The sequence below is a fragment of the Chrysemys picta genome, chromosome 3, assembly GCF_011386835.1.
Source record: "Chrysemys picta bellii isolate R12L10 chromosome 3, ASM1138683v2, whole genome shotgun sequence".
NCBI lineage: Eukaryota > Metazoa > Chordata > Testudines > Emydidae > Chrysemys > Chrysemys picta.
This window is the reverse complement of record NC_088793.1, coordinates 58,224,051-58,296,139: the sequence shown is the minus strand read 5'-3', so window position 1 is coordinate 58,296,139 and position 72,089 is coordinate 58,224,051. Positions and strand designations below refer to the sequence as shown.

General features: G+C 43.5%; 1 protein-coding gene across 7 annotated transcripts; it reads left to right on the top strand.

Annotated features, from left to right (window-relative positions):
* The first annotated feature begins 12,513 nt into the window (after positions 1 to 12,513).
* LOC135982242 (uncharacterized) lies at positions 12,514 to 69,660 on the top strand. Of its 7 annotated transcripts, none has more exons than XM_065588005.1 (5): positions 12,514 to 12,653; positions 13,364 to 13,438; positions 22,536 to 22,704; positions 23,185 to 23,286; positions 34,835 to 69,660. In XM_065588005.1, exon 5 carries the CDS (start codon positions 42,715 to 42,717, stop codon positions 44,350 to 44,352), a length of 1,638 nt encoding a protein of 545 aa, XP_065444077.1. In that variant the 5' UTR covers positions 12,514 to 12,653; positions 13,364 to 13,438; positions 22,536 to 22,704; positions 23,185 to 23,286; positions 34,835 to 42,714; the 3' UTR covers positions 44,353 to 69,660. The 7 variants fall into 7 exon arrangements, with proteins under 7 accessions (XP_065444077.1, XP_065444076.1, XP_065444074.1 ...); XM_065588004.1 differs by having other exon boundaries at positions 13,364 to 13,541; XM_065588002.1 differs by having other exon boundaries at positions 13,364 to 13,558.
* The last annotated feature ends 2,429 nt before the right edge of the window (positions 69,661 to 72,089 follow it).

The following is a 72,089-nucleotide window of genomic DNA, read 5'->3' as shown; positions in this document are numbered from 1 at the left end:
GAAATCTCAGTTGCTGGAGCTACTAGCATAATTCTCACTATGATTCAGGTTAATTTAAACACCAATGCTATCTCTGAGTGCTTGGCTATAATGTTCCCTACTCAAATGTGCAAAGAATGTGATCACCTGGCCCATGGCATGTCCACTAGTGCATGCATCTGTCATTACCCCTTGCATTGACACTTAGGAAAGAACATCTTTTAGTAGTTAGGTGGCTAGTGTGTTGGGTCTGTTGCTTATTCCACTGTTCATAACAGCATCGATGTTTCCTTGTTCTCCCTACCCCCCTTCTTGTCACATCTGAAATTTAGACTGTAAACTCTTGGGCAAGGACCAGCTTTTTATTATATTTGTACATTGTCTAGCAGAAAAGGGTCCTGGCAATACCACAATACAAATAATAAGTTAGAAACAGGCTGATGGGGGCAAGGCCCTGATCGGGCACCATATTAATCAATGGGAGTTTTGAAGAATCAGGTACCGGCTGTGCTATGGTTATTGGCCTTCCAACTAGCCCTGCAGATGGTGCGGGGGCAGAATCTACTTACCCACCCTGTAAAGTTAATGTGGCCTGAGGCTATATCAGTCTTTTAAGTGAAATTCCCTTCAGATTGGGGGCTTTTAGGCAAGGGGGATGGGGTGGAGGAACCCTGAGAGAAATTAACTAGGGGAAAGAGGGCCCCGAAACCAGTGAGGAGTAGATGGCAGTTTTCTTCAGGCAACTCTTCTGAGATCCATGGATTCTGGAAGCCAAGCCCCGGCTGAAACAAACTTTGCCTCATGCTCCCTCTGAAAGAGGGGGCTGTAACAGTATCCAGTGGAATCAGTACTCCTGCCACGTGACGTGTATAACCTATTGCAGTGATTCTCAGACTGTGGGTTGGGACCCCAAAGTGGGTCATGACCCCATTTTAGTGGGGTTGCCAGGGCTGGCTTAGACTTGCTGGGGCCTGGGGCCAAAGCCTGAGCCCCACTTCCTGGGGCCAAAGTCCAACAGCTTCAGCCCTGGGCAGCGGGGCCTCAGGTTACAGGCCCCCGCCTGGGGTTGAAGCCCTTGGTTTTTTGCCTCCCCCCCCCCACATGCCTGTGGCAGTGGGGCTTGGACTTTGCCCCCCACACACACCTTAGTCAGCAGGCCTCAGGCGAGTTCAGTCCCTTCCCTCCTGGGGTCATGTAGTAATTTTTGTTGTCAGCAGGGGGTCGTGGCACAATGATGTTTGAGAAACCCTGACTTATTGCAATGCTGACACATGTCATGTGACTGGGGCTAGGAAATAAGATCAGCCTCTAAAATGCCAGAGCAATCCTGATCCAAAAATAAGGTATTTTCATACCATATGTGCTGACCAGACTCTAGAAGTATTTTGCCTTCCTGTGGAACACTGAGCAGCCATAAAAATGAGGTGAGGATGTGAACATAATGAATTTCCTGTGCAGCATCAAGGAGGGTCAGGTAGTGAGGGATTGCCATCCTACCTACCATCTATAGTTCTATGCTTCCACTGAGGCAGGATCATCCTTTAACAATTGGCAATGATTTTTTGAGCATCTCTGTCTTAAGATTTCCTACATCAACAGGTACGGTAGCTGTGAATGCATAAGTGCAGTGTGTCTGTATTAACATCAGTGTGTTGACAAGCTGATTTCCTTGTACCATATGGTTAAAATATACTCTAGGGAGAAATCACATATAATGTGTTGAATTTCCTAGAGTTTTTGGTTAAGGAACAGAATACTTGCGAAAAATTAAAAAGAACAAATAAATAGATAAATTGTTAGAGTGAGGTTATTTGATTGAATATGGAAGCTGGTATAGGTATTGGAGAGAGCTAGTTTTCTAATCAGTTTCATAAAGTTGTCACCCTGTTTCACCAAGACTAGCAGTGATAAAATGCACGCACCACCTTGTGTTCAATGCACTGTATCCATTCATGCCTTTAAGAAATCTTTGTTTTTTCATTTAGCATATACTCCTTTTAAAGCACCATGTGGAGTTAGAATTATAGTAATAACGAGCACAGAGGCAAAAATTGACAGTGGCTATGGAGATACTGAGATAAGCATGGAGTTACTGCAGTGATATGGTATTTCTAATATAATCTCATCAACTAAACAAGAATAGTGCCTCAGTTCCCCATCTGTAAAATGTGGATAATACTTCCCTACCTCACCGGTGCGTTGTAAGGGTAAATACATTCAATATTGTGAAGCACTTTGAGATCTATTGATGAAAATAGCTATATAAGAGTTAGATATTGCTATACCTGAACTCTGTGGCTTAATCACTAATGTAATATTTTACAACATTTTTAATTTTTATTTACTTCATACCCTATTGATTTATGGTCTCTAGGCAGAAAAATGCAGGATATTTTTCCAGCTGTCCTAATCTTCTGATTTTGAAGGGTTTACAAGGCAGAGAAACAGTTAATTGCTATAATTATATTAATGTAAACTACTCCTCAGTTTTAACTCTGAGTGTATGCTAGAAGTACCAATCTACATAGGGCAAAATGTACATTGTGTGGTGCCTCAATTATCAGTCATGCAGTGTTGAAGGACGGATATTCTATTGGAACGTCAACACTTCCAAAGGAATACACCTCTATATTCTACTGCAGAAGACTGTAGTGAAGAGTTTAAGTTCCTAGCCCTTTCCCCATGCTCTAATGTTGGTGGGTGTGGAATGGATATAAATAGTGATTCTTTTGCAGATGAGAAATTTCATTTTTAATTTGTTGGGAAAATACATATTAGGAGCTCTATGTTTTAATTAAAATTAGAGGGAAGAGAGTGCCGTCTGAATGAAGCTCTTCTAAAAGTCCTGGCCCTGCAGAAAACAAAATAAAAGAAAAATCACTTTGTACAACTGCAAGTATTGCTTGGAGCAGTGCCCCACATGAGGTCGCACCACCCTTTAACTTTATTCCAAATAAATATATTGGAAGAATGGAAAAACGTATACATTAAGGCTTAGATTGTGGATATGGTTCAATATGGGTCTTCATTGCAATTTTCTGCTTCATCATTATTTTCATTACACTAAACTATAATTTTTAAAACAAAAAAAGGAATCTTAAATCCAGCTATGTGTTACAAGTGTCTCTCTTAGAATATATAATTGTTATGATGGCAGTTGGGGGAAAAATCATTCAAGCTGGTGGGCATGACAGCAGCCCTTCAGGCTGGAAAAATATAAGAGGTAGTTAAGCTCCTTTTTGGAGTAAGAATGGTGCAACAATAGGACCCACCCCCATGGGACATTGTGGGTGCGCCCCATTTTAATTTCCCCCAATTGGAGCCACAATGGGTTCGCTTTAATAGCCTAGGGCAAGGAGAAGCCAACACATACTAAAAATGGCATGTCCCCCTCTTAATAGGGTTTCAGGGCAGAAGAAAGTATACTATACCGTTCACAAGGTCCTCAGGGCCCAAACTTAAATTCACAAAGTTAGGCCAGTCTCCTTGAGCTTGAAAGGGAACAATCACCACCTGCACACATCCTGTTCACTGGCTGCAGCTTTGGTTTCCCCTGAATGGTAATTACAGGGTACACAATGAGAACATACCTGCATTGTACACTGGGCTCCCCAGAGGCCTTTCCAAGCTGACCACTGCCGATTCTCTCTCTTTCACACAAACAAAATGTGCACTCCATCAGGGTAATCATCCTAACTGACTTCACAAGGCTGCTGGCCTAGCTATCACCCCTTGACCACCAGCCAGGGGGGCACTTCCTGCTTAGCAGCCCCAAGGAAATGTTCAAGACCCTTGGCCATATTTTTATTCTCATCAGTGATGTACTTTTAGATCTGGAGTTGCATTCCCCAACATTCTTTGTTGCTCACCTGACGCACAAACTCCCCCATAATCTTTGACATGTCATAATTCAAAACAAGCTCTACACCTTGTAAGGCAAGTCCTCCAGCTGTATCAGAGGTAATCACACGCACCAGGCTTACCCCATTGCTTAAGTGATGTAAGACTGCCTCTTCAAGAGCACCCTCAAAGGATACACATAAAGGAACACCTTTGCAGTTAAAGTAGTCTTTCATCCAGCCTAACTCCCTGTTAGGGTTTCTAATTATTACTGACCACATCTTTCTCTGTACAGTCTCCAGACTTATAATTGCCCATTTCCAATCCTCTTGCACCCAAGCTACTTTGTGTGTGATAGTATCAACTGGAGGATCACCTTTATTTTTCTCCTCTTGTGGGGATGGACAGTTTCAGCCCTACTCTGGTTAAGGCACTGTGGTGCTGTCTCCAGACCTCCAGCTAGGGACTGAGCCCTTGTTTCTCTCTCTTATCTACTTTGGTTTTCTCCTGGACAGGTGTTTCTGCATCACTAACATGGTGGCTTATCCTTTCAGAGGGCTTACACACTGACACACAGACCATCTTTTCCTTGACATCCCCCAAAGCTTATACCTTTCTAGAGATGGTGGTCACCCTGAAGAAGTGCTACCTTCATCCTTAGCCTTGATGATCTGCCAGAGGATTTCCTCATGAAGCCCTTCCAGATCTCTTTCCAACACCAAGTACTGTTGCTCACCATTTTCTTCTTTTGCCCTCAAGCAGGCCAACTCTTGCTCCCATTTTATGGCTTGAGCCAAGACATGGTCCTTGGAGGAGCATCTCTCTTCCAGCTCCTGCAATGCTTCCGCTTCTTGGGCCTGTAGGGTGTTCCTCTCTGCAAAGACTTCCACTCAGCTGCAGTAACCTCCTCTTCTAATTCTTTCCAGCTTATTAATTGATGAGTTTGCTGAGCAGCTGTAGAGGGTATCGCCATTTCTGTAGCTTCCATTGTAGACACCTGTTGATACCCGGTTCCCTTGAATGATTTTCTAGAATATCGGAGTCACCATTCCACTCTCCTGAATGGACAGCAGTCTCCTTTCCTCCATATCGCACATACTAGTGGTCCTATGGTAAACCTCTGTCCTCTCCAAAGTAGTCATCTTTAGGCCTTCCAAAGCCATAACTTGTTCCAGGAGCTCAGTCTTTTATTGCTCAAGTTTCATATTTTTTTGGTTACTTTCCTCTAATTGGAGATGCAGGTTTGGAAATTTTGGTACACACTCTTCTAGTCTTTTAGCTGCCCTGCTCATGTCCTGCAGTTCATTCTGGGGTTGTTCCTTCTTTATTTACAGGGCTTGTTCAAGCCCTTCCAGTTCCAACTTCTGGATAGGTTTTTCCCTTGTATAATTCCTTTTCCACCTTGGACTCCTGGTGGCAGACCGCCTGGAATTTCTTGGACTCAGTGTCCCTTAGCTTTTCCACTGGGGCTATCCTTGTTTCCAAGGCCTTGAAGGAAGACTGGTACTTGGACATCATTGTTCTTTCAAAGCTCATATTTACTTGGCTGACCTGCAGATTTATTTTCTTGTTGTTCACTGTCTCATTGTTGTTCTACTCCGCTGGCAGCTGAGTCCAGCACTGTTTCTTCTCTAGGGCCAGTGCTTCTTGACCCTGGGAATTGGCAGTCCCACCATCAAATCATCCTTCTTTTGCATTGCCTGGCACTTGTCATGTTTATCAGCTGTAAATGTCTCCCTCATTTAGACCATCTCACAGCTGCAGGGGCTCTTGGGGTATGTCTACACAGCCCATCTCAGCAAGCCTCCAAGCCCAGTTTGAGAAACTTGAGCTCATGGTACTCAAGATATGCCACTGAAAATAGCTGTGTAGACAGTGCTTTGAAGACGCAGCTTGGGCTGGAGCTCAGGCTCTGAAGCCCATCCCCTCCCTAGGCTTCAAAGCCCAAGCCACAGTGTCTACACAGATATTTTTGGTGCGATAGCATGAGCCCCAGAAGCCCAAGTCTGTTGACCTGGGCTGGGAGGTTCACTGCCATGGGCTGTGTAGATGTACCCTTGGAGGCTAACCTGGATCTTTCTCTGAAAAACACCATGCTCACTTTCCAGTGTCTTGATTCGTTTCCTCAGCATAGCCACAACCAAATGGCTTCTCTGCTTGTCTGCAACCAGCACTTCCTGTCTTTCTGATAATTGCTGGATTTATTCCTCTTGTTCAACCAATTTCCATAACAGAACTTACATCTGGGACTGCAAATGACCTAACTCTTCAATAACACCAGCAGCGCCACTGTGCCACCCGTTTCCCAGGACCTTTGGCCTCCTCTCAAAAGCTTGCCTCCTGGTGCCTGTTTCTGGAGCTATCCCAGGTTTGCCCAGACATACAATCTTTTACTTCCTCATAGTGACAGCCCCTCAGTCCCAAGTTCTTGATGGCAGCATCTTCCAACTTGCCCCACTATCCCACACCTTAAAACAAGTTATCAGTGTATCACTCTTCCTGGCCCAAAATTGCATTCCTCAGGTCTCTGTTGAGTTGTCTGGGTCCCTGCACTCTGAATCCCATTATCCTTAATAGTCCTGACCTCCCTAGTTATCTCAGTGCCCTCAGTCCATAAACCTGATTGGCAGGAATGCATGTGTTCTTCCCTTTTGGTGTTTGTGATGGTCTGGCCTGTCCATGCGCTGTTGGGTGCCCTCCAAGCCTGGGACCAGAACTTTTGGGGTAGTTGCTGTTGCTCTATTCACCAGTCTGGGAGTTCAGACATCTCACATCCAAGGATAGTGTAGGCACATATCTGCATTCTCATCCCTCCTTAATGGGAGGGTGTTCATAAGTCCCTATTCAGGCACCATATGTAAAGGCATTTACAGTTCTTTTGCACCCCCTTGTGGCCCTGTGTGTGTGTTCCCCACCTTAATTTCACCCAGTTGGGGCAACAATTAGTTCATTTTAACAGCCTGGGGGCTGGGGCAAGGAGAAGTCAACATTCACTAACAAATGGAACATTCCCTTTTAATACAGTTTAAGGACAGGAGAAAGCACAATACACAGTTCATAAAGTCCTCACATCAGGGCCCTAGTTCAACACCCAAACTTAATGTTCACTAACAAGGTTTCTAGAGCCTGAGAGGAAACAACCCATGTATTCTGCATAGCTTCCATTCCCTTCTCCCTTGGTCAGCTTCCTCTTCCTGTTTATACAGCCCAGCCCTAAGGCAGGGCACGGCAGGGCCTCCTTGATTACATTCTCGGCTCCAGTATGTCCCTTAAATGGATAGTACACTCCTTCACACTCCCACATAGCAACCCTTATATAGGGTAGCTCTTATTTCCCAAAAATCTTGTTTAAACTCCTTCTTCCATTTAGTTCTGATGTCTTTTACAGCACAGTAACCCAAGCTTGGCAGCATGAGTTTTATCCACCAATCTGTGAGCAAAGATTAGATCTACTACCTTGTTTGGATTTTTAATGAGCTCTGTGGAGAATTATCACTTTCATCTTACAAGAAAAGTGAGTAAAAACACAGTTGTATCTTTGGGCTGTGGATTTGATGATAAAGTTCTCTTGTTAATTAATAAAACCCCAAAGACTCTGAATGACTTCCCTGTGTGGATCACCATATGGATATTGTTGATTTCACTCATGACATATACCTATAATATAGAAAAATCCCTGTCTTCTAACACAAAGAGCAGTTCAGCAGACTGATTCTGTGAGCTCTCAGCTTCTGTTAACTATGCTGACATATTACCATAAGAGACAGCGATTACAAACTTTAGTAAATATAACCTTATACCTTTTAAATTTATACACATATAAAGTTGGCCTTTTTTTAAAACCAAAAGCATTTCATATATATATATTTATTTTGAAAACAAATATATTCCATTGTTAAACACTTTGGTTGTTCCGGCTGATAAAGGGTTAATTGGGTTCTGGTGACACACTGAAGCAGTGGCTTAATCTCACCCAGATATAAAGGAGGTGAGCGTGGCTGACTAGAGAGAGGCTTTAGAGTATAGTTTGAGCAACACTGATGCAGGAACCCTAGAAGCAACCAAGCCTTGGGAGAAAGTTTGAGCTGAACTTTCAGCTCAGGCCCAAGGCCTGGCTGGTTCTAGAGTTCCTACATCACTATTCAATGTCTGATAATTTGCTTTCTTTACTGTTCCCTCATCCTTCCTCCTCCCGCTGCCTCCCCCCATCAATCTATTGTATCTACATCTAATTAAGATTGTGACTTCTGGGATGGGGGAAGACTATCTTTTGTTGGGTGTCTGCAAACCAACTGGGACAGTGGGCTCTGCTGACAGATTGGTGCAGTCATGGCTGCAATACCAATAATAAATGAAATAATAATGTTTGTTACAGTTAAACTGTGCTAATAAACCAAACCACAGAAAGAGGTGAATTTGGAGTCTGCTTAAGGGGCCAGAGATGTTCAGACTAAAGTACACTTAACTCCACGCACAAGCTGAGGTTCTGGCCCAGCATGAGGACTGCTTTAGAGCTGGTTGGTAATGACATTTACTCACGTAATTCTCTATCAATCTGTTTATGGAAAAACATGTTAATGTAAGCCTCAGAACTAGAAGGCTTAGAGGGATAGGAAAACTCTGCTCTGGCCAGTCTCATTTACATAAATTATAATGTTGGTTGCCTACAGTTCCACATACTGTGTTTTGTTGCTTTAGTGGGAATTAATCTTTGTTCTGATTGTATAAATTATAACATATTGTTACAGTAACTGTACTCATAAAAGGTATTGTGTAAGACATGCTTGGAGTATGTGGGTCACCATGACCGTACAGGTCATGGACTCCAGTTTGGGAACAGGATTCAAGCTCACACCATTGACAGCATTAAAGGTTAATAAATCATGAGCCAGACCCTCAAAAATCATGAGATTAAAATAAAATCTTATGTTTTTTTGGCCAAAGATTATATTGTGTTTTAGGATCTGTCTTTTGAATTCCCTGTGTCCATCCCCTGTGAGTGTGCGAGTGTGCCCACTCTTCCAAACACATTAAATAAGATGATTTGGGCCCCTGTTGCAGGAGTTCTCACTCCCATATCTTCCTGCCCAGCAACTAATTCTGCCCCCAACCTCCAAATCAATCTTGGCCCCCGTTAGTTCTGCCTGCCTAGCCCTCCATCAGTTCTATCTGTCCCCCATCCCCCACATTTGCCCAGCTTCCCATCAGTTCTGCCCTCTAGCCTCACCTCTGTTCCTCCTGGGGTTTTTCACTCCCTGCTCCCAGGCCTGGGGGCCAGCTGCAGTGGGGTCCCCTCTATCCCTTTCAGGCTGGGGGAACACTTCCAGGAGCTCTTCAACCCCCTCTGCCCCTTCTCAGGGGGGATGTTGCAGCAAGGGAGGGGGGAGAAAGAGGAGCTGTCTTGTTGTTCACAAGAGGGGGGTGAAGGAGGAGGGAGGGGAGCCGCCTTGAGCTTACCAAGTTCTTTCTGCTCCCTCCTTCCCTCTCTCCTCACTGAGAGAAGAGGATAGAGAGAGCACTGCAGCAGCCCAGATTGGCTACTCTTCCTCAGGAGATGCCCAAAGGGGAAAAGCAGCCAATCAGAGGCAAGGTTTCTCCCAGGCCAGGCTGAAATTTGCTAGAGGTCTGGAGCGTGTCCTGTCATCAGCAGATGGGCTCCAGCCCATCCAAAATTCCATCACTTGCCAAAAAAGGAAGCTGGCAAGACTGAGCTCAGCAAGAAGAGGGCTCTGTTCCAGGGACCAAGCGCTCCTCTCCAAAGGCCCTGTTTTGTGCAGTCTCCCAGCTAGAGATTGGCAGGAGGAGTGGTTCAGAGCTGACTTCACAGTGGTGGCAGTGCAGAGCTGACGTCACAGCAGGGCCTGACTGGACTGGAAGCAGCACAGAGCTGACTTCACATTGAGGCCAGACCAACAGCAGCAGAGCCAATGTCTGGAACTCGACCAGGTAGCTGCAAATCAGAACAAACTATGCTGGGGTGGACTTCACTGAAGTGGAGTAGAGAAACAGAAAAGAGCCAATCCTGATGCCCCTGACTACCAGTGAGTCTAACTAGAACTGTGAGTGAGATTTTTGGATAATGAGTAAGGCTACAATTTAGTCATGGAGGTCACTGGAAGTTATGGATTCCATGACTTCCAGTGACCTCCGTGACTTCAATGGTGGGGAGCTGCAGGTCTCCCACCGCCCATGGGGGCCAGGAGTTGCAGGTACCTCACCACCTCTGGTGGCCCTTGGAGCTCCCCTGCCACTTGTGGCAGAGTTCCCTGAAGCTTCTGGCCGCTGCAGGGGGTGACGGGTGGATCCTGAGCTTCACAGCTGTGGAGGAATCCCCGAGCTCCCAGCCGTCGTGGTCCCTAAGCTGAGGGTGGTGGGGGTACCCTGCAGCTCCTGGCTGACATGGGAGCCAGGGGCACCCAACAGCTTCCTGCCCCCATGGGCAGCGGGGGACCCCTGGAGCTGCAGGGGTATCTGCAGACCCCAGCTGCTGCAGGTGGCTCCTAGCCCCTGTGCAGCTGCCCCGCTTCAGGTGATGTGAGGATCTGCAGATCCCCATTTTGTCCCAGGTATTTTTAGTAGAAGTCAGGGACAGGTCACAGGCAAAAACAGAAAAAATTATGGAAGCCGTGACCTGTCCCTGACTTCTACTAAAAATATCCGGGATAAAACCTTAGCCTTAACCATGAGGTCTAACTGGACCCACGAGGTAGGTGGAGATTGTTTTGTGACTGGACCTCAACAATTCAAATTTGAACTGTGGGATGACCATACTCCTGACCGGTTTTTGTTCATTTGTGTGGGGGACAGGGACACGACAGGGTGTTTCTTTTGTTTCATGTATCCCTTTTCCCCCAAATAAACAGTATTTGTGATTCCATATTCCCAAACACTCCTTAGGGCCTGTAGGTGGGGATGAACCACCTTCAAAAGTGACCAGGGAAATTAATTTTTAGTTTCCCTGGCCTGGAAGAATTACAACTCGGGGTAAGGGAGGTTCAAGACGTTATTTGATTTACTTTAGAAAAGGACCCCTAGACGGACTGAACCCAGCCCTTGTTGCTGCTCTTGGCATCTGGCAAAAGGGGTACATCAGGGATTCTCAAACTGGGGGTCATGATCCCTCAGGAGGTCACAAGCTTATTACATGGGGGTTCACGAGCTGTCAGCCTCCACCCCAAACACCGCTTCACCTCCAGCATTTATAATAGTGTTAAATATATTTTAAAAAGTGTTTTTAATGTATAAGTGGAGATCACACTCAGAGGCTTGCTGTGTGAAAGGGGTCACCAGTACAAAAGTTTGAGAACCACTGTTATATTAAGTTACCACTGACTTTAAATTAAGCACACAAATAAGTTCAGAGCTGGTAACACATGGAGCAGTAGAGATGAGAGGTGCAAAAGCTGGCATAACTTTGTATTCCTGTAGGATGCTGCCACTGCCCTTAGAGGATAAAGTTAGGAACTTAGTTTGATCCTTATTGTAATTGGAGTTCTACCTTGGCTACTTGCATCTTCTATTTTTGCCAATTCTAGGTTTTTTTGTGTTACTTATTTGAAACATGAGTATTTATGGGAACCCTCATCAAGGGCTACAGCCTATACAATCTAGTGCATGGAGGACTCACAGAGCTAGTCTCCAAATTTATGGTATAATGAGCATTTAGAAGGGACTACTGTCACAGCATATCCTGCAATAAGGTTGCCAATTATTTTCTGCAATTTGGCTGTATAACTTTCTTTGTGAAGGCTCGATCACAGTTTCCATTATTTATCAGTAACTGCGGCAAACTTGTTAGATGAAAAAAAATTGAGATGAACTATTTCAAAAAATAAAAATAGTAGATTTTTAAACAGAATTGGAAAACTTGATTTTGAATTTTAACAAAACACAATGCTAAAGACTTCAGGGCTTTTTAATTATAAAATGTTTCTTCATTTTCTGCAAATTTCTGTTACTTGTTTTTGTAAGTGAACAACATACAATCAAATCAGAATCTCTTAATAAAGAAAGTATACAAAATGCATTTTAGGACAACTCCTTACCTAAAAAGCAACGTCAGATGCACAAAAGCTTATGCTCCAATACGTCTGTTAGTCTTAAAGGTGCCACAGGACTTTCTGTTGCTTTTTACAGATCCAGACTAACAGGACTACCCCTCTGACACTCCTTACCTAAGTAGCTATTACATTCCAGAAAAGTTGCTTTACAACCCCACCACCATTACCCCTCTACGCAGAAAGGTTTGCAAACCGACAGCTTACTGCGAATATCTTAGCCGACTTCCTCCCAGCTGTTCTGCACATCTGGTCACAGCTGTTTTATTTCAGAATGGAGCTGTGTGGGGGCGGAGCTGCAGCCTCTTCTCTCCCTTCTATTGGTTCATCCTTATGGCATTCTCCGGGCTTGCTGGCATTTCATTGGCCTGGCTTGCCCCCTTCCCCCTGAGCTAATTGGAGGAGCCGGGATGGAGGGGACGGAATCCCCTTTAGTTTATTGGGAGGGGGAGCTGAGTCATACCCGGTCACCTGCAGCTCGGGCAGCTGTTGTGTCTCTGGCGCCTTACCCCCGCCTCTCGCTGCTACTGGGGGCTCTGCTGGGGGGAGCTGGAGCTGCCGGGCCCGCCGCTGTCAGGGGAAATGGCCAAAGAAAAGCGACATACACAAAGAACATGGCGAGGGAAGGAGGAGTCTGAGCCGACGGCAGCTGCACTCCCCCGCCCGAAGGACGCTCCGGGGAGGGAGGACAATGCCCAGCCCACTCTGGCCCAGCTGCCGCCCGGCTCCCGGGGGAGGGGGCTGTTTTCCCAGGGCTGGGCGCCCCTGGTGTCTCCGGTAAGTGGCTCCCACTCCTCTCCTTCCTTCCCCCCCCCCCCCGGGGGGGGGGGGGACTCGCCGCAGTGCGCCCCAAAGCCGAGCAGCCCCCCTGCCTGCGGGAACTTTGCCGGAGCCGGGAACTTTGCCGGGGGCTTGGGCTGCAGCCCGCTGGGAGCTGGCCCAGGTAGGGAGAGGGGGCGCTGCTCGCTCCTCTAGACCTGTCCCGGACGTGCCGCTGCTCTGGGAGGGCGGGTAGGCGCGCCCCGGACCTGCCCTGGCCGGGAGCAGGCACCAGTCCCGCCAGCCCGCGCTGGGACTCGCCCTGAGAGGCGTTTCCTGGGGGCGGCGGCGGCCTCTTCCCCCGCCCTTGGCTGGTGCTCTCCCACCTGAGGCGGGCGGCTCTGGCCGTGAGAGCTCCGCTTGGGTGACCAGCCTCTCTCGGGGAGGGGGCAGCGGAGTCGCCGCTCGCGAAGCTGCAGCCGGGAACGCGGCGGCGGCGGCGCTTGGGAACTTTTCTACAGGGTGTTCGCAACTTGTCTGAAATGCGGCTGAGCTCGGGGGCGGCTGGGCTCCTCGGATCCCCCTCTCGGGTCTGGACTGCCGGTGGCCCGGGCTGCTTCCCTGCCGGGCCGCTTCTCTGCAGCCCTGCCGGGCAGAGCAGTGGGGGTGAATCCCAGAGGTAGGAGCAACCTGTCTGCTGGGTCTCACCTGTTGTGTTTTGGTTCCAGCCTGCCCCACGCTGTAACAAACTACTCGCAAGTGCTACTGAACAGGACGAGCTGGAGTGAGATCTGCAGCGACTGGTACTTGAACCCACCCTCGCCTGCTTTTTGCCCCCAGCCCTGGTTTACTCTGCACTGCATACAGGAATTTTCAGTTTTCTGGCAGGAACAAAAACGGCAGCAGGTAGAAAGAAATTACAGGTAGCAACTATATTTTGAACTCCAATGTCCTTTGATGCCTGACACATCGACATTACTATATCGTTATAATTAGCTGAACCTGAGCTTAAGGAAGGTTTGAAAACAATTTGAAGAGGTGCTTAAAATGATTGCATAATTTCAGTCTTAAGGATATCTGACATCTGCATACTTGTGTTTTTTGTAACTTTAATTATGGCTAGTATTTATGTGCGTTAAACATAGCTTTACTCAAATTTGACCAAACTTTAAATTATCTGTGGCTTTGATCCTCTGGCATACCATAGTAACATAGTCTTAGATGTTAGTTTGTGTGGATAACTATCCAGAAGAAAAATATTCTAACCATGCCTCATTTAAAACAATTAAAAGTTAGATTTAAAAAAAAAAAATTGAGTGGGCATGCGCAGTCAACATCAGTGTGCAAAAAAAATCTCAAGATAAACAACATCCGATCTCTAACTCTGGAAAGTCTTTTCTTACATTTTCAAAGTAATTCTACTTGTATATATTTACTTCAAAATTTAATACTTCTATCATGTGATTGTTGACCATGTAAAGTAATCTTGACTGTTCTCAAGCCTTCTGGAATGTTTTCTTTTTTGTCAGATTAATGTGTGCAGCAACATCCTTTCTTCAAATCCATTATTCATATTTGGAGTTAAAACATGCCTGTGGAGGAATGTGTAATGCATCACTATCAAGTACCATTACAGAAAACTGTATCCCTTTTTAATTACAGAAAAAGTGAATCTGCATTGTCTCCCTCTGTCCTCCCCTCACTCACAAAAATCTTTAATATATTTTAACTTTATTTTGAAGGTCTTGCTGATGAAAACTGGTATTGATATGATTGTTTGTTTTTTGTGACAGTAGTTTCCTGAGATTAATCAGGGTTTGTGTCCCATTATGCTAATATAAATATATAAAGACCTACAATTTCAAAAATTACCAGTGATTTTGGGTATCCAATTTGAGCTGCCATTAGAGGCCTGATTTTCAGAAAGTGTTGAACCGGTATCCACTGAAAATCCCACTTTAAGATGTTCCCAGAATCTCTAGCCATTAAAAACTTACCTATGAAGATAAGTGACAGTGAAGAGGCAAAATAAAATACATATGTTATCTTTTAAAATCATTATTATTATTATTATTTATAATTGTGGTCACAGTCTCTTTTGACAAAGTTATATTCAAGAGTTACAGCCATGTAATGTACTCAGTTGTGTTATCAGAAAACCTCTTCATTCTAATGTTGTAATGTACTAGGCTTTCATCCTGTGAAACAAACTGTTTTTCCCTTGTTGGTTAGAATGAAATGAAAAAAGGGTGTCTCAGTGTACTTGATTAAACCCAACTAATAAAAGACAGCTTAGACGTATTAAAGCCAACAATATAAATACTAATTAATTTATAGAAAATAAGTTATCTATCTTGTATGTGCATACATAAATTTAGGTTGTGTACAATTTAAATGTAAAGATGACATTACTGATTTAGAGGGTGCCATTACACATTGACTAAACTTAAGAAGAATATCTCTTTAAAATGTGTTGACATTTAATTGACCTTTTAAAGTTCATTCTGTTAATCATACTCAAAGCGCTAAAGCTATGGTTGACTGCTCTGGTGTTCTTGCATTCAGTCGTGCTCAGCATATAAATTCTACAGCATAATTGCTACTTATTGAGTAAGAGTTTCTTTTCTTTGAAAATGAGAAAGTTTTACTTTGCCTCAGGCTGGGTACTTGTTGTAGAGTTTTGATTCAAAATTCTTTCATGTCATTAATTGTTGTGTGGGGTGTGGCCTCTAGTTAGAGAGTAATGGAATTTCTTGTCTCCTTAAACTGCATTTTTTCCTCTTTCCTGAAGCATTTTCAAATAGGGAAAGGTAACCTTGAAAGGTTTGAAGGTTATATTTGTCTAGCACAAATCAAAATGTGGCGCTTCAATATTTTCTCTCTGAACCTTTACCTTAGTATCTTTTTTAAAGTAAAATCTAGTTGTCTTAATACTAATATTCTGAATATAAAAGATTGTTTGTTTGTTTTTGGAAAAAAAATTAGATCTAAATGCTAATAGTTGTATATGGGAGAAAACACTTACTACTGCATTATGGCTCTTAGTCACAGGACTCTTTTGAGTATCTATACAATTTTTGGTTAAAAAAAATAGCAATATTATTGAGAGGCCGCTAGTAAGGGATCTAATTGAGGATTAATTTCTGTTACATCTATGTTCTAAAGGCCAGATTTGTAACAGAGGTAATATCTTCTGCTGTATATCTTAGCGTTTCTGGTATTTTTGTTTGTAGATTAGAATTAAATTTTGTTTTCTTGTGTATCAGTTTTACAAGTAACCTTTCTTTATGGAAAGTAAGGAAAGCATTTAAATGCAGACCATGAAATCTAATACCTGTAGGTCCTAATATCAATAGCCCTTCATCTCTTGGACACTACCATTGAAAATTAATTGATTCGTTAATTAAATGTATGACTACTTAAAAAGAAAACTATTTTCTTGACGCTGAAAAAAGCAAAACCTAGAACACTCAATCCTGAATAGAATGCGTGCAAAATCAGAAATTGTTTTTCAAGCTCGTTCTTAAGTCTTGGTCTTGCTACTGCATGGATGCAGTCAGACTCCTGCCTACTTCACTTTGTGCGGGGACTCTCCTTGGAAAAGAGGATCAAACACATGAGATGTATTTAAAAAAAAAAAAAAATACCTTACAGATCAGAAAGTTCTGATAGGTAATTAATTTACCACATCGCTAGTGATCTAGGTCAAACACTACAATAAAACTATACTGTGTCTATATATTGGTGAAGTTGATGAAATAAATTGACAAAATCCCCAAGTAACTTAGTTTAATTGTGTTGGTGTCTATGGAAAGATGAGCTAAAATTCTCTGTGTATTCCATAGCTGATATACTTTCATTTTGTAGTACTCCTGGATTATACAAATGCAGCTAAGGAGGATGATCCTGCAGTCCTCACTGTGAGGCTGATGTGAGCTTTGGCAGAATAAGGACTGTAGTATCAGGCCAAAACTAATATTAATTTCACTGAAGTATGTAAGGTTGTGTAATTGGAGTAAAGTCATATTTCTCAGGAGGGCCTCCTGTTGAATAAACGGTTTAAAAATAATTCCTAACACTTCATGCTCTGCCTGGGTTAAAAAGTTTCTAGTACAAGATGGAAAATGGCAATATGTACCTCATTTTCCTATGCCTGAGGATAGTATTCTTTCCATGCAGGCGGCAGGAGATTTGCAAGATATGCAAGTGATAAAATCTTGACTGACTGACAGGAATTTCCTCAAAATAGAAGTGAATATGTCTTAGTGCCCTGTTCTGTGTTTGGTGTTTTGGTTAAAAAAAACAAAAAACAATCAGACCTATGTTGATTATGTGTCTAACAAAAATCTTTTTAATCATTTACTATCAAAGCCTCTGATTACTATTGTTGGGAGATAATATTATGGGGTGATTTTATGAGCTACCTTTTGGAAATTAGGCGAAACTAACAAACTCCTCTCTCTAGAATTCACACCCTGATAATCCTGACTGCAGGGCTGTGCAGACAAGCGCTTAATGAGGAAAACCCTCTATAAATTACTTACCAGTATATATTAACAGTTACATTAGAAAAGGGTTTCATTGGCTTTTTAAATGGTACTAATTTTTTTGCATTTAGAACACCCTTTCAACCAAGGATCTGGAAGCACTCTTATCAAGTGAGCATTATTGGCTTGGACTTAAGAAACTTGGGTTCAGTTCTTGATTCAGGCACAGATTCTTTCTGTGTCCTAGGAGAAGTCTCACTTAACACAGTGGTTCTCAACCTTTCCAGACTACTGGACCCCTTTCAGGAGTCTGATTTGGCTTGTGTACCCCAAGTTTCACCTCATTTAAAAACTACTTGCTTACAAAATCAGACCTAAAACTATAAGTGTCACTGCACACTATTACTGGAAAATTACTTACTTTATCATTTTGCCTGTATGAAATGTTTGAGTTGATGTACGCCATGGAAGACCTCTGTGTACCCTGGTGGAGAACCACTGACTTAACCTACCCTGTACTTCAGTTTCATGTCTGTAAAATGGAGATGATACTTTACTACACCATTGCGGTGTTTGGAGGACAAATCCATTAATAACATCAGGTACTCAGATACTATTGTGATGAGGGCCATATATAGATTGTAAGCACTTTGGGGAAGGGAACAGGGTCAAGGTTTTCAAAGCCAACTGGTACACTCCACCACACAACACACAATTTCAAAGTGAGGCCAAATCCCTTAGTTGGCTTTGGAAATCTCCACACTTCTTATGCATTTGTATGGCATTTAGAGCTCAAAGGGCCCCTTTTGTATTGTTATAATATTAACTCATTGGCAAAGTCAGGAAAAGAACATGGGTCTCTTGACCCTGCCTTTCCCAGCTCTAATTGAGCCATTGTTCTGCTATTCAACAACAAAACACTGTTCTTATGTCATCCTTCATAATTCTTTATCACGTTACTATAATAGATCTAAAATAGCATGTTCTAACTAGGGGGGAAAGGTTGGAGTAATAAGAGAAGAAATAAACAAGATAATTCTGACCTCCAGTGACTGGCTAAGAACATGACATAAAAAAAATGGAGGCTCACTTGATCTTTTCACTCACCCCTTCCTGGTTTAAAACTCCAATGTGTCGGTATTGGGGGAAATGTGAGAGATGCATACTAGCTAGTGCCCAACTATGGCTTATTTAAGTGGCCTATTTAAATAGCTAACCCCCTTTACCTAAGTTACTTGGTCTAATAGGGATTTTTTAACTGGTGCTTTTTTTCTTAACTGATAACTTTGACTCAGTTACAGCTTTTCTAGAGGTAGAGGAAAATGTAAGAAGTAACTCTTTAATCAGTAATTGCACTGGAGGTAATAGGAACTTAAAAGTATAACATTAACAGGATTTCAGGTCCATGACCCTGGCAATAAATGTTAACACTTTATCCCCAGGGTCACGGTATTTAATTACCAACCATGGGAACATACAGTTGTTAACTGGCTTATAGGTGTTCTCCTCTTCACTCTGCTCGCCTCAATGCAATATTGATACCCAGGAACAGGGAATCTTTCATAAATCAACTGCAGGCTAGAATTCAAGCAGGTTTGGCCTGCAGTGAATACACCACTCTATATATTTGATAATTAGAGTTCATTTACTATGCTTTGTGCTTCTTTAAGGACAAGAATGTTTCCTTATTTTAGCTATACACTTCCCTATGAACAAGCCTCTTATAAAAACCATTTTAATATGTGGTGTTGATGATTATAGTTTGTGCAGAACACTCAGGAAATCTTAGGCACTGCACTGACAAAGCAATTCAGCTATTTTCTATTGTGTGGCACAGACTGGTACATAAATACCATGGATGTGAAATTAGCAACCAGCTAATACATTGCACTACTTTTTTAGTGAGAACTTTGACTAAAGGCATTAGTTCAAAATCCTGCTCTTACAAAAGTGCTATGGGATCTGTGAAATCTCCACAGATCTCTGCTTGTTAAGATCTTGACTAAAAAAACTCTGTACAGTAAAAGAGTGGAAGTCAGCTTATCAACACCTAGTTATTTGAGACTATGTAGACCCTGCCATGATTTGAGCTAATTGTTCCTAAGTGTCTACGCATTCCTGTTCTCTGTTTCTGCACAGGAAGAGTGGCAAGGGAGAGGAAAAGGTGCTTTACACCACTTTGTGTTCTCTCTCTCTTCATGGGGCAGCCAGGGACCTGCCTGATGCAAATTTAGAGCTGTCTCCAGGCAGTGGGAAGCCAAAACTAGTTTAAGCATGGGTCACTCTGTAGTTGCCCGCTCCCTACCCTGGAATGCTACTAAGCAGGGGCTAATGTCATTGTGGCAGCTTTACGCCATCTAGAGAGTTCATTGAGTACACCTAGGAGCTACCTTTTGCCTCATTAAAGGCTCTTATCTTATGGCCCCCATTACTGGAGTATCTGAACACTTCACAATCTTAAATATATTTAGCCTCCCAACAACCCTGTGAGGTCGGGCTGTACCATCCCCAGTTTGAAGATAGGCTTCTGTGCTTCGCTTAATTCCCCAAATGACTTGCCCGCCATCACACAGTCTGGTGGAATGATGACTTGCACCAGTATCTCTCCAATCATAAATTAGTGCTCTAGCCACTAGATCTTTTTCTCTGGCAGAGTGGCGTAAAGGAGTCTTAGGCCTCGGTTTTCTTCTACACTAGGTATGTCAATATTTAACCATACCTAGGGCTTGAAATAGTCACTTGACACTTACCTGCCAGAGTGAAAAATATCTGCACCCCACCCCCATCCCTGAAATTTAAAAGAATAAAACAATTTTGTACTGTTCATGTGTTCTGTAATGAACTGTAGACATTGCCAATCAAATTTACTATTTAATTTGAACTTACTGATAGGGCTGATCAAATAGCAGAAAAAATATTTTATTGAATATGTTCAGTGAATTTCATCTATATTCATCTAATGCAGGGGTTTGCGGCTTGTTCAGGGCAAGCCCTTGGCGGGCCGCGAGACACTTTGTTTACCTGAGCGTCCACAGGTACGGCCGCTTGCAATTCCCAGTGGCCGCGATTCGCTGTTCACGGCCAATGGGAGCTGTGGGAAGCGGTGCAGACCAGTAAACAAAGTGTCTCGCGGCCCGTCAGGGGCTTACCCTGAATAAGCCGTGAACCAAGTTTGGGAACCCCTGATCTAATGTATTTTCTGTATAGCATTTGCTCACCTAGAGCTGCCTGTGTGTTACAAAAAGTGTTTGTTATATAAAGTATTCACTGAATATTGATGAAATTTGTAAAATATATTTCAGTGCTATTTAACGGTCATACTTCCTGCATTTCTCTTGCTTTTGTTGTATGGTTCACAGTGGATAATCCTGAGCGGTGTTGTTTCTCCCTTTTCTTCTTTCTTTCTATCACCTTTTTTATTCTTTGTCCCTATACTGTGTTTTCTCTGCTGTCACCTTTTCCTAAAAACTCTCTCCTCCTCCTTCCCTTGCTCTCATACTTTTCTGTTCTAATTTCCTCCCTCATATGTCTATCCAGGCTCCTGTAGGACCTGGAAATTTTTACCTGACCCTAATAACCAGAGAAAAAACTTACTGGCCACTCCCTAGGGACAAATATCTATATAGGAGGGAGTTGAGATTCTTCTGACCAGAGATCTTGAACTCCCCTTGGGTGGCTCCATCTTTTGTATGAAACTCTTGCTAGTAGGTGTCTGAAACTCCAGGTAGCTCTCTCTGCCTCTTCTCTGGCTTTTAGAAGAAATAAGCAATATTCCAGCTGACCCCACCCCCAGTTTCCGTGCTCCCATCTCCGAGCCTCTCAGCGGTTTCAACAGTTGTTGGGGCTTCTCTGCTACTCTACCCCTTCCCCAGGTTCCTGGTTAGAGCTGGTCAGGAATTTTTGGATGAAACTTTTTCACTATAGAAAAATGCCAGTTCATTGAAGCAAAACCTTTTCATGGGAAGATTTGGTTTTGACAAAAAAAAAAAAAACTTACTTTTTTTTGATACTTGAAATGTAAATTTTTTTTTGTTAGGAATTACTTTTTTTTTTTTTAATGTTTTTACACTGTCGAGTAACTTAAATTTTGAAACAAAAAAGTTTAAAATCAAAACATGTTTTGAAATTCATAATGTTTCAGTTGACCCGAACCAGTTCTTTTCCATGTGTGAAAATTTGAAATTTTAGCTCTTCATCTGATGAAGACGTTTTGAAATTGTGAAAACTGTTTCCTGCCCCACTGTACTCATATTTGCCGCAATAGAGGCATGTATCTTTGCTACTCTTGCCTTCCTCAAGTGTCTGGTTTTTGGATCTGCCTCCTCTTGTTGCTGCTCCAGGCTGTCTCAAACAGCAATAGAATGAAATTGACTTGGTTCTTGTCACTTTAAATGCTGCTCTTAGGAATCTGGAAAAAACAACTCTGAAACTATAGTGGTCAGTTTTCACTCACTGCAGCCAGGGACAGCTCTGAGCAGCAGGAGAAGCCCTGGAACTACGTGTCTGCAAGCTTAGTAACAAAGCATTTCATTAATTTATCCCAGGTTTGCATTTGGAAGGCTTTATTTTCAATCATAAGGGCTAGAAACTTAATTCTTCAAAAATCAAAGCTTAATTTCTGCAGAAAATGACATTGGGAAAGCTTTCTATTTGCTGTGGGCCAGTGGGGTTTTTTCCAACCCTGGCTATGCTTCTCAACTGTCTGAAGCCCAAATGTGGGATGCTATGGGCTGAAGACACAGAAGGAGGGATGTAAGAAAAGTAGAAAGAAAAGCTTAAAATAAAATGAGCTCAATTCTCAAAGATATTTTCCATAACTTCAGTATCATGGTTAGTGCTTCTGATGTAAATAATTTACATTAATGAAATTAGTTTAATGTGGAAAAAGAAATAAACTTAACGTATATAATCCTGCAGTGCCTGTACTTTTTTTTTTCCTCACTGCTTCTCTGTTCAGTTTTAGGCTCTGTCTATGCTGCAAACAAAGGGGGTGTGATTCCCCTGCTTGTGTACGCATATTCACAGTAGCGCTCATTGAACTAGTGCAAGTGTAAAGAGCAATGTAGCAGTTGTACTGCTGTTGGCTGATGTCAAGGTACGGCTGAGCCTAAAACTGGTAGGTATGTACTTGGCACGGCTTAGCCACCACTGCTGCCAACAGTGCTACCACGGCTACACTGCTGTTTATACTCCCGCTGGCTCGATGAGAGCTAATGTGAGTATGTGTACACAGATGGGGAGTCGCACCTCTAGCTTACAGTGTAGACAGATTTCAAAGCAAAAGACTACAAGTTACTGGGGCAGATGGCAAATCTGGGAAACCCGTATCTATCTTTAGTTGATTTACAAAAAAAGCTATGCAAGGTACTCAGTACTGGCATTTCAGTAATTATGTTCTTTCTCTTTGTAACAGTTCCACCAGAAGTACTGAAGATAGGATCCAGCTGCTGAGTGTGCAACTTCAGGAATAACCTTTTCCCCACTCCAAACTACTAGCCACAGCAACTTGCTATTTCACATTACCACATGAAAATTGCATCCACTTCATTGTTGATACTTCTGTCACAGATCATAGATGCAGAGTGAGTTACCTGGAAACCTCTTGAGTGTCTAGGAAACTTTATGTATAAATTTCCTAAAAATATGAATTGATAGGTTTTCTTAGCAGGTATTGGCACTAGGTCTGTGTGGTATTATCACTTACTTTAGTCCTGTGCCCCATAGGGTCTTGTAAGCTTTCTGAAATGGTCCCAAAAACTGTTTCTACACAAGCAGTTAAACTTTTTTCAACACCTGCTGAAGGAGGCCAGGGGAGGCAGTTTCGGACAGCCATTATCAGCCAATAAGTCATATTCCTAGTGTAGTTTTCTAAAATGTAGAACAGTAAAGTGACACTTGCTCTCAATCCAACTATTTGAATAGAAACTGTTTTTAATTTACTTCTAGAAAACAGTGTTAATGATGGGAGCCAAATGATATGTTAACTGAGCTTCTTTAATTACAATAATCCATTCAACTAATTTTTGTAAATGTATAATACAGTTCATGTCTTGAATTTCCAGGAATCTTCTCTTAATGGCCAGGCAGTGTGGTGGTCCCTGGTTGAGTGTGCAGCTTACATAAATTATAATGGAAGTTGAAATAGGAAGAATTGGGCCCAACAAGTAAGTTCCTGGGTTCCCCCCCCCCAAATATTTCCACATGAAGACTGTTTTTAATACTTGTATATAACGCAATATATTATTCATCCTCCTAAATAAACCACATTAAAAAATGAAACTTACATCAGACAGTATGGGGAGGCATCTGACATAAAGCACTAAGTGTTGTTCAAACTGATAAATCTTTCCTATTAAGATGTCCGAACTGTCACTTTACCAAAGTGAGATGGAAAATACTGTGCTAAATTTCACCTGTCTGTCTGCAACTGCACTCATGTTTGCTCAATGCATTGGAATCTGCATATCAACTCACAGCTCTAAAATATTGAGTCAAAGGCTTTGCAGAACAGGCACAAACAGCTTTTATTCCCAACTCCTGAGATATCAACAAATAGTGCAGCTCTTAGTCCACTATATTATAGAAAAAGTGAACGCCAAATTAAGTTGTAATTTCTCACTTATCCCTGCCTGCACTCTGTGATAGAAATGGAAAGATGAATAATTTTGGATTAATGTTAAATATGAGAACCCAGTCTCTGCCCAGATAAGTTGTAATAAGTAAACAATGTACAGTTGGGGAATGGGTTGCAACATGCAAAGGAGTGACTTTTTTTTATCATGGGTCTTGTAAATTCCCCATGTTTTGGTTTGTATTATTTATTTTGTTAGCATTTTGACATTAGATTAATTTAACTGAAGGACTAGAATTTACCTTTACGCATTTGCCTGTGTCATTCTATCGATGTTTCAGGTGGTGGAAAAGTGGAGCCATTTTAGTTGCCCAGCTAACTTTCAATTGTAGCATGAGTTTAATTTGAGTGACAGTTTTGTCGCCCTTTTTAAATACCGATTCTCTCTTGCCCTTCTATAGTGCCTTCACCAGATAATTCGTATAACTTTTATTTGACATTCTGTGAAAAACTCAATGGGCTTATGACCAAAATTTGCTTAGTTACACTACCACTGATAACATGGAAAGTTATCATGCTAAGATGTGAACATAAAGGCAAAAACAACAAGGAGTCTGGTGGCACCTTAAAGACTAACAGATTTATTTGGGCATAAGCTTTCGTGAGTAAAAACCTCACTTCTTCGGATGCAGCATCCGAAGAAGTGAGGTTTTTACTCACGAAAGCTTATGCCCAAATAAATCTGTTAGTCTTTAAGGTGCCACCAGACTCCTTGTTGTTGTTGTAGATACAGACTAACACGGCTACCCCCTGATACTTAACATAAAGGCACAAGTTTATGAAAACCATCCCAAAAGTGTATTAGCCTGTTGGAACACTCTTTAATTTCTCAAGTCCTAGTCGTTCAAAATCTCTGCATCTACACCACTAATACATACAAAGCTTTAATTACCTGATATTTCTGTCTTTAACACATTTTATTTAACGTTTTAAATGTTACATTATCCTGCTAAATGAATTACTTTACAGTATACAAATTGTGCACAATACAAATTGGAAAATCATCATATAGTGGAAACACCTAATCTTAAATTGTCTTGTGTAAATGGCCCTTACCTTACTGGTAAAACTGTCTAGCATTTTAGATGTGACCTTGCTTTGACTTTCATATAGAACTAATCTGTTTATCTTGCAATAGCTGAAAGGGAACCATACATGAGGAAAATGATATAGTGTATTGTTGTGACAGTGTCCTTCATCTAATAAATTCAAACAAAAGATCTTGTTAGTCTCTCTCTTCCCTTCCCCCACACTTTTTCTATTAATGAATTGTAGATATTAGATTAGCCTTTCATCTGTCAATTTATTAATCTTCAGTTTGTGACAAGGTATAATTAAACTGAAATCTTTGCCCTCTGCTATCACTGAATTATATCTAGTTCTGCACTCAGTGTGCATTGTGTTGTACGGTGTGTTCACTTGTTTTCTGCTTGGATTACGTTTTACAAGAGTTTTAAGAGTCAATAATCAAGGAAATATTTTCTTAACCTTTGTTTTGCTGTATAGACTCTACAAAGGGATTTATTAAATAATTCTATCTGTAACTCGCTGAAGTGGGCATCTTAGTGAGAATTTCACAAAGTTAGTCTCAGTCATTCTGCTATGTTGAGGGAAGATCAATCTCTCTGGTCTGGAGTGTACGGCTGCCAAGTGCTAAGAATTCCTGGAATGTAGAATTGCCACAGCGCTAATAAAGTTTGCTTTGTTCCCTTAGTGACTTGACCCATTGAGGAAAATGTGGTTCCCTAGCAAGTTTTAATAGCTCAAAGTTGGTAGTGAATAAAGGGAAAGACCTCAACATAATTGTGCTTGTTTTCACCTGCTGCCTGGAAGATTAACTTTCTTAACCTTAGTGTAGAAAATATAACCCCTGTGTCTTTGAAATAATGATTTATGAGGATTCTTCACATTTTTTTATAAATACCATAGATTTCTGCATTCCAAGCAGCTATATTCTTCCCATAAACTAGTTAGTTTGCTATATGGTAACTTCATTTTAAGGCAAGTTCCAAGGAAAATCATTTTCTACTTATGCCACTTTAATCACTTAACTGATTCTCTATGGTTTTGAATTAATTTGGAAAAATAGTTGAATTCTTAATCTTCAATTTTCCCCTTCATTATCTTCATAAGAAAACAGGAGTTAGGATGAAGAAACAACTGCACCACTGAGACGCATTATGTCAGATATTGTTGTGTTTTTTGTTCTGTGGTAAATACTGTAATTCTAAGAACTCTGTGTGATGTAGTGGCAACTGGTTATCCAAAACAGAAAATTAGTAAAGTTTTATTACTCATTTAAACTTTACATAAGCTTTCACAGAGCATGCTAACGCCCTCCCCCACGCCCACTTATCTTCTGCAGTCATTCTGGAGCAAAGGTTGGATAAGTTAATTTTAAGATCACATAACTTCCCCCATTCCTCTTTGCAGAAAGGAAGAAAGCCAATCCAATCACTATATTAAAACAGTCTTAAAATTAAATCTTCTGTTTCAGTGGATAATAAAAGATCTGTCACGATATTTACTGATAAGTTTGTTACTGATAAGTGAATTTAGTAGATTGCATAGTAATGCAATAATAAACACCACCATGACTGTTCTATTAGTGTCTTGGAGGCACAAATAAGTTGCAACAGAGCATGCAAGTCACTTCCATAAATCTTTACTGTAATTCTACACCATAAGTAACACAGACATATTTCAATTATATAACATTTGAGTATTAACTATACCTATGTTTCAAACTATTCCACTAGAAGTCATAAGTTCTTATTAATAAAAATGTGTGAAAACAGGCTACGTTATACATTTGCATTAGCAAGATGGCAACATGGAGAGAGTTTGTACCAGTCTTCTTAAGCAACTTGCTTGGATCCTCCTGTTGGTTAATAATGTGACGTAAACAGCTAAAGAATGTGTATTGCTGTTGACAGTGAGCGACTGTAAACATCCTCGACTGGAAGCTGTGAAGCAGCAGATGGGGCTTTCAGTCGGATGTTTGCAGCTGCCAACTGCCACAGACTTCAAGAAATGTTTGACACCTAAGCATAGTAGTCTTTTAAAACTTCTAGTGTGCTAGGTTTCTGTCTGTTTCAGAGACATGGAATTAAAACAGTAAGAGTGGAAATGTTTGACTTCTAATGTATCTTGAAATGTCTCTATATTAAATATCTAGTAATAGTTCATAGGGTTTTTTTGAGGGAATGATGTGAAATGTAAACAAGTAAAATCTTAGAGGGATGAAACAGGAATTCCTGGAACATTGAACTATTATAGTGAAGGTGAGATCTTTGACTTAGAAAGGTGCTTGCTCAACTTTGTGTTAAGCTAAAAGTAGGCTTCATACAGCTAAGTGTTTATACTGTATGGCTCATATATCAGGTCCCACTAAGTTTTATAAGAGGAGTCTGTGTATTTAGCTTATCTTTGATAGTTCATATAGTATTTCAAATGACGCCTTTTAGGAAACTAAGTGAAGCCTGCAAGATTTCAAAAGGGAGAAATATACCAGCTGTAACAGTAAAGTAAGAATTCAAAACTCAGCATTCTTGAAGAACAACATTTTTAACAAAATAGGGGGGAAATGGCAGCATTTCACTGGACTGGTTTTTGTGGCTCATATACCATGTTGTGTCTCATATATCGATATTTAAAAAAAAATAATCTAATGATATTTCTTCCCCTTCCCCCAAAACAAACAAGTCAACTAATTGGACTCTCCAAAACAAACTGGCTTTTAAGACAATTGTAGCCCTTGATTTTGCAGACTTCTCTGTGCTTGTGGATCCCTGTGTTTGCATAAAGCTCCAGAGGTTCATCTGCACAAAACGGTTTGCAGAATTGGGGTTATAGTCAGCGAAGTCATAACTTCATCATAGACAAGAAAGGAAAAATTAAACTGGGTCAGAAGCTCATTCTTAATTGAAATTGATAGGAAAAGCACTTAAATTTTAAGATGAGAGATTCAGAATATATCTGTGCATAAAATTAGCTTAGATAAACATAGTTCGGTTTTAACGCATCTTCCTTTTGTCAGTTTCCTTTCTCAGAAGAAAATATGTATGTTTTAGTATACTTCACTATATATTTATATAAAAATAAATGACCAAGAAGACATTTGAACCCTACTATAGCTCTGTGTTATAAAGGAGTTAATATTTCTGGACGCGATACTCATATTGACATACTTATTCAAACCAGAAGCAGTGCTAGCCTTTTGGGGGCCCTAAGCAGGAATACACATGACACACATTAAAAAAACAAATAGGGGGCCCCCACGCAATTGCTTTTCCGCTTATGCCTAGCACCAGCACTGATTCAAAGCCATATCTCTGAGGTCAAGGAAGTGTGATCTATATTTGACACAACGTCACTAATCCATGCTTTAGCACACAGCTTTAATGTAGATTTGCAGGCTTGCTGTTCATTCAGTTTGTTTTATTTTGTATTTCAGTAGTGCTTGGAGGCTCCAATCAGGATCAGTGCTGTACAGGGAGCTCTTCAGGACTGAGATTCCAATCTAATTTTAAGACAAACTGCAACAAAGATAATTGGAGGGGGAGAGAGAAAGAGGTTAACCATAAGAACACATTGCATGAATTAGCTGTCTGCATTACATTAGATGGCTTTGAGTTGTCCGTCTTTTTGTTCTCTTATTATTAATTATCCCTGCTAGCCATCTACCTAGCCATTGAGTTAAGTTTCCCATTAAATATTATGCTAGAAGTAGGCCTTGAGGATAGAGTTGAATGAGGGCAGGGTAGAGGCTTTGGTTCCATGGATATGGGATGGCATGGAAGCATATGCTTGTGAAAACTGGAAGAGAAACTGACCGATGGCTGATTTGTAGCTGACTTCATTAGTAGAGCAGAGGAGGCATGTGGCAATGTGTGTGGATAAGCAGAGAGGCACTGTTGTAAAGGGCCTTAAATATGAGTATAAGAACCTTGACATTTTTGCAATGGGTTCAAAGAGGTAGGTGGGGCCACCACAACAGAGCAATCAACCAAGGAGATAATCTTAGCAGCACAACTTTGAATAGATTGAAGGGGGCAAGATGGATATCAGAAATGGCAGAGAAGAGGAAATTGTGGGACTCGAGGGAAAACGAGGGCCTGGATTACAAGTTTAAGTGATATGTCCAGATAAAAGGTTAGATCTTGAATATGTTAGGGAGGAAGAAGCAGCAAGACTTGGGTTGCAGCCTGGATGCCCAGGGAAAAGGCAGAGTTAAAGATAACTGCTATGCTATGATTCTGAGTGACTTGGAGGATGATGGTATTGTCAATAGAATTGGCAAGTGGTGAGACTTGTAGAGGAATGATGAGTTCAGTTTTAGTTAATATAATTGTTGAATTGACAATGAGCCACATCAGAGATCCAAACTGTAATGCAAGATTGGATGTAGGAGACTCTCTGGAAGAGGAGGGAGAGATCTGTGAGTAATCCATGTGGAAAAATTAAGATCTACTGAAGTGGGGGTGGAGGTGGGGGGGGGGGAGGGAGGCGAGAGAGAAAGTGGGGCCCAAAGGGCTAGGTCACAAGAGACTCCACAGATAGTGGAAGTTGGGGGTGGAGGGGAAGAAGAGTCCACTGAAAGAAATGCTGAGGAAATAACTAGAGACATAAGAGAACCAGATGTAGACGGTCATAGAAGCTGGAAGTACGGTGCAGGAGAAGGAGAGGGGTACAACAGGATTTCAAGAAGTCTCTGATCATTGGTATTTAAAGCAGCCAAGAGATTAAGGACAATGACAATAGAGTAGAAGCCTTGAGACTTGCAAGAAGAGATTTAGAGACCTTGGTGGGAGCAGTGTTAAGTGGAGAAGTGAATCTGGGTTGGAGAGCAAGAGAAGAATGAAGGAAAGTGTAAGTCCTCTACTTAGTGGGGAAGGAGAGCTAATAATGGACAACACCCGAAGGCTAAGGTGTGTAATGCCTATTTTGCTTCAGTCCTCCTTCAAAGATTAACTCTGATCAGATGCTTCACGCAATTAATATTAACAATAATGGGAAAGGAACACAAGCCAGAACAGGGAAAAACAGGTTAGGCGGTAATATTGCTGACAAGAATCTGTGGGTTAATAGTGGATCACAAACTGAATATGAGCCAACAACGTGATGCAGTTGGGACATATTATTATTAACAGGGGTGGCATATTAAGACATGGGAGGTAATTGTCCCATTCTGCTGAGTGCTGGTAAGACCTCCACTTGAGTTCCATGTCCAGTTTTGGGCACAACACTTTAAGAAAGATGAGGACAAATCGGAGAGTCCAGAGAAGAGAAAAAAATTATTAAAGGTTTAGAAAACCTGACTTATGAGGAAAGGTTTTTAAAAGGAAAAAAGAGCATGTTTAGTGTTGGGAAAAGAAGAGTCAAGGGGAGCCAGATAAGTCTTCAAATATGTTAAGAGTTATTATAAAGAATACTGTGATCAATTGTTCTCCATGTCCACCAAAGGTAGGACAAGAAGTAATGGGCTTAATCTGTAACGGGAGACTTAGCTTAGATATTAGGAAAAACTTTCTAACCATCAGGATAGTTAAGAGCTGGAATTGGTTTCCAAGGCAGGTTGTAGAATCCTTATCATTAGAGGTTTTTAAGAGGAGGTTAGACAAACACCTGTCAGGGATGATCTAGGTTTACTTGATGCTGTCTCAGCATGGGATGCTGAACTGTATGACCTCCCAAAGTCCCTTCCAGCCCTACATTTCTGTGGGCATTTGTTGAATTTAGAGGTGAAGAAGGGGAAAAGAGAGATGAGGTAGTAATTGGAGAGGTAGGTGAGGCCACGTTGGGATCTTTTTATGGAAGGGGGAGACAAAAGCATGCTTGTACTGGGGAAAGCAGGGAAGGATTGAGGAGAGTAAGGAAAAGGGGAATAAGACGTAGTTATGACCTCTGGCTTTGAGGTAGGGGAAAGTTGGGGTTACTGGGGTAGGCAGAGGAATTAAAGGAGAAATGTCGACAAAATCAGCATTAGTGACAGCAGATATGAGAGGGTGATAAGGGAGGTTATGGGATGGGCTTTCAAAAGAGAAGTCTGGCTTTCATCAGTCAGGAAGACCATGTGTGTCCTAGGAGAGCAACAAATGTGGTGAACAGGTATTTGGGATTATGGGCATAGGAGTCGGTCAGAGTAGAGAAGTAGTGCGGCTTGACCTGGAACAGAGATGGCAGTACTGAAGGAGGAGAGGACAAACTTGTAGTGGAAGGAGTCTGTAGGTCATGAGACTTCCTAAAAAATCATTTGGCAACATGGGGCCAGAGGCAGCAGATGTGGGAGATGAACCTATGCTGAGGATTAGTGAAGTAGGTAGGATAGTGAAGTAGTAGAAAGTGGAGGGGAGAATGGAATGGGTGTGTCAGTGGATGAGAGGGTAAGGGGCCTGAGAGTGGTAGTGAACTAAAGAATTGTGGAATTAGAGATCCTGGAAGAAGCACTAGGAGACAGATTTCGGGGAGGGGACAGGTAAATGATGCTGAAGGAAATGTGGAGACTGGTGGCAGGATTCCAAGGGCAGGGCCAGTAAGGGTTACGGTTTGCTTTTCAAACCAATGAGGGAGTACTACCTCTACTTCTGGCCCTAACACCTTAAAGAGCTAGAACGATTGCTGTGTTCCACCCACTGTGGCTGATGGTGAGAGGCTTAAGTTCTGATGCCAAATTAGAGTAGGACAAGGGAGGCTTTTAGCAAAATCACACTATGGGTATGGCTACGCTTGCAACTGTACAGCGCTGAGAGTTAAACCTGTCTTCGTACAGCTGAGTAGGGAAAGCGCTGCAGTCTGTCCACACTGACAGCTGCCAGCGCACTGTCGTGGCCACATGTGCGGCACTTGCAGCAACATTGGGAGCTGTGCATAACGGACAGCTATCCCACAGAGCACCCCTTCCCATTCTGGCACTGTGGGTTGTGGGAAGGGGGCGGGGCATTCTGGGTCCTGTCCCAAAGCCCTGTGATGCATCGCTTTGTATCCCAGCAATCCCTGTGTTTCCATCCACATTTGGCACCAGCTTTCAATGCCATCTTTCAACAGTTTCTGTGCAGCGCGATCTGTGTTCTGTTTCAGTCTGTGGGAAATGGAGCCCGAACTGTTGAGGAGTATGCTGATGAGTCTCGCCAGCATGTCATGTTTGGCAGTCGAGCTATTCCTTAAGATCCAAAGTGACAGTGAGGAGTCTGACGATGATAGTGAGTCGCATAACGGGTACGACACGAAATTGCTTGTGGCATTCACGGACATGCTCAGCACCGTGGAATGCCGCTTTTAGGCTCGGGGAAACAAGCACTGAGTGGTGGAATCACATCGTCATGCAAGTCTGGGATGACGAGCAGTGGCTGCAGAACTTTTGGATGAGAAAAGCCACTTTCATGGGACTGTGAGAGGAGCTCACCCCCACCCTGCGGGGAAAGGAGACCTGAGGAACTCGGTTTGTTTACCTTAACCAAAAGAAGGCTGAGGGGGGGTATGATTGCTCTCTTTAAATATATCAGAGGGATAAATACCAGGGAGGGAGAGGAATTATTTCAGCTCAGTACTAATGTGGACACGAGAACAAATGGATATAAACTGGCCGTCGAGAAGTTTAAGCTTGAAATTAGACGAAGGTTTCTAACCATCAGAGGGGTGAAGTTTTGGAACAGCCTTCCAAGGGAAACAGTGGGGGTGAAAGACCTCTCTGGCTTTAAGATTAAGCTTGATAAGTTTATGGAGGGGATAGTTTGATGGGATAAAGTGATTTTAGTCAAAAGGTCAATAACATGCCATCGCTGGTAATTAGTAACAATGGTCAATGATGGGATATTAAAAGTTACTACACAGAACTTTTCCAGAGGGTCTGGCTAGAGAATCTTGCCCACGTGCTCGGGGTTCAGCTGATCGCCATATTTGGGGTCGGGAAGGAATTTTCCTCCAGGGTAGATTGGCAGAAGCCTTGGAGGTTTTTCGCCTTCCTCCGCAGCATGGGGCAGGGGTCGCTTGCTGGAGGATTCTCAGCAATTTGAAGTCTTTAAATCATGATTTGGGGACTTCTCTCCCTTGACTCAGCTGTTGAATTCTTCCAGGAGTGGGTGGGTCAGCTTTTGTGGCCCGCATCATGCGGGAGGTCAGACTAGATGATCATAATGGTCCCTTCTGACCTTAAAGTCTATGAGTCTGAGTCTATGACACGAGATTGAGAGCTGCCCTGCTGGTGGAGAAGCGGGTGGCTATTGCAATCTGGAAGCTGGCAATTCCAGACAGCTACCGATCGGTCGAGAACCAGTTTGGAGTGGGAAAGTCGACCGTTGGAATTGTGTTGATGCAAGTTTGTAGGGTCATTAATCGCATCCTGCTCAGAAGAACCGTGACTCCGGGTAACGTGCAGGACATTGTGGATGGCTTTGCACAAATGGGGTTCCCTAACTGTGGGGGCGATAGATGGGATGCACATTCCCATTCTGGCATCTGAGTACATTAATCGGAAGGGGTATTTCTCCATGGTTCTCCAGGTGCTTGTGGATCACCGTTTCATTGACATTAACACAAGCTGGCCCGGAAAGGTGCATGATGCATGCATCTTTCAGAACACTGGCCTGTTCAGGAAGCTGCAGGCCGGGACTTTTTTCCCAGAGCGGAAGATCACCGGAGGGGAAGTTGAAATGCCCATTGTGATCCTTGGAGACCCTGATTACCCGTTAATGCCGTGGCTCATGAAACCCTACACAGGGAGCCTTGACAGCAGCAAGGAATGGTTCAACTACAGGCTGAGCCGGTGCCGAATGACTGTGGAGTGTGCTTTTGGCTGTTTAAAGTGCCGCTGGCAATCTCTGTATGGGAAGCTGGACTTGGCCAAAAACAGCATCCCCGCAGTTATATCCACGTGCTGTACCCTCCATAATATTTTTGAAGGGAAGGGTGAAAGATTCAGTCAGGCATGGACCTCCGATGTTCAACACGTGGAGGCTGAATTTGCAGGGCTATTAGAGGGGCCCAGCACAGGGCTGCAAGGATTAGGGATGCCTTGAGGGAGCAAATTGAGGCTGAAAACCAGCAGTAATGTCTGATGCCCTGCACAGGACTGAAGTGCAGTGGTTCCAATGTTAGTAGGAATCTGTGTTTGCTAAGCTGATTTGCAGTGCCTTTTACTTTATGCAATAATAAAGAATATTTTCAAAGCCAAAAAATCCATTTATTGACAAGAAAAATTTTTTACTGAAAAGAAACACAACTGTTTGGGAATCAGAAAGGGCAAGGGGTTGGGGTGGGGAACGGTACAATCACAGATTTGCGTATGTTCTGTCTGGAGTGCTGTGCAATGAGTGCTGCACTTCAGGATGGCTATACTGCATGGTGATAGGGGTTGAGTGCAGAGGGTAAGGGTCGTAGGTCTCAGGGCTGCTTGGTGAAGATACAAGTGTTAGAGGCAGCTGGTCCTTTGGTAAGAACCCAGATGGGGAAAGTGGGTTGGAGGTGACATGAGGGCACAAGGGAAAGAGTTTTGGGACAAGGGCTGCAGGGGGTGGGGGGTCGGGCGCAGTAGTGCTCCGCCTGCATGGCTACGAGCGCCTGGATAGAGTTCGCTTGGCGCTCCATGATGCTTATCAGCCGATCCATGCTTTGCTTCCGGTGCGCTGCATTTTCCTTGCAGATCCTGCTTTCGCTCTCCCTCCACTCCTGCGCTTTTTGATTCTCTGTAAGAGATTGATGCATCACTTCGTGCAGCATGTCGTCTTTTCTTTTTCGTGGTCTCTTCTGGAGTTTTTGCAGTCTCTCAGCCGGTGATAACACAGATGGCTGAGATCTCAAGGTTGCATCTGTAACGTCAAAATGCAACACTTAACAGAGGCAGCATTGTTTATACCAGACAGAGTAAGATTCCCCCGCACTTAAGGAGGGCGCACACAGTCTACACAATAGCATACTTTTCCCGTCCCAAAGAGAGTGCACATAACCCATGGGAGCCCCAAAATGGTAAGTAAGGGGGACTGATTGTTTCAGGGCTGTAGTGTCCTCTGGGTTTCTGTGCCTTGGGGAGAGCCAACAGCTGCAGGGGGCACCTACACTGAACACTGTCCCAACATTTTCCACAGGAGTTCATCCTGGAAGATATCTCGCTGCTGAGGGTGACCTGGGAAGCAAGGGAGGGTCTTCTACTGCAATGCGGCTTCCGCCCTGGCCCATATGCAGCTTGCCTGTGTGCAGCAATGGTCTCCCCGCCCCTCGCAGCACAGTGGCACAGACATGTTAGCCTGACTGGGACAAGGACCACGGTGGCTCTCCCAATAAACTTGCACAAGCGCATTGCCCACGTTCTGGATGAGACTTTCGAAGAGATTACCGAGACCGATTACCGCGATGTGATAGACCACATCAATGCGCTATTCCACATCTAGGCATGCATGCAGCACTAACCCTCCTCTCCCAAAGAGCCCGCACCGAAAAAATTCCTTCCCGAAAAAAAAAAAAACGCTTACCGGGAACCTGCTCTTCTGTTTGTCCTCCACCAAGTTCTGGCCGCTGCAACTGGCTACCTTCCTCCTGGCTCGAGAAGAGCTCCTGGCTGCATGCCTCCAGGGATTCCGGGGTGTCTCCCCCCGCCCCAGCACCCTCACTCCTGCTTTCATCCTCCTCCTCCTCCCCCCGCCCTGAAGTGTCCATGGTGATGCTTGGAGTGGAGGTGGGGTCACCCCCAAGTATCGCGTCCAGCTCTTTGTAGAATCGTCAGGTCACGGGGGAAGCACCCGAGCGGCCGTTTGCCTCGCAGGCTTTGCGGTAGGCACTCCGCAGCTCCTTCACTTTAACCCTGCACTGCAGTGCGTCCTGGTCATGGCCCCTTTCCATCATGGCCCTTGATATGTGCCCAAAAGTATCGTAATTCCTATGGCTGTAGTGCAGCTGGAACTGGACAGCTTCCTCCCCCCAAACACTGAGGTCCAGCAACTCACCATTGCTCCATACTGGGGCTTGCTTGGCACGTGGAGGCATGGTCACCTGGTAAGATTCGCTGATAGCACTCCACGCCTGGCTGAGCAAACAGGAAGGGGATTTTTAAAATTCCCGGGGAATATAAAGGGCGGGTCTGACGGTCACCTTAGGCCAGGGCATTAGAGTTCGAACTGATGACCAAAGTGGCTAGAACAGGCATTGTGGGATACTGCCGAATACTTCTAGAGGCCAGTCAGAGTGCATTGGGCGGCCACACTGGCACCGCAGTGCAGCAGCGGCAGCACAATACTCTTTATTCCTCTTGGGGAGGTGGAGTACCAGCAGCGCTGTAGCTGTGGAGATACAACGCTGTACGTGTCTTGCCAGTGTGGACGGGGAGTGAGATACAGCGCTCTGGGAGGCTTTATTGCGCTGTAACTCACAAGTGTAGCCAAGACCTATGTATGTGTCCTTTGACCAGTTGAAAAAAGTGAGTCTGAAGATTTCTGCCATCACTCTTATATGAGAGAGGGAGGGTTGTCTCTAACTCTGCCATTACTCTTCAGCAAGCAAGCAGCAGTCACTCTTACAGTGACTGTATTCCTGCAGCTGGTCTGAGTGCCATGAACAGCACAGACAAGAGGAAACGTGCGAGCAAATTTAACTCCATGTTAATTGAAGCCCACCAGTGTGTTGGCTTGGAGGTAGAGCTCAAAATGCATGGCCCTGTCAGATTCTTAGGCTGGTGGTATCGCACTCTTGCTATGTTTCAGGACATGTAATAGAATGCATATGTGACTTTACAATTAGGTTATGAAGATTTAACATGCTTAATCAACACTTTTTTTAAAATAAGAATTAGCATAACGCAACCTGCTTATCTGGAAGTTTTACTATATTTGAAGACTGGGCAACTGGGGAAAAAACCTATAAAGTCAAAGTATTTGATATCATGATTATTAAGTACTGCCTGTGAAGGTTTACATATTGATAATTCTTGTGCTTTGGCATGAAATTCTTTCAATACTCATTCCATAACTCCTCTTCCGGAATTTCATAGTGTCTCAAAATTAAAAGCGCCCTTCCTCTGGGAAAATTACGTAATATGTGGGGATTGAATTTCTCAATCTCAAATCTTACCATGTTCAAATGTGTTTAGTAGAAAATCTTTTTTTAGCTCAGTAGAGGCTCCCTAATACCTGACATCCTTTCAGTCTCCTAAAAACCTATTGCTGCATCTACCAGCAGGCAAGTGTTATCAAGCTAGACACATAGGCAATGATTTTCAAGGCTGGTTGCCTAAAGTTAGGCTCTGAAAGCCTTATTTAGGCACCTGAAGAAATGGCCTGATTTTCAAAAAAGCTGAGTACCCAATAACTCCTCCTAAAATTATGGGTATTGTATCTAAGGGCTACTAGATTTGAGCCTGCAGAGTCTTGCATACTGTTACTAAATGAACCAGCACCACTTAACCATGACTATTCTTTGTGGAAATTATTTGTAAAATGACCGGGCAACTGCCAGAAATAGCATTATAGTCCTGCCTACATATGCGTTTGCTATGAAGATAATACAGTTGATGATGTGAAAGGCAAGCTTTCAGTACTGGACTTTTGTCCTAACTCAAGCCTCACTAAAATAAAATGCATTTAACTTTTTTTTTTTTTTTAAAGAAAGCCATGTTATTGTTATGCACAGCTAAACTCCATACTTTTTAAATCTATTAGTGATGTGAGGACTAGATCTTCTAGAATTAAAATATGTACTTTGCATATTAACACAAAACATGCAACATATCCTTTAGAAGTATAACAAAACCCACCAGAAGTATGTTCTATCTAGGAATTGTGCAGTTATGGAAATTTTCTCACGGTGTGCCTTTCTCATAAAGATTGTGGACTGGAGTAGACTTTTTTCCCTCCGTAAACAATATTTTTGTAGATTAAGATGAGTGAAATCTTAGGGCTAGGAGCCTTCCTTTTACCAATACATAATATCAAAACTATAGGCACATATTTCTGACTTCCTATTGCTTTAAACAGTTAAATTATTTAAACTGACAAAGGGTATGGGGAGAAAACCATATACCTTGCAATTAGTGGCTTTCCAGATAATGGCCGTAAGCATTTCTTTAGCTTCAGGTATTAAAGTAACTTCCTTAATTGAAATCTCTCAAATTAAATAGCAGGCATAACAGTCACTCTTGCATAAATTCAACCTTGTTGTATAGCTGCTAATTCCTATTATCCATAGTATATTACACTGAATTTTATTTTCTCTTTAAAAAAATTAAAAATAATGTTGTGATCCACCTCTTCCTTGCACTTGTTTTTGAAAACGTTTGATAGCATCTTACTCAACATGCACTTCAATGATATTGCCAGTAAAGAAGATACTGACTGAGCAGCCCAATGCTCACATTTGGTAGAGCATGAGTGTGTGTGGTAGGGAAGGAATTTGCAAGGAAACTATTCAATTTCAAGGAGTGGCTCTAAAGAGGAGTTTGTGTGTCTGGGCATTCTCCTTTATTCTGCTTTCTTGGAGTTTAAATTACAAAAGCAAAAGTTATCTTTATTATGTAAAACTCTTGAAGAAAATTACTCTGATCTCTAAGAATTTTGGCTGGCATTTAGAGATTTCTCCCCCAGCCTCCTTTGCATAGCCCGCTTAAGGGCCGGGCACATGTGCCGTCTTCGGCTGCCATTGCCCTCCATATAACTGGAATTAGTAACTTCTTACCAGAATTTCAATTATACTGTGACATGATGGTTAGATTTTTTTTCAATGTATGCTGCCATTGTTAGCAAAATTGTCTACCTCTCCTGTTTTTATGAGAGGTGGTGAAAACACTAATTACAAAAAATGGCAGCATAGCTATAACAGTATTTTATAAACTCCTAACACAATTCTTTGGTCCCTTAATTTTTTTTATAATGCTACTCCATTTCATCTTGTGTTAAAATTGTTTATTCCAAACTCAGGGTGTAGAGTTATGAATGAGATATTAGTTACAGTAACAATTAAAAAAAAGTCATTTGTTAATGATGCAATGCATGCCTAACAACAACAACTTCAGGTGTATTTGGAAAATTTGTATTTAACTGGTATATTTAGTTTGTCTACATGAAGAACAGTATAACACTTTCTGTTTCTCTGGAACAAGACAACTTACCAGTGTGCCAACAACATAATACAGAGGCTGGAGTGTATTACAGATCAAAAATTCTGGCATATAAGGGATTTTATAGAATGAGCTATCTTGATTAGTGGATATTATGTAATTGTAAAGCTTCCTTGCATATCTGATGTGATTAAGATTTATAGGCGTGAATAAGATTACAGAAATATTAGGTGCTGAACATTAAAATGTAAAAAGTGTCTCACTTTCTAAAGATTTTCAGATCTCACCCTAACCATAATGTAGACTTACAACCATGTCATATAATTCTCATATATAGCCATCAAACATACAAAAAAGAAATTATACTTTGACAAATTTACTGATTACTTAATTCTCCTTCCTAACTATAGTGAGTTGAGCAGTTAATGCTATAATGTAAGTAGTAGCCCTTAAAAGATTCCCTTGAATGGGTATGGCTCCACAGAATTACAAAGGAAATAGTGGAAGGCGGGTAAGTGATGAACAGATTACTCTACTTTGGAGCTTGACAAATGCATTTACCTTGTCTTTCCTTGACAAGTGGGTGGGCTTGCTCATCAGTTTCTGCACATTTAACAAACAAACAAACAAACCCCTTCCATTAATGTAAATGAATGCAATACTGTCTGCCTGAATCTGAGAAATACTAGAGATGTGAACTCTCCATTCCTCTCAGTGGAATGTGCGCTGTCCATTTTGACTCCTGAACACTTCTGAGGGGCTTCCACTGTTTCCCTTCCCGTAAAACCCAGCATGTATTTAAAGCACTGGCAACAAAGAGGATAAAACTTCATGGCCTAGTGGGCCACTTGTCAAGGATTATATAGGTGTCCCTTTTCTAGCAAGAAAGTAATGCACCGATTTTTCTAAGATTTTCTTCCTAAATTCATTTCCTTCCCCCACTTCTTACTTGTGGCAGGTCAGTTTTCCCAGTCCTCCACTCTTCTTCAGTGTGATATAAATGGGTTGAAAAATAGTTGAAGAGGTGAGATTGAGGGTCCAATTGGGAGGAGGGATGGAACGTTTACATGTATAACAAGAATTTCCAGGGTAAAAGTAGAAGTTTTAGTTCAGGGTTTAAGCAAATCTCTAACTATATTAGGAATTAGGCGGAAACTCCCACTTCTACCTACAGTGGCTATTTTTTTTCTCCCATCTTCCTCAAAAACATTTGGTACTGGCTACTGTCATGGACAGGATACAGGACTAGGTGGGCCAGAGCTTTGATCCAATATGGTAACGCCTATGATTAAAGATCAAGGGGGTGGGGGGGAAGGAAGAGAGGATTGTTGAAGACCATGGAGATAGAAGAAGTTGGATTGGAGGGAGAAGGATTGACTTATTGTACAACACTACAAGTTGTCCTCTCCACTTATTGCAGTATCAGTAAGGCTGTTTAAACATTTTGACTCTAACCTACTATTTCTGAGTTGCTCATTACTTTCATCTATCATGCTGAAAATTTTGTGGTTTGACCTCTGCCTGAAAATTAGGTTTGTTTCTAAAGTTTTTGAGCAAAAGCAGTTTGAGTTTTTGAGTATGATGGTGAAAATTGAGACTTGAATAGCCTAGGACTGAAAAACACAGGCCAAGATCTTAAAAAGTAACCAGTGATTTTGGGTGTCCAACTAGAGACCTCTTAAAGGCTTCTAATTTTTCAAAGGTTGGGTGCTCAATGCTTTCTGAAAATCAGGCCTATTTAAGGTATTTCCAGTTGAGCGCCCAAAATCATGTCAGTCTTGAAAATCTTAACCATATTCTGGGGTTTCCAGAAGCCATTCTTGAGGTTGTCTCATGAGCCTATCCTGGGAAAACCAGTCCTTTTACGATGTCATAACTGTTGTCTGCTTCTAACAATTAGATACAGTTCTGGTAAAATGACCCTTACTTGACTTGAGCTTGATCGTAATTCCGAAGAAAGCTGTATTTATTCATATAAAATCAATACTTTTTTTAAAAAAAGTCTCATTTAGAGATTACGGACTAGTCTAGTTTGAACTCTCAAGTTCTGACATAGGTTAACTTATTTGTATAACCTCCAATGCGTCCAGATATTGGCAATGGAACAGTGAGGTCAGAGTAGGTAGATCAAATTTCTAAATCAATCTGTTTCTGATTCATCTTTGAAGCACAGTTCCAGATCTTCAGAGTAAGCCAAGTTCTCTGCAGCAACAAATGTTTCTACTTCCATGGGTGTATTGAAAAAGTAGGTATGTCCAGTGAAATCCAAATGCAGTTTGGCAAGCTAGAATATGGAGATGATGCTGCCTGCCAAAATTTAACCTTCGTGAAAGCTCTTCTCTGTTTTCAGTAGACCTGGAATATATGCATACAGGGTCTCAGTCACCTACACATGGAAACATAGCAGATGTCTTAAAATATTCATATTAAGTGACTTATGTGTAATAAACAGCTGTAGAGACACTTTTTTAAACCCTGGGTAGTTTCCTTGCTTGCAATTTCTGTTCAGGCTCTAAGAATTGTATTATAGATGTGAGAGTAATTCAAACAATTGTTAAATGAGCAGCAAAGAACACCAAATCTCTGGTTAGATCTGTGTGTGTGTGTGTGTGTGAGAGTGTGTGCAGTCTTTTTGTAAAACTGTTATATAGCACCAAAAGTGTGCTAGCTGCTTTGTTGTTCTGGCCTTGGAGAATAACTGGTGGGCCTACAGACTGAATCCAGCAAGCAAACATACTGTGTCTGACAGACAGAAGACCTGTGGGCAGCCAGAACTTAAACACTTCTCTGGGAGTCCAGCCTCAGAACGTAGGCAGTGGGAGAATCCAGAGAGAGGTGCAAAGAACATATAGGATGTCTCTTCCTGTAAAATTTTCTGTGGTTGGAACTGTACTGGTGATAGCAATGGTGGTAGCACAAGTGTAGACTAGCCACTGTGATACAGGAGGGCCAGGGAGCAGTGGGAAGTGGTAGAAGGGAGGTATATAAACCCTAGGTTAATTAAGGTGTGGTTCCCTGTAGACAAGGGAGGGGTGCTACAGGTTAATTGGAGCACCTGTAATCAATTAAGGCCCTGATAGGAACCTAATAAACCCCCCTGCTTCAGGCGATCAGGAGGAAGGAGAGAGGACTGGAGCTTAGAGGTATGCTGTGAGACTTGGAGGAACAGAAAACCGGAGTAAGGGAGACCTTGCCCCAGCAGGGGAGGGACATTCCCTCCCCCAGCATTTAAGGACTGAAGGTACCCCACCCAAGGGGGAAGAGGGTAAGAACCTGCAGGGGTTGAGAGGGGCTGGGACTCAGAGTGAGGAGCAAACCCAGACCCCTCCCCCGCTTCCCTCCTTTACCACCTTCCTGGGCCACTAGTGGGGCCCTCGGTGCCCTAAGAGCAGGGGTAAGGGATGGTATTTTAGCCCCCACACCAAGAAAAGCGCAGGACCCACCATACTATATCAACCATCTTGTCACATGTGGTGTCAGGAGTGGGATTTCTGCACCGTGAACATAATCCAGAGTGGGTCACAACCACCCTACCTCAAGATGGAGGATCTGGTCAAAGCACTGGTGCAAGCCACTGCCGCCCAGCAGGAGGCTACCCGGGTCCAGGCAGCTGCCCAACAGGAGGCCATGTGGCTGCAGCAAGAGACCAATCACCTGCTGATGACCCAGGCCACCCAAGATCGGGCCGTGCTGCAGGAACTAGTGAACCAAGTGAAGGTCCTTACGGAGCTGAGCCACGGGTATGATGCGACACGGACCATATGGGCCAGCTACTGTCTACAGAAAATTACCCGGGAGGATGATGTGGAGGCATACCTCCTGGCTTTTGAGAGGACAGCTCTGAGGGAGCCCTGGCCCTGAGACCAGTGGTCAGGGATCCTTGCCCCATTTTTGTGCGGGGAGGCCCAGAAGGCCTACTATGATATGACCACAGAGGAGGCAGCAGATTACCACCGACTGAAGGCGGAGATCCTAGCCAGGGCAGGGGTAACAACGGCCTTGAGAGCCCAGAGGTTCCATGAATGGCAGTACTGTGAAGACAAGACACCGCGCTCACAACTATTTGACCTAATCCACCTAGCCTGGAAGTGGTTACGCCCGGAGGCTCTCAGCTCAGAGAAAATGATGGAGCTCCTGGTACTGGACCACTATACGAGGGGACTACCCTCAGGCCTCCGAGCCTGGGTAGGCCAGAATGACTCCTCCACCTATGACGAACTAATCACCCTTGTAGAGAGACAACTGGCAGCCCGTGAAGTGTTCGAAACCCTGGGAGGTGAAACACGGCATTTTAGGAAACCAGTCCCAACCCCGAGGCCCCAGATCATCGAGAACTCCAGGAAAGCCATAGTTGGAAGAACAGGCACCAAGGAGCAGCCTGAGGCCCCAAAGGGACCTGGAGGTCCGGGGGGAGAGGGTTGGGGAAGCGAGTCAGAGGGCCCAAGACCGAGGGCAACCTTCGGAATGAGATATCGCTGTTATGAGGGTGGGGAGTTGGGACATATAGGAGCCCAGTGCCCCAACAAGGACGAGCCCATGCAGTGTAATCTGGGGGATCCCGGGGATCAGTGTGGCCTAATCAGCCTGGTAGGGGTTGCGATGGCCCAACACGAGTACACCAGGCCAGTAAAGATGAAGGGCATCCAGACCATAGCTTTGGTGGACTCTGGGAGTGCTGTTACATTGGTCTCAGGGAAATTAGTGGGGCAAGACCAACTGAGCCGGGCCAAGTGGATTGGAGTGACATGTGTCCATGGCACAGTAAATTTCTACCCCACAATTCCAATACGGATTCAGATCCAGGGAAGTACTACCAAGATGACTGCAGGGTTGGTCCCCAAGCTCCCCTACCCAGACTTAATTGGCAGGGACTTTCCTGGGTTCGAGAGCCTACTCCCCTGCTTTGAGTTAGGGAAGGGAAGTAAACCCCGAGCAGAATGTGAGGTGCCCATGGATGATCCTACCACAATATTTGCTGGGTTTTCCCCAGAGTTATTTTCACCCCCTAGGAAGTCCCGGAAATCCAGATGGGAAAGGAGAGGAGACAAAAGATTAGGAACCAGGATCTTGGCAGCAAACCAGAAAGCTGCCCTGGTTGTGAGGAACACTCGTGGAGACCCAGAGACGGCCCCCAGCACGAGCAGAAGCACCCCAAAAGAAGGAGGGGAACCCAAGTCAATAGAATCAGGCCAGATTGGTCCCACACGTGAATGTTTTGGGCAGGACCAAGCCGATGATGCAAACGTGAGGGAGGAGGTAGTAGAGGTAAATGGCGTGCCAGTAGAAGGGAAAACCAAAGGCACAGGGCCATACTATATAATCAAGCAGGATCTGTTGTACCGGGTAGTGCCAATACAGGAGGAAGTAGTAGAACAGCTCTTGGTGCCACGGAAGCACACAAGGGCTGTATTAGAGTTAGCTCACAGTCATTTGTTTGGGGGACATTTAGGAGCAGACAAGACCCTGGATAGAGTCCTAAGAAGGTTCTACTGGCTGGGGTTACGGGCAGAAGTCCAACACTATTGCACCTCCTGCCCAAAGTGCCAGCTGCTTAGTCCCTGACCTCAGTTAAGGGCCCCGTTGGTACCCTTGCCCATAATTGAAGTTTCTTTTGAAAGAATAGCAATGGATCTAGTGGGCCCACTAGAAAGAACAGCCCGGGGCCACCGAAGCATACTTGTCATCTTGGACTATGCTACACGGTACCCCGAAGCCATTCCCCTAAGGAACCCCACATCCAAGGCAATCACAAAAGAACTGGTGCAGGTTTTTGCTAGGGTAGGCATCCCTAAGGAGATCCTGACAGATCAAGGGACTCCCTTCATGTCGAGAGTAATGAAAGACTTATGTACCCTGCTCCGCATCCAAGCCTTGCGGACCTCGGTCTATCATCCCCAAACAGATGGTCTAGTTGAGCGATTTAACCGCACTCTCAAGAGTATGAGCCGAAAGGTGGTGGCCCAAGACGGAAAAGATCCTACCATATCTGATGTTTGCAATATGAGAAGTTCCCCAAGCCTCTACTGGTTTCTCCCCCTTCGAGCTACTGTATGGACGCCACCCACGTGGCATATTAGACATCGCAAAGGAAGAATGGGAGGAACAACCCAACCCAGGGAAGAATGTCATTGCACACGTAGCCCAGATGAGAGAACGAATAGCCCAAGTGACCCCCATAGTACAAGAGCATTTGGAGAAAGCCCAACGAACTTACTACAATCGTCGGGCAAAAACACGGAAATTTCAACCAGGAGAACTGGTGCTAGTGCTGATACCAACAGCAGAAAGTAAGCTCCTAGCCAGTTGGCATGGACCCCATGAGATCGTGGAAGCTGTTGGGGAGGTGAATTCTAAGGTAAAGCAGCCAGACCGCCGAAGGCCAGAGCAGATCTATCATGTCAACTTACTGAAACCCTGGCACGATCAGGAGACGTGCCTGGCCAGCCTGCTGGCCACACCCCAGGCAGATGGCCTGTAAGGGCAAGTAAGGATATCCCCCGAATTAGCCCCAGAACAACGAACAGAGGTCATCGAAATGATCCAGTGGAACCAAGATGTGTTCTCCACACAACCAGGCCATACAACGCTGATCCAACACCACATTGTCACCTGTCCCAGAGCAAGGGTGACCATAAACCATATCGCATACCGGAGGCAAAAAGAGAAGAAATTAGGGCAGAAGTAAGGAAGATGCTGGAACTTGGGGTGATTGAGGAATCCCACATCCAGTGGTCCAGCCCTATTGTCTTGGTCCCCAAGCCTGGTGGCACCCTGAGATTTTGTAATGACTTTCGGAAGTTAAATGAGGTATCCCAATTCGATGCCTACCCGATACCACATGTTGATGAGCTGGTGGATCAGTTAGACAAGGCCCGATACTTGACCACCTTGGACTTGACAAAAGGCTACTGGCAGATCCCCCTGGCTGAGGACGCCAAGGAAAAAAACGCTTTCTCTACACCTGATGGCCTCATCCAATATACCATCCTCCCTTTTGGGCTCCATGGGCCCCCGCAACTTTCCAACGATGGATGGACAGATTACTTCGACCCCATGCCAAATATGCTTCTACCTATTTAGATGACATGGTAATCCATAGTCCTGACTGGGAGACACACCTGGGGAAAGTGGAAGCGGTACTAGATGCTCTTAGACAGGGGTATGTCTACACTATGAAATTAGGTCGAAATTTATAGAAGCCGGTTTTATAGATATCGGTTTTATACAATCGATTGTGTGTGTGTCCACATAAAATGCTCTAAGTGCATAAAGTCGGCGGACCGCGTCCACAGTACCGAGGCTAGCGTTCACTTCTGGAGCGTTGCACTGTGGGTAGCTATCCCACAGTTCCTGCAGTCTCCGCCGCCCATTGGAATTCTGGGTTGAGATCCCAATGCCTGATGATGCAAAACAGTGTCGCGGGGGGTTCTGGGTACATGTCGGCAGGCCCCTCCTCCTCCGTCAGAGCAACGGCAGACAATCGATTTGCGCCTTTTTACCTGGGCTACCTGTGCAGACAACATACCACGGCAAGCATGGAGCCTGCTCAGCTCTTGGTCACCATATGTCATCTGGGTGCCGGCAGACGTGGTACTGCATTGCTACACAGCAGCAGCCCCTTGCCTTTTGGCAGTAGATGGTGTATTACAACTGGTATCCGTCATCGTCGTATTCCCGTTCCATCAGAGGCACCTGGGCAGACATGCTTTATCTCCTGGAGACTCAGTCCTGCCGGCAGTCCTATTGAACTGTCTTGACGATGATGGCTAGCAGTCGTAGTACAATATCTTCTGCCAAGCACCCAGAAGATTCCGAGGGCTATCAGTCATGCTGCACCGTCTGCTGCCAGCTTAAGATGTAAAAAATAGATGGACCAGATTTGTTCTGTATTCATTTGCTTCCCCCTCCCTCCGTGAAATCAACGGCCTGCTAAACCCAGGGTTTTGAGTTCAGTCTTTGGGGGGCCCATTCTGTGTGACAGTTGTTTGTGTTTCTCCCTGATTCACAGCCACCTTTTGTTGATTTTAATTCCCTGTACCTGTATGCCATGTTGTCAGTCGCCCCTCCCTCCCTCCGTCAGTTTCACGCCTTTTTTCAGACCAGACGCCATAACACTGGGATCATGGAGCACGCTCAGATCACCACGGCAATTATGAGCACTATGAACACCACGCGCATTGTCCTGGAGTATATGCAGAGCCAGGACATGCCAAAGCAAAACCAGGACCAGCCGAGGAGGCGATTGCAGCGCGGCGACGAGAGTGATGAGGAAATTGATGTGGACATAGACCTCTCACAAAGTACGGGCCCCAGCAATGTGCAAATCATGGTGTTACTGGGGCAGGTTCATGGCGTGGAACGCCGATTCTGGGCCCAGGAAACAAGCACAGACTGGTGGGACCGCATCATGTTGCAGGTGTGGGGCGATTCCCAGTGACTGCAAAACTTTCGCATGCGTAAGGGCACTTTCATGGAACTTTGTGACTTGCTTTCCCCTGCCCTGAAGCGCCAGAATACCAGGATGAGAGCAGCCCTCACAGTTGAGAAGCGAGTGGCAATAGCCTTGTGGAAGCTTGCAACGCCAGACAGCTACCGGTCAGTCAGGAATCAATTTGGAGTGAGCAAATCTACTGTGGGGGCTGCTGTGATCCAAGTTGCCAGGGTAATCAAAGACCTGGTGATATCAAGGGTAGTGACTCTGGGAAATGTGCAGGTCATAGTGGATGGTTTTGCTGCAATGGGATTCCCAAACTGTGGTGGGGCGATAGACGGAACTCATATCCCTATCTTGGCACCAGAGTATCAAGCCACTGAGTACATAAACCGCAAGGGGTAATTTTCAATGCTGCTGCAAGCCCTGGTGGATCACCAGGGACGTTTCACCAACATCAACGTGGGATGGCCGGGAAAGGTACATGATGCTCGCGTCTTCAGGCACTCTGGTCTGTTTTGAAAGCTGGAGGAAGGGACTTTCTTCCCGGACCAGAAAATAACCGTTGGGGATGTTGAAATGCCTATCATTATCCTTGGGGACCCAGCCTACCCCTTAATGCCATGGCTCATGAAGCCGTACACAGGCAGCCTGGACAGTAGTCAGGACCTGTTCAACTATAGGCTGAGCAAGTGCCGAATGGTGGTGGAATGTGCATTTGGACGTTTAAAAGCGCGCTGGTGCAGCTTACTGACTCGGATAGACCTCAGCAAAACCAATATCCCCATTGTTATTGCTGCTTGCTGTGCGCTCCACAATATCTGTGAGAGTAAGGGGGAGACATTTATGGCAGGGTGGGAGGTTGAGGCAAATCGCCTGGCCGCTGATTACGCGCAGCCAGACACCAGGGCGGTTAGAAGAGTACAGCAAGGCGCGGTGTGCATCAGAAAAGCTTTGAAAACCAGTTTTGTGACTGGCCAGGCTACGGTGTGAAACTTCTGTTTGTTTCTCCTTGATGAACCTCCCCCTCCCCCGGTTCACTCTACTTCCCTGTAAACTAACCACCCTCCCCTCCCCCCTTCGAGCACCGCTTGCAGAGGCAATAAAGTCATTGTTACTTCACATTCATGCATTCTTTATTAATTCATCACACAACTAGGGGGATAATTGCCAAGGTAGCCCGGGATGGGTGGGGGAGGAGGGAAGGAAAACTTTAACACTTATTGAGGGCCAGCCTTCTGATGCTCGGGCAATCATCTGGGGTGGAGTGACTGGGTGGCCAGAGGCCCCCCCCCACCGTGTTCTTGGGTGTCTGGGTGAGGAGGCTATGGAACTTGGGGAGGAGGGCTGTTGGTTATACAGGGGCTGTTGCGGCGGTCTCGGCTCCTGCTGCCTTTCCTGCAGCTCAACCATACGCTGGAGCATATCAGTTTGATGCTCCAGCAGCCGGAGCATCGACTCTTGCCTTCTGTCTGCAAGCTGACGCCACCTATCATCTTCAGCCCGCCACTTGCTCTGTTCAGCCCACGATTCATCCCGCCACCTCTCCTCTCGTTCATATTGTGCTTTTTTGCACTCTGACATAGACTGCCTCCACGCATTCTGCTGTGCTCTTTCAGCGTGGGAGGACATCTGGAGCTCTGTGAACATATCATCCCTAGTCCGCCGTTTTCTCCTTCTAATCTTCACTAGCCTCTGCGAAGGAGAAACATTTGCAGCTGGTGGAGGAGAAGGGAGAGGTGGTTAAAAGAGACACATTTTAGAGAACAATGGGTACACTCTTTCACGTTAAATTTTGCTGTTCACATTACACAGTACATGTGCTTTCGTTTCAAGGTCGCATTTTTCCTCTTATATTGAGGGCCTGCCGGTTTGGTGTGAGAGATCACTCACCCAGTGCCAGGCAACAGAATTTGGCTTGCAGGCAGCCATGGTAAGCCACAGCCTTTTGGCTTTTTTAACCTTCATAACGTGGGAATGGTTTCAAACAGCAACGCCCTCATTTCCCATACCAAGGACCCGTTGGGTTGGCCATTTAAAATGGGTTTGCAATGTAAAAGGAGGGGCTGGGGTTTCCGGGTTAACATGCAGCACAAACCCAACTACCCCCCCCCACACACACACACAATTCTCTGAGATGATCACTTCACCCCTCCCCCCGCACTGCGTGGCTAATAACGGGGAACATTTCTGTTCAGCCGAGCAGGAACGGGCACCTCTGAATGTCCCCTTAATAAAATCACCCCATTTCAACCAGGTGACAGTGAATGATATCACTCTCCTGAGGATAACAAAGAGAGATAAGGAATGGATGTTGTCTGCATGCCAGCAAACAGCGGGACCATACGCTACCATGCTTTTTTATGCAATGATTCCAGACTACGTGCTACTGGCCTGGCGTGGTAAAGTGTCCTACCATGGCAGACGGGATAAGGCAGCTCTCCCCAGAAACCTTTTGCAAAGGCTTTGGGAGTACATGAAGGAGAGCTTTCTGGAGATGTCCCTGGAGGATTTCCGCTCCATCTCCATACACATTAACAGACTTTTCCAGTAGCTGTACTGGCCGCGATTGCCAGGGCAAATTATTCATTAATCATTAAACACGCTTGCTTTTAATATTACCATGTGTAATATTTACAAAGGTACACTCACCAGAGATCCCTTGTGTCCCCTCAGGTCTGGGAGCACGCCTTGGGTGAGTTTGGGAGTTACTGGTTCCAGGTCCAGGGTGATATACATATCCTGGCTGTTGGGGAAACCAGTTTCTCCGCTTCCTTGCTGTGAGCTATCTTCATTTGTCTTCATCATCATCATTTTCCGCGTACCCCGAATCCGCTTCCCTGTTGCGTGTTTCTCCATTGACGGAGTCAAAGCACACGGTTGGGGTAGTGGTGGCTGCACCCCCTAGAATGGCGTGCAGCTCCGTGTAGAAGCAGCATGTTTGCAGCTCTGCACCAGACCTTCCGTTTGCCTCTCTGGCTTTGTGGTAGGCTTGCCTTAGCTCCTTAATTTTCATGCGTCACTGCTGTGCGTCTCTGTTATGGCCTCTGTCCTTCATGGCCTTTGAGACTTTTTCTAATATTTTGCCATTTCGTTTACTGCTACGGAGTTCAGCTAGCACTGATTCGTCTCCCCATATGGTGAGCAGACCCCGTACCTCCCATTCTGTCCATGCTGAAGCTCTTTTGCGATCCTGGGACTCCATCATGGTTACCTGCGCTGATGAGCTCTGCGTGGTCACCTGTGCTCTCCACGCTGGGCAAACAGGAAATGAAATTCAAAAGTTCGTGGGGCTTTTCCTGTCTACCTGGTCAGTGTATCTGAGTTGAGTACTGTCCAGAGCGGTCACAATGAAGCACTGTGGGATAGCTCCCGGAGGCCAATAACGTCGAATTCCGTCCACACTACCCCAAATCCGACCCGCAAAGGCTGATTTTAGCGCTAATCCCCTCGTCGGAGGTGGAGTAAAGAAATCAGTTTAAAGGACCCTTTAAGTCAAAAGAAAGGGCTTCGTCGTATGGACGTGTCCAGGCTTAATTCGATTTAACGCTGCTAAAGTCGACCTAAACTCGTAGTGTAGACCAGGCCTTAGACAGGCTGGCCTCACCGCTAACCCATCCAAATGTGCAATAGGGCTGGCCGAGGCCAGATATCTCAGGTATGTAGTCGGAAGGGGCCTGGTGAAGCCCCAGTGGAACAAAGTGGAGACAATACAGAAATGGCCCCACCCAATCCGCAAAAAACAAGTCAGAGCATTCTTAGGGATAGTAGGGTACTATGGCTGGTTCATCCTTCACTTTGCCACAAGGGCAGCACCTCTGACAAACCTGATAAGAGCTAGGGGCCTGGAGATAGTTAAGTGGACTGAGGAAGCAGAGGAAGCTTTCACAGACCTAAGGACAGCCCTTTGCAGCCATCCAGTGCTCGTAGCCTCAGATTTCACAAAGGAATTCATCTTACAAACAGACACCTCGGAGGTAGGACTTGGGGCCATCCTTTCACAGATGGTGGGAGATGAGGAGCACTCAATCCTTTACCTCAACCGAAAGCTCCTGCCCAGGGAGCAACGGTATGCCGTAGTAGAAAAGGAATGCCTAGCAATTAAAAGGGCCATGGAGATTCTACGGTACTACCTATTGGGCGGCCGTTCACCCTTGTGACGGACCACGCCCCACTCCAATGGATGCACACAAATAAGGAGAGGAATGCACGAGTGACTAGATGGTTCCTGTCCCTACAACCTTTTCACTTCCAGATCCAGCATAGAGCCGGTAGCCAACACAGCAATGCGGATGGCCTATCACGACAACACTGTCTTTCGTCCCAAGTAGCCCAACCCCATGGTGTTGAGCAGGGGAGGGGGATATGTGATACAGGAGGGCCAGGGAGCAGTTGGAAGTGGTAGAAGGGAAGTATATAAATCCTAGGTTAATTAAGGTGTGGTTCCCTGTAGACTAGGGAGGGTTGCTACAGGTTAATTAGAGCACCTGTAATCAATTAAGGCCCTGATAGAAACCTAATAAAACCCCCTGCTTCAGGCAGTCAGGAGGAAGGAGAGAGGACTGGAGCTTGGAGGTGTGCTGTGAGACTTGGAGGAACAGAAAACCGGAGTAAGGGAGACCCTGCCCCAGCAGGGGAGGGACATTCCCTCCCCCAGCATTTAAGGACTGAAGGTACCCCACCCAAGGGGGAAGAGGGTAAGAACCTGCAGGGGTTGAGAGGGGCTGGGACTCAGAGTGAGGAGCAAACCCAGACCCCTCCCCCGCTTCCCTCCTTTACCACCTTCCTGGGCCACTAGTGGGGCCCTCGGTGCCCCAAGAGCAGGGGTAAGGGGTGATATTTTAGCCCCCCCACACACACAAGAAAAGCGCAAGACCCACCATACTATATTGACCATCTTGTCACACCACCAATATTCTAACTATTGTCATCTAGACCGATATTTGCACTGCTAGAGCTGTGCCAGAGTTAACAATGGGAAACTTGAGGGGAGAAAAGCTAATAAAGACAAGATCTGAGATTGGAGATCAAGACAAGAAGAAAGGAAGGGACGTTAAAGGCAAAAAAGAATGAAGAAGTGCTTTCAAAGTGAGGAGAGAGATAAATAGTTAGAATGAAAGTGGGGAAAGTAAGGAGACAGGACTAAAGAGAGCAAGAAAAGCAGTATGTAGCTTGAAACTTAGTACAGGTCCTGTTTCTTCATTCTATTGCATTTCCCTAACAGATACGATCGAGCCCTAAAACTATAGCAAACTGGTGTGGCCCTCGATGCTGCATCAGTTAGACACATTTTCTCTAAATGCATCCAGTGTAGAAGAAAGATCTATTCTTCTAGATTAACACTTCAAACCACAGAGCAAGGAAGGTGTTCAACACACTGAATTCTGCGAGACACTTTCGCCCTGTCTCTCTGCTATTGAAAGTCACCTTTGACCCCTAAATGCCATCCAAAGATCCACTTAATTTAGGCACCCTTAATTTAGACCCTCTTTGTCAATGGAAAGCTGAATGGTAAAGCCACCGACTTTAAGTTGCTGAGCTACATTGGGAAGGAAGTGTATTTTTCATAGATTATAGAGAAAGGAGTGACTGTTCTGATCTAGTCTGACTTCCTGTACATCCAAGGTCATAGGACTTCTCTGAATTAATTCCTGTTTTCTCAGAGCAGGTTTCCTTTCTAGTGGTCTGACTGAATACAGTTCCCTCAGGCTGGGTATTGATACGGGAAACCCAATCTGGATCACTATCCAGTAACAGCAGAAACAGGAGGAAAAACTAAGTACCAAATTACACACACACAGTTTCCAAGACTGCAGGCCACACATAATTTAGAATAAGAACTCTTCCCCACTGAGTATATTTGAGTTGTGCAGAGAACTTACTTCTCATGTAACACAAAATTAGAATGTGGTGATGGTTTACACTTAATCTACCTGTTGCAGTGGCACTACGTATATGTCATGACTAAAGTCATTTCAGTGCCAAATGACATTGTAGCTGTACAATGAACTACCTGAAGAATGTATGGTGACTGAAGGTCACAACTATGGATATCCTGAATTCCATAGAATCCCTGGTTCAAACACTAGTGTCCTCCTTGGAATGATGCTATTGTGTATAGACTTACACGAGGCCCTTCAAAATGTCCTCCTTTTGTTACCCACATACACGCTATCCAACTCAACTGTCCAGATTAAAATACCACAGAGAGTGATGGATGAAGGACAGTTGGTATCTGAGAAGGGCATCAGATTTTTAAGCCACAAAGACTGTGACAGATGCCAATCTAAGCAGCTGTGGAGAACCTGCAAAAGGGAGATACGTACAGAGAACCTCTTCAGGAGATGGGAGAAGATGGCATACATTGGCCGGAACTCAGAGGAGTGTGAAATGGCCTTGGAGTATAGCTGTTCCCACATTGCATAACAACGGTATCCCAATAATGATGGATGACACATCTACCATGCTTTAAATCAAAAAAGCCTGGAGGAACCACTTCTTCAACCCTACAGCAAAAAGCTGCTCTCTTGAGAAAACAGTCTCTCATTGCTTCATGGCTTCCATGTAGAGGGGAAGCTCAATGTCAAGACAGTTTGGCTCGAACAGGTGATTGATCAAGTCAAATGGAGTCTCCATCACAAAGTGGTCAGACTTCTAGTCAACTCTTGGCAATGCAACAATTGATTTAGCTATAATGTTCAGGTTCTTCTCCAAAAGACAGGACCAAAAGAAAATGATAACAGATGCTCTCTCCCAGAGTTGTCCAAAATCTCTTATAAATATCCATACATTCTGAAGATCAGGAAGGAGAGTGATGTTGATAGCTCCTTGCTGACTGGGGAGAACCTAATTCTGACCTGAAGAAGTTGGCAGCTTGACTTCCCATGCAGGAATTGTGCTCGCTTGCTCTCTGTCTCTCCCATAGGATCTGATCCTGCATCATGGCTGCATGCTGACCCCAGTTGCATGGTATTTGAAAGAGAACGTTCAAATGAAGAGGGACTTAGCAAACTCGTCACCTAAGAGCATCTGTAAAGAAGTTGTTCCACATCACATACTGTTGGACCTGACCGATGATCCTGATGTTTGGTAAGGTACATAATGTAGTCTCAAGTAAGTCCAATGTCAGACATGTCCTGGAATTCTTGCAAGACAATCTGACCACAGATATTAAACTTTGGACCTTTAAAGTGAAAGTGGCAGCTTTATCCACCATACTGTTGACAACTGTCAGAAGAGGATGAATCTCGCTATACCTAGACACAAAGAAGTTCCTTGTGGGAGGGGGAGTCTCCAATCAATCCTCCTTTGGTGCATATAACACAACCCTGAGGCTTGTCTACTCCCTTCTCAGGGTGTCTCCCGTGAGTAGCACAAAGTGAAATGAAAATGGATGAAAATAGAAGTGGGGAACAAATGCTCCCATTCTAAGTGACATTGAACCCGGAAGAGACACCCTCGAAGGGGACTCCTTTCAGGACTAGCGCTGGGGGTGGTTCTCAAGATGCTACATTTTAATATTGAGGGGAAATCAGTGGTGTAAGTGGAATATCTATTTCCACATAACTACAAACCTTGAAGCACATGAAATCTTGCTCCAGGAAATGCACTCCACCACCAGTGCATAACTTCCAGTTCTAAGCTATGCTGTCGTAGCTCATCACCATCACAAGCCATTTGGGATGACATCTTACATTAGAGAAAGGTTGTCCATTGTCACTGAATTGACATCTATTCATAACATCAATCCCGAGACATCAGTCTGGCTACTTTTCCAAGTATCTTTCCTCATAATCATGATTTCAGCCAGAAGGATGTCAGACTCGGGGTTCTGTCCGTAGATCTATAGTACTGACACTTCACAAAGAGAAAGTAGTGCTCAGAACTAATTTGGCCTTAATTCCCAAGTTGATCATCTTTATACAAGAGTTAATGCTGTATTCTCGGAAACTATTACATTGCTCAAAAAGTCTCTGCCGTATAATACATGTCCACAGGGTTCTCAAGATCCATATAGAACACACAAACTTGCCGAAGTGTCCTGTACAATCCAGCAGCCAAAAGCAAGAAGCCCAGGGCCGGCTCTAGACACCAACGTTCCAAGCATGTGCTTGGGGCGGCACTTTTCAAGGGGCGGCATTTTGGCCCTTTGGGGGCAGCACTCTGGGTTTTTGTGGTGTTTTTTTTTTTTTGCTTGGGGTGGCAAAAAACCTGGAGCCAGCCCTGAAGAAGCCTCAAGGGTTTTCAGTTTCAAGATGGATCAAATGGAGCACACTGGAAGCCTGTAAAACAAGACGTCTGACCCCCTGCTTCAAAGTCAGAGCCATGGCAACTATCTGTGTGGAAAGACTTTTATGCATTATGTGAGGAAACATGGAAGGAAGATGTTTCATGCTTTGTCCATGCTTCTCACAAAACAAAGACTTGCAACATAGGTGTGTGTATGTGATGCTGTTTTGGGAAGAAGAGTGCTACACTCTGGAACTTCCATGATCAGAGAGACCAATTGTAAATAGCGATGCATAATATGTAGGGATTTTTTTTTCTTATCTAACACTTGCCTCCCTGGCTATACACTGCTGATAAAATCCTATGATAAAGGATCTGTACACCTTCCTGCACAGAAAACATGAAAATTTATCCCTGCTTACCTGCACATTTCCTTTCTTGTAGGAAGGGTCACAAATCTGCCTCACCTTACATAACTTCTTATAATGTGGGACAATATTGGTAGAACCAGGAGGAAGCGGACACATGCTTTGACAATTTTTTTTAATAAAAACAATTTTTAGTATCTCTGATCTCTTCCACACTGCTGCTTATAGAAGTAACTTATTTCATAATGGCTGGGTTGTCAGTAACTGGGTCACTGCTGCTCTGTTGCTGACTTACAGGGCTTGTTCTGCCCCTAAACAGCAAGCAGGTTGAAAACCTATTGCAGAGGAGCCAATTTTTTTTTAGCTAATGGTGGAGGCAGAAAACTATGGTAAGTGCACAAATCTTTTTGTTCTTGTATGGTGTTAATTGGGTTCAATTTCTAAAAAGCTACACACATCTTACAGCTTTTCAAGCCACTATTTTGTGGGGCTCTCATTCCATTTATCTTGGTTACATTGATTAGAATGTTTTCCACCATAGGCTCCTTGTTTAATATTGCAAAATTCGCTAATGCCATAACTTTCAAAAGTGTCTACTCCTTTTGTGTGCCCCACTCCCATTCTCACACATGACTCTCAGATGGTGCTGAGTGTCTGCAGCTCCATTGGCTTCAGTGCTAGATGTACTGATTAAAGTGAATTAAAATGTACTATTTTTGAAAGGTTTGTGATTGTGGGTATGGTATTTGGTGCTTAAAGTCCTCGTACAGATACTTAGCACGCAATTTGACATTTAGCACTATTGTAACTACTGTTCTGCACTAAATTTTAAGGGTTTCTTTTACAGAAGAAAACCTTTCTAAACAGATGGCAGACTACACTTGTTAGATGTGTTGAATTACCGGATAAGGTGATTGTACACAGAGATGCTTTCTTTTCCATGAAAGCTGTAAAACAAGCAAGCACTCTAACTGGATCTGTAAATAGGTTGTCTGCTGTCTGTTTTCATTGGTGAAGTCTCTTTGCTTCTAGTGTCCTTAATGAGATTCAGCAGCTGCTAATGGGATTATATAGTTCAGCTTCTAATGTATGAATACAGTGATTTTTTTTCTTTCATTTTAAAAGATGCAAGCGGTTTTGCTTTTTAAACTTATTTTATTAACCACAATTTCTAAATATCCTTTTCTACTCTTTTTTTAAAAGTTTGATATTGCAGGGTATGAGCAGAAACAGTGTGCTAATGTTATCATGAGCCATATCAGGCTGTGACATCATATTCTAGAAAACACATTGTGCCAGTACTGAATTGCAGTCACTTACTGAAAAGGTTGTCTAAAGGTATAAATCTCACAGCCTTGTATCAGTATAATGTAAATCATCTCTCTGATTAGACTGAAATTTGCATTTTACTAACTCTTATGGAGGAATGACAGGTTCAGAGACCTAATTAGCTGGCCTTAGAGCAACATATCAGGGTATATCTTCAGAATGAGCAGCTGCTGGGCAGGATTTTCTGCATTGTAGAGGGTGAGTATAGGTAAGCTACTGTGCCTCTTGGATTTGAGTCTGAGCCTCTGCTAACAATGGTGCTAATTGTGGCGACCGCTTATTTTTTGTATGTCCTCTTATCCTAGTCTCCAATAATTCCAATGCAGCATGTTGTAGCCCTGTCCTACCAAGAGGCAAAAGTGTCAGTCATAGGAGACTCTAAATATCCATTCCCCATTCTTCATTTTAGGGTTATTTTTCTCCTTCGTTAAAGCTAGAGAGATAGAGTCCTCGGTCTTCTGTTCCAACAAATTGCAGCTTTTTTCCCGTTTCTCTCTTATTAGACTCACTAAGAGGAAAAGGAGGATAGGAGTGGAGGGGAAAGGGAGGGGACAGAAGAGAAACAAAGATGAGAAGTCCACTGTGGAAACTACACTTAGTCTACAGACTTCCTACTGATACCTTCTGTCAATGCCTCCTTTAATTTGTATGCCAGTATAGTGGCTTTAAATTAGTGTATTGTTGACCCTTTGATACAACCCAGCAGTTGGGTCCTGGTAAGAACTCTGGAACTGCAGCACTGATGAAAAAATCCTCCGTAAAGGAAGTACCTGTCTGCATCCCTACAACCTTTGGCAGGCTTCTTTCTTTGCTCAGGAGGTTAATACAGTGAAGTAGTTGGATAGGTTAGTTGCATAAGTAATGGCTTTTGAATACTAGCTGGATGCTCTCAATTCTAACCAGGAAGAGCATGAAACAGAGTTGCAGTTAGTCGTTTGATTGTCCTGCAGTGCTTCTGAGATGTTCTGATGTTGTGAAATGGGCCAAACTGAGAGAGGAAGATGTTGTATTATCAGGCCTAAATCCATGGTATGGTATTTGATACCTTAAAAGGCTTTCTTGGGTGAAGGTTACTTATCAGCTCAATTAATTGTTTTAATGGGACATGCCAGATTCTGGAGGTGAAGGGAATCGTTCCATTTTAACAAGATGACTCATAGTCCAGAATAGTACAGCAATATGTGATTTAGCAATTACTATGGTGGAGGAGACGTGATTTTTTTTTTCTGGCTGTTTCCATTGCTATGGCATCTGCTCACAAAAATTCCTTGTGCCAGAGCCTGTCCCTGTCTGCCCTTATCTTCCACAGTTAACACTTGGTTTCTTCCTTTCTGCTTCTTGGGTGAAGCTGGGAATTTATATTGTCCATGACTGGCGGTTCTTTGCTGCATGCTTTGTAGTAGACAGAACTGCTAGAGAAGATGACAAATAGAATTACAGTATAACAGACATCTGCTAAGAATACTAGACCAACTTATTTTATGTGAGCAATCAAAATATGAATTGATAACTTTCTACCACTAATGTCTTGGATTCAGTTCAGTAGCCACATGATCAAAACAGCACCTGGCTTTAAGAGTTGACCATTGGACTTGCTTTTTCAAAAGTTGCTATTCAAGTAAATTTTGCAGCACTGAAAGAGTTAATTTGAAATGTCCTATTCCAGAATTATAATTTTATTTATTTATTTGCCTAAGCTTGGGATACAGCATATACTATCATGATGTGAAAATCTTTAGCAGTTCACTAAATGTTGAAGGGTTGATTGCTCATTAAATAAATAGAATTGTCAAAGCATATGTAGGAAGAATTGTAACTGACGCAGTATTTTATTACCCCTGCCTCCCACTGCCAAAACTTTCAGTCCATGAAAATATTAAGTGTCTCGGTCTCATTTCAAAAAATTCTCCCTTGTTTTATGTTGCCATCATGTGGGCTTGTTCTATTGTGTGTTTTCAAAAGCAGGCAGGAGGAAAAGGGAGGGTGGGGACAGGGAGGCAGAACTGGAGCCAAATCCAGACTTTTTAAATTTCTCTGCTTGAATAAACACTACCAGAGTCAAGGAGATAGATTTTTATATAGGTTCTTTATTTAAGTAACTAAAATATATACATCTTTGATCTAATGTATGGTATGCTCTTTAGTGGTAACTCTTTTTTTTTTTTTGCTACAAGTCCCTTGTTATCAAGTATTAGTTCTCTGAAACTGTCGTATCAGTGATATTGCTGTCTCTGTAAACAGAGTATATATGAGCTGGCTCCATGGTTCTGTTTGTGCAGAGATTTAGTTGGGAGACTCCCTTCCAACAGAGGAAATGAGCTGATGAGTATAAGCTCTTGCTCAAGATTGTTCACATCTACAGAAGCTGTACTCTCTACAGGGGAAAAAAGGACTTGGAATCTTGCCACAATGTGTCTGATGTTAATGAGTGGGAGAAGCCACATGTTCTTTGCCTGCTTCAGCACTAATCTGCTAATTTGGTGAAGGAGTGAGAAAACTAAAAAAATGGAATTTGATTAAATGTAATGATAAATTAGATGTATTGCTGTTAAAACTAGGGTGACCAGATGTCCCGATTTTATAGGGACAGTCCCGATTTTTGGGTCTTTTACTTATATAGGCTCCTATTACCCCCCTCCCCTGTCCCGATTTTTCACACTTGCTGTATGGACACCCTAGTTAAAACAGACTGGGTTGTGAAAAGTACTGTCCGTGCATGCATGCTAAAACCGGAACTAGAGAATTCACCTGAACCCTTTACATTGGGAGGGGTCAGATAAAATGGGACTGGGATCTAAGCCTCCCTTTCTTTCAGCTGAAATGGCACTTACTTGTGTCCCTTAACAACTGTTGTTTTACACAGATGAATAACTTGATCTTTTAGGCAATCAGATACCATGGTGATGGATATCATAGAAATACCTGTAAAGAAACTTTAATTGGAATGTCTGATCAGGAGAATGAGAGTATGTACTGGAGAGTTATTTTTTGAAAATCGTTTTACAGATATATCATTTTAACTCTTAATAATTTGTAAAAATTCTCTCAATTTCAAGTTTGAAATTTTCAAAAAAATTCTGTATTTGTTGCTTATTAGATCTTGCTTGTTTGGAAGCCTGAGGTTCTTCAGTAGCAATTTAGAACAGAAACACTTTTGCTTAGCTTATCACTAAAATGAAGCTCTTAAAAGTCCAAAGCTCTGATAAAATAATGTTAAATAATCTTTCCTTCAAAGTGCAGTTTCAAACCTTTTATTAAAGTGACCCTATGAACTTAAAAATCACTCCTGTCTTAAAATGTTTAATTATTATTGTTAAAAATATGATCTTATAAATGAAATATTAGATAAATGTTTCTGTATTTTTTCATCTTGTTTGCTTTGCATCTTTGATAGTACTTTGTTTATTTTTTTTACTGTCCATTTCACTTTGTCCTATTAGAGTCTTTCAGGAAGCAACACGGGGACTGGAAACAGGTGTATTATTTGAATCTACTTGTAACTTTTTTAACAGATGAGATTTCAAGCTGACAATGTCCCTTTCTTAAGTGCCTCTTTATCTAGAAGAACTAGGTCAGTGGGAAAAAGATGCATCCCTGACATCACTCCCCAGCTATTCTGTCACACCAGTGGTGCAGTGTTGAAGTGCAACCACACAACAAAGCTTTATAGGCTTGACTGTGGCAAAATGGCATTCATTCAATAGCCTAGCTAGTTTGGTTAGTGTGTGTAGTACAATGTTAATAGCATCTGAGGGTGGGGGCTAGATGGTGAGGAGAAGAGTGGGAATAACTGGCCTAATCCTTCCAAGAAGGTGAACTTTGATTTAAAGGTAAACTGCTAAAGTTATTTTAAGAAATAAAATTGAGTAGCTGTAAACCTGCACATATTATCTGTTGTTAAACAGCTAATGCACTTGTTTTGTTTAAATGCTTGAAAAAAATCTATTTTTTCTTTGCTCACCTGTCAGTTTATTCAGAGTTTGGTCTGCCCTGAAACATTTGATTTACATCACCACAACATATCAAAACATATCTGTGCGTTCATGGTTTGCAATGTTGTTGTCTGTAGGGTAAGTTTGGAATGCTACTGGTTTTTGCCAATCTTAAAAGAAAAGCTGCCGTTTTAAATTCTGAGACTAAACAAGTCAGCACTAATTCTGTTACTGATGCAAGGTCTTCAGCAGGCTTTTTTTTTTTTAATTTAAATAAGCTTTGCCATTTACCTTTTATAGAAGCTAAAATTCCTTTATTACTGTGTAATAAAAGATCTTTGAGCTCAACGATACAGAATAGTCTATACAGCAAAAAAAGTGGACTGCATGTTAACTATTCCATTATCGCCTTTTGATTCACATACTCTAGATACTAGTAATGTTCTTAGTACTTTCTGAAGAGAGGTTTGACAGTCTGAAGTTGTGTGATGTGCACCTCAGACTTTCAATATGCAGAAGGAATGCTTAAACTTTTGAAGAGTTTATTTTTGTTACATATTTTGAATGCATCAAAAGCCATTTCAGATTTTTTTAAAAGGGGTGGGCAGGACCTGCAGTACTTAGCTAAATGTTTGTAGAGGACATATGGTAGACGCAAGTGTTTGGATATGGCAAATTTGAGATCCTCAAAGAAAAGTTAGTGTAGAGAGGGGGGGAAGCTTGAGTTTCAAGGGTCCTTGTTCATTTAGGAACAAGACTGAAGAACCAGCAATTCCAGTTTGCAATCTCAAAACACGAGTTAACCTAGGTAAACATGAAAAAAATTAACAGTTCTATGGCATAATAAGAAATAAAGATGTGCAAAAGTTTCACAATTAATCCCCAAACAAGGTGAAAGTCCCTTGTGGACCTTTTACCATATTTAATAATCATTCAGTCGAGTTTGTCAGTAGAAATTCAGTCTTCCTTCCTAACTTTGTGAGCAAGCACCTTGGACGGACTCTTTTGAAAACATCTTGTTTCCACTAGGCATGCTCAGACACTTAATACAAGCCTTAGCATAGTTATTCCCATTCTGTGAACAGGACACTTATCCTTGGTTATGGCAGCATAACAGCCTGCGAATTGTCTGAAGATCAGTGAACACTTGGGGCTACTGAGTTTCAGTTTGGGGTACATTTGGCCCAGCCTGGCTGGGTTCCTCTCTTTCATCAGGTCCCTAGGGTGCTGTTAATCCCATCTTCTCCTCTATAGAATGGTACGACAAGGTGAGATTGAACAACCATGGAATCTTCTGGGTGATGGTCATTTGTCCCTTCTCCTAATTTCTCTCCCACTCCTGTTTCTGAACTAGCAGGATCCAGTTTGATCCACCAGTGTTTCTTTTACCTCATTTTAGATGGTAGAGATGCTCCAGACTGAATTTCTGTGTATTTATCTGATTTGGTTTATAGATTCTATCTATGTTGCCTCCCAAAAAAGGTAAGGCAAAACTTAGGAGTCATGGAAAATATGCACAATAAATACACCAATGAGGTATATTTGAAACTCCAGTGCATTGAAACTCTTGGCTTTCGCACAACCCTAAATATGAAACTAAATATTCTTAGACATTTGCCCAAAGAGACCTCTTTCCTATTTATACAAAATCTAACCTTGACATTGATAAATCATTAATGCTTTTCATTTCCCAAGTCCTTTACCAACACAAATGAATTCTCACAATATCACTACATTAAGTATTACCTTTTTTACACGTGGCAAGAGAAGATAAGTGTATAGCCCTGGGGAAGTCAGCAAGTCAGTGTTGGAGTTCTGTCTAATCTAGTTCTTTATATGGCTACTATCACTGTGATATCGGAACCATGGTTAGAACTCAAAAGTTCATGGCGCTCATTCTTGTGTCATTAAACAAACCATATGTTAACATACACTATCTGCCACTTTGATTACCTGAATATTGTTTGACATCGTAAATGACACCTTTTATCTGAAATTGATAAACACCTTGCATGCTTTGCTCTAGTTCAGTAGAAACCTTTAGCCTGTATTTTTGAGTCACTGACCAGTTATCTTTATTTGGTGTGTACTGTTCTATTAGTCTCTTAACTCATACTTTTACTTTTGAGGAAGATTTTCTATTTATAAACAAACAAACAAAACCCATATACACAGTGTGAACCACCGAATCTGCAATTCTTGCAAAAACTGACCAACTAACTATAGATTAAGCATTTTGTTTTGTTTTTAATGTGTGCATTAAAGTTCTAGGTAGGCCATATGATCTTTGTAAGTGCCCTGTGAAACAAACTGAATATAATTATTTTAGGTTGCAAGATAAGAGCTATGTAGTCATAAGAAACTACTGACAATAGACTATATGTAGCAAAATATTTTGCTGCAGTTTGCCTGGCTGAATTATAATGATAGTTGTATAGAATGGTTGGATGCCCCTTTGAGTGAATTAGCTGAAGCTAAGCTCTGCTACTGGAACTTTCCAAGTACACTGATCCGATCTTAACCCGAAAGTCCTGTCAAGCCATTTCCTGCAACTCTTCTGGAAAGCCAGGGGCGTGTGGGAAACAGAGCTGCTACAGTAGTTAGTGTGTGTCCATCTGAATAATGCAATGCTCCTTTCAGAGGGAAGCTATATTTAGTTATCATTGTAAACACCCACAGGCAAGTAACAGTATAGTCTGAGGAGCTTCAGGGGGTATTTGTGAAAGAAGAGTTGCTGCAAAAACATTTGGGGCTTTGGGCAGCGGGGGAGGGGAACAGGGGAAGAGGAGTGTAATAGGTTGTCATAGTGAAGAGATCTCTGATAACCAGTGAGGGGGAGAAAAGGATAATTTACCCAGAAGTGAGCCCTAATGCTGATTCTTGATGCCTTCAATAATGGTGGAGGAGGAGGAGGATGGAATGAAACTTGAGCCATTTAACTAGCTTTGTTTTAAAATATATATATATATTTCCCTTTAACATCTAGAAAATGTGCAAAACCTTTTCATACGGTATTGAAGTGCAGACCTTGAGGAATCATCTACTCTTCCAAGAGTTTAACTTTCTAACTGATCGTAGGCGCCTAACTTGTGCCAAACCTATTATATTTGTGCATGCTAAGAAATAGGTAAAAAGCCTTAGAAACCAGTTACAGGGGCGACAAATAGCAGTTTTTTAGGTTGTACTGACACCTGGTGGTAGTCAGTGTTCTAATGTTTAAAACAGGTTGTTCCACTCAAAGATGGGGAAATAACTTTATAAATTTTCAGCTCTTGGTCTTTCCTTCACTGAGCCAAGAAACCGTTTGGCTTTTCTGCTAGCTATTCTTCCCTACTTCAGACTCCTGCAAAGTTATTTCAGAGTGTTTGTCAGGGCTGGCTCTCGGTTTTTTTTCTGCCCCAAGCTCTCCCCCCCCCCACCCGCACCCCCTGCCGCCCCAACCCTGGGCTTCCCCCCACCAGTGCTGACTCCGCCCGCTCCCCCCTCGCCTCCAGCCGGTCCAGTGCTGGCAGGGTCGGGGTAAGCAGCGGGGCTCCCGGGCTGCGTCTCAGCTCAGGGTCCCTCCAGCCAGGGCTTCCGCCTCCAGGGCTGGCCAGGACCAGGGAGGGCAGAGCCGGGGAACCGCCCCGGCAGCGGGCTGCAGGAACCGTGGCAGGGTGGCCCCAGAGGGAGCGGAGCCCCAGAGAGCGGGACGCGGGCCCCGCACGGCAGCGCCCCGGGCACCGATCCCCACTATGCTGCTCCTGGCCGCCCTGCTGCAGTCCCTGGGTGACTTGGCCGCTTCGCCCAGCTCCGGCTGCGTTGGTGGGGGGCGGCCGCCCTGCGGCACCTGCAGGCGGCTCTGCCCTAGCGTCCCCCGCTCGTATTCCGCCCAGCCATAAGGTGCGGGCGCTGCTCCCCGACGTGAACTGCAGCGGCCCCAGGGCGCCCCCCCATGTAGGATGCACTGCTGCTGCCAGGGTCGGCTCTAGGCTTTTGCCGCCCCAAGCGCCAAAAAAAAAAAAGGCTGGCTGGAATGCTGCCCCTGAAAATATGCCACCCCAAGCACGTGCTTGGTTTGCTGCTGCCTGGAGCCAGCCCTGGTGTTTGTACAAAACCTAACTATAGCTGTTCCTTTCACACAAGCTTGTGCAACCGTCTGCTGAACCTTTATTTCATAAATTTGTCTTATGTAGTTTGTCCTCACAGCAGTTAGTGTTAAGAGGTGTTTTATGTTTGGAGCCATTTTTTTTAAGTGCTCTAAAATCCACAGACTTAGTGAAACTGGCCTGAAAATGAGCATGCCAGATTAGGGTATGAAATAGTTTGTGGTGCAAATTTAGGATTACTTGGTCAAAGGTTTTCTACAGGCCCAACTCCAAAATGTCCTGTTTTTAAAATGACTGGTGCATGCCATTGTCACGCAATGCTGGGATTCGTGTGTGCAGCAGAGAATAACTATGCTGATTTCATGATGGTTACACAGTGTAGTTAAGTCAGTCTGGGTCCATTCCATGGGTAGACTGCTGTGATACTGGGAGGGGCAAGGAGATGTATGAACTACCCCCAGGCATCTGCATGCCGCCAGAAGGTGGGTGCACAGCTGCCTGGGGGTGCCTCCCAGGGCTTTGGAGACACATGAGGCATTCTGGAGCTTCCATTTCCCTTTCTCCTGAGCTCCTTCCCTAATCAGGGGAAGAGATTCTGGCCTTCCTCATAACCACCTCAGGAGCCAACGGGTGTGCAGAGCTCCCTGCCCCCATCTAGGTCCCAATGTAAAGTAGAAACTCAGCAGCTCTTCACTGATGCTGCCTCCACCTGGAATATACACCCCTTATCCTGTCAGCTACCAGGTTCACTCCTTAGCTTGATCCTTCCATTCCTGCCCAGAATGTGGAGGGGGCAGGGTGGAGCTGATGGGTGGTGAGATCTGACTAGGAAGCCACATCATGCCCCCAACCCAGGATGCCTCCTAGTCATACCTTCCTCAGTACTAGCACTCTCTCATTATTTAAAAGAAGGCAGCAGCTCAGTAACAAAAGTCTCTGTTAATGGGGAATTAGGGTTGCTTAGCAATGCCATGCACCCTTCCAGAAGCTGGCAACCAAAAGCAGACCTATCTGAGAGCTAAAAAAACCACTCAGCCACACAATAAAAGCATTAGAAGAAAAGAGGAAATGCAGTTAAGGTCGTGCTTCCCACCCAGCCCAAAAGCCTTAATGGTGGCTCTAAGGGTGTGGCCATGTACACTGGGAGTACACTGCACCCACACCCATCCCTAACAGCACCTGCCATTTTCTCTGTGCCCGCACACAACTCCAAATCTGCACTCTTATTCATATACTCTCAGAGACCTTCACCGTGCTCCCAAGACATACTATTGATCTAGGGGGTGCTAGCAAGATGTTTGGAAACATCTACCTGGATGTGAGGACCATGTCAGGACTAAGGTAACGCCATCTCCCAGAGGGACTCCTTAGCGCAGGGAACAGATTTGAAATATTTCAGGGTTTCCTTGAGACTGTTGCTCTTCGCTCTCCCTGCTGACCTCTAAATGTCTTGGGGAGGGCTACAGCACTGAATCTGCCTGATAGAGGTGATCACTTGCTTCTACTCTAGTCTACCATCCATACGCCTATGGCAGAGGTGAGTTTTTTTCAGGGGGGGGACTTGAAAGTGGGCAAGCTGTCAACTTCACAGATTTTAATGGGGAGCTTTCCCATTCATAAAATACAGCATGTGGAAGCTTAAAGTCTAACTAGTGCTGCCTCTGCCAGTGCCAGACTATCCAAATGAGTCAGTGCCTCCCCTTTCCATTTGAATGGTGGAGTGTGAGGGAAGCAGAAGTATCGGTGGGATATGACAGGGAGTGTTAGGGAGCATGTAAATGAACTGTGATCTCAAATAGTTGTGAGAATGTCACATATTTCAGGTGTGTATGTACTTGGGTAATATACAGTTGTCCCCATGTTTGCAAGCTCAGGCCTAAATTCCCTCAGATACTTGATTTAAATTCCCACTATCAGGATACAGTTTGGCCCAAAGATTAGGAAAAACTGCTGTGTGTATTAATATACTAAGTGTTGGGTTATTAAATATACCAAACACGTAACAGAGTTGTGAAAACATTGTATAAGTGCGCACCTAACTTTAGATTTTTGTGATGTCTTAATTTACCTAAAAGAGAGGAAGAACTAGAGACTAGGATTTTTTTTAAGTGCTTCCCTTTAATGCTTAATGTGGAATAAAAGCTCATGAAAAGACCACAGTCTCTTTAGATACAGGCTGTCTGTATCTTGCAAATTGGGGTCTGTGCCGGGTGGCCGTGGTTCACTGATTTGATTTGGTTTTGCTTTCTGCTTTCTTCAAATCACTCTGTAGTCTTTCTCTTTGATTCAAATCTAGTGACGGATAGTGGGTTGGTGGGGTAAATGGAAGGGTAAACGTAATGAGAACAGACAGTTTGGGGCTAACCCAGGCTCAGGCCCACCAGTACTGTGCTACTTTAAGTACTGAGGAACAAGCTTTTCTTCCAGCAGCCTACCTTCACCCTCCCCACTTCCCCAGACCTTAATTTCTTCTGCTAAGCTGTAGTCCTATACAGTTGCTGCTCCACTTTAACCCCAGTAGGTCCAGCCGTGTCAGTACTAGGAATTCCTACTTCTGCTGCTCTTGGAGTTCACCATGTTGTCATGCTGGGCATTGAGGCATCCTGGATAACACTGCATAGGTTATAGTGAAGTAAAACATTGAATTCAAACAGCAGTTGGCCTGGATCGTGACCTTTTTGAAGGTCCTGGGCCTCCATTCCACCTTCACATCTCTGCTCCCTCCCCCATAAAAGCACACAGATACTCTGCCAATCCACAGTTTTAGCATGTGAGGCTCCAAGATGTAGATTAATAAATCTGCCCTTAATCTCCTCCCTCCCACTGCGTGCTATCTTGAAAATACTGTGGATTTCTTGACTCTTCCAGAAGCACATAAGTGTGACTTAAAAATGCATCTTTCTACCTCTAGACACTTGTCCATTATTTACATTTTAAAACAAAAGTCTATACCACATTCTGGTGCATTGATATCCAGAATTCCAAGATACCATAAATTCTCCTTTATTTCTCACTTCTACACTAGTTGGTGAAAAGCTGAAAGAATGGGTATTTTGGGGAATCTGGATCTTTCTGACAGTGGAGGTGGAATTAAGCTCCAAAATAGAGGACTCTCCACTGCAAATGGCCTGCCACCCTTCCTTTCCAGTTAAAATGAGGACTGTTGGTTCAGGTGTCCCAGCTGATTCCAACTTTGTAGTATTTCTGTAAGTTATGAGACAGTCTTTCTACTAGTTGGAGCAATCACCCTTAAGGCCTTTATAGGTCAAAAGCAACACCTTTAAACATCACTCTGAAGCCAAATGAAAATGTGCGTATCGCAGAGCATGGTAGTGTAGTGTGGCACAGCACTTATATGCAACGTATAAGCAACATCCAAATGAAAATGTGCGTATCGCAGAGCATGGTAGTGTAGTGTGGCACAGCACTTATATGCAACGTATAAGCAACATCTGCAATCTCTAAAATTTCAGATAGGGCTTAAAGGTGTGCAGCCCTAGGTAGCATCTGCTGCAGTAATCGAACATTGGGGTGAGATTGTTATGAATAATAGCGGTGAACTCTGCATCTAAAAGGAAAGGTTGCAGTATTCTTACCAGACAGATGGGGGAGAAATACCCTTAGCTACTGCTGCTACCTGGACATCTAGTAGTAGATGAGGAGCCAACATAACCTCCATTTGCAAACCTGTCTAACAAATGGTAGTCATGCTACTTCAATTAGGAGGGATGATACAATCTCTATTATTTCTCCTTTGTCTTTCCCCCAGCCCACAAACACTACCTCCATTTTCGTAGGTATTAGATAAAATATCTGATAATATGCCAGGGGTAAACACTGATTATAATAAAACCAAAATTAATGGCGTACCCTACAGGCAGTAATAGGTGCCTTTTCCAATAGAGTACCCGTTCCCTTGCTATCCATCTCAATCAACTCCTATGTAATATAAAGAAGAATGAAGGTTGAAGGGAGATGTGGTAAATAGATAGAAAAGTAATAAAAATACAAAATATATGCTCAGTGCAATCATTTCACTGCTACCTTGTCCTCTACCTGTTGTCTCTTGTCACTTGTGTTGATTGTAAGCTCTTTGAAATGGATTGTCGCTCATTATGTGTGTGCAGTGTGTAGCACAGAGGGTTTGATAGTGATTGCAACTGGGGCTTCTAAGTGCTACTGTGATATAAATACAGTGAAACCCCACTATAACACGATAATTGGGGTCCAAAAAATTTGATTGCGATAAATGCAGGGTCGCTTTATAGCGGGGTTATGAAAATTTACCATTTCAAGCCGGTCAGTTTAATTCTTGTAAAAAAAACGGTTATCCCAGCGTGTTTTAAACACAAAAGTAGTAATTTAATTATATGTACATGAAAGAAACGTGAAATCAACTATACTAATCATTGCACAGAGTGCCAAGTCAATCTGGTTGCATGACTCCATAATTTTAAATTTCATCACTTTTTAATAAAGCTATCTAGTGTGGTCTGCTTATTTGCCGCAGACTGTTGACTTCTAGCAAAGTCAAGAATGCTTCTGAGTTGGAGGATTTTGACGCTGTCCACGTCTTGAGTTTCAGCCACCTAAAACTGGCTTCTAGGTGCTTTACTGCCTCGGACACTTTTGGTGGGGGAGTTGAGGTGCCATCATCGTTGTCATCACTAGCGCCACTGGTTTCGGGCTCTGGTGGTGCAACTTCATTCTTCCTGCTGACATTTGCAACAATTTCGTCATCTGAGATGTGTTCATTTATGGGGCAAATGTCATCTGCTGAAAACCAGTTGAGGATATCATGACTGTGCTTATATTCTCTGAGTGCTTCTTTGGCTAAACATACATCGTATTCAGCGAATCTTGTAAATTCAGGCTCGTCATCATTACCATCATCGTGTGTAGTTGATGGAAAAGCTGGACTGAGACCCTTTATCCAGCAACATTCAATCCAACGTGCAGAGATAGCATCCCAGGCTTTCCCGCCGAGGTGACAGACTTCTTTCAAGTTGAGTGATGTGTCGATGGAGGAGTTGTTATCCGCTACCATCTGCTTGATCATTTCACGACAATAGTTTTGCTTAAATACCGATATGATGCCTTGGTCCAGTGGCTGGATTTCTGACGTAGTGTTCTTTGGGAGATGAGACTTTAATCTTGCCTTCATGACTGACAAGATTTTCCACTTGGGGGGTGGGCAGAGCAATTATCCAGCAGGAGGAGAGCTTTTTCCTCCTGCTTGAGTTTTCGCAAATGAGCCTGAATGGCTGGGACGAAAGTTTTATGGAACCAGTCTTTAAATATGGAGCTATTCATCCATGCATTCTTGCTGTTGGTGTATTCAAAGAAAAGGGCCTTCATATTAACATGATGAAAGCATCTGGGAGACCTCGCTTTTCCAATCATCAGAGTTCTAACTTTGTGGCTGCCAGACTTGTTGATGCAAAACAAGAGAATGACTCGGTCCTTCCTCTGCTTAAAGCCTTCTCATTTGTGATTATCAGTCCTGGTTGTGAGGGTGCGATCGGGTAACATTTTAAAGCATAAACCAGTCTCGTTGCAGTTGTAAACTTGATCAGCTGTGTAGCAACCTTCCTCCAGCAACTTTTTAAGCTCAATTGGGTAGGAATCGGCAGCCTCTTTATCAGCTGAGCGGATTTCCCCAGACACAAGAACTTGGCTTATAGTGTGCCTTTTCTTGAATCTGTCCAGCCAGCCGTTACTCGCCTTAAATTTGGATTCGTTTCCATTGATAAGGCGATCAAATTTCTCTGCTTGAGCTTTCAGAATAGGGCCAGAAATGGGAAGCCCTTCTGAGTGAGCCTGGACAAACCATTGGTACAAGGCTGAATCTAGGCTTTCGTCATTAGCAAACTTGACCTTTTTATGCTGTAAACCAGTTTCCTCTTGAAGAATGCAGGGTAGGCTACAGAGCTTTTCTCCTTCTTTTTTCCACCCTCGCAGAGTGGACTCGCTAATTCCTAGATCTCTAGCAAGCTGAGTTTGTTGTTTGCCCTTCTTTAGTTGATCCAGGGCGTACAATTTTTCTTGGGCAGAAAACGACTTGCGTTTGCGAACTGGCGTATCCATAACGGTAAAATATTTTTTAAAATATAGGAAATTAATAATAAGTTCATAGGCATACACATGTACAACCCGAGAACTAAGTGCAATGGGCCTGCAATGGCCACGAGTCACTTTATCCTATAAGACCGGAAGAACGCAGTTTATTTATAAATGTCGTAAAAAAAGTATTCTGGCAAAACGCGAACAGTATTATGTCCTTAAAGGGGAGCCAACTAATGATCGCGTTATATCCGAATTCGCGTTATCGTGGGGCGCGTTATTGCGTGGTTTGACTGTAATAGATAAATAAGATTCTGATGGGATGCTATAAGGTAGCCAGAATATGCCTAACTTTAGGCACCCAACTTTGAAACTATTCTCCATATAGAATTCACTATTAGGGCTGTCAATTAATCACAGTTAATTCACGCAATTAATTAATCGAGTTTAAAAACATTAATCGTGATTAATTGCACTGTTAATAGAATACCATTTGATTTTTATTAAATATTTTGGATGTTTTTCTACATTTTCAAATATATTGATTTCAATTACAATGCAGAATACAAAGTATACAGAATTGAATGTCTCCTGCTCTGTTTTACCTGCATTCTGCCATATATTTCATGTTATAACAATCTCGGATGATGATCCAGCACATGTTGTTCATTTTAAGAACACTTTCACTGCAGATTTGACAAAACACAAAGAAGGTACCAATCTGAGATTTCTAAAGATAGCTACAGCACTCGACCCAAGATTTAAGAATCTGAAGTGCCTTCCAAAATTTGAGGGACCAGGTGTGGAGCATGCTTTCAGAAGTCTTAAAAGAGCAACACTCCCATGTGGAATCTACAGA

What these genes read in the sequence shown, in the direction of transcription:
- LOC135982242 (XM_065588005.1), top strand. Translation starts at nt 42,715, where the DNA reads ATGACCACAGAGGAGGCAGCAGATTACCACCGACTGAAGGCGGAGATC.